Source organism: Petromyzon marinus, chromosome 66 (genome assembly GCF_048934315.1).
Source record: "Petromyzon marinus isolate PM22_M1 ecotype Great Lakes invasive population chromosome 66, UKy_Petmar_22M1.pri1.0, whole genome shotgun sequence".
NCBI lineage: Eukaryota > Metazoa > Chordata > Hyperoartia > Petromyzontiformes > Petromyzontidae > Petromyzon > Petromyzon marinus.
In genome coordinates, this window is record NC_133732.1 from 4,794,328 (window position 1) to 4,857,704 (window position 63,377).

Genomic DNA, 63,377 nt, shown 5'->3' on the forward strand with positions numbered 1-63,377 from the left:
CACCCACTCACACACCCACCCACTCACACACCCACCCACTCATACACACACTCACCCAGCCACCCACCCACTCACACACCAACCCACTAATACACCCACTCACTCACACACCCACTCATTCACACACACCCACTCACCCACCCACTCACTCACTCACCCACTCACTCACTCACCCACTCACACATTCATTCACACACCCACCCACTCACCCACCCACTCACTCACACACGTACAAACCCACCCACCCACACACCCACCCACCCACCCACTCACTCACCCACTCACACACACTCACCCAACCACCCACCCACTCACACACCAACCCACTCACTCACACACCAACCCACTCATACACCCACTCACTCACACACCCACTCATTCACACACACACCCACTCACCCACTCACTCACTCATCCACCCACCCACTCACTCATTCATTCACACACCCACCCACTCACTCACCCACCCACTCACACACGTACCAACCCACCCACCCACTCACCCATCCACCGACCCACTCACCCACCCACCCAACCACCCACTCACCCTCTCACTCACTAACTCACCCACTCACACACACTCACCCAGCCACCCACCCACTCACACACCAACCCACTAATACACCAACCCACTAATACACCCACTCACTCACACAACCACTCATTCACACACACATCCACCCACTCACTCACTCATCCACCCACCCACTCACACATTCATTCACACTCCCACCCACTCACTCACCCACCCACTCACTCACACACGTACCAACCCACCCACCCACTCACCCACCCACGCACCCACCCACTCACCCACCCACTCACCCCACCCACCACCCCTGCACCACCCCACTCAGCGCACACGTGGCAAGGGTGGTGTTGGTGTTGGTGGTTGGGTCTGGGGATGAATATTAACTTGACCTATGTGTCCCCTGCACCGCACCCGTTCGCGTTTGCCAACCCCTGCCTGCTGCTGATCCCATCAGCTGCTGCTGTAGCATTAATGATTAATGCACTCAACTCGGGAACGTATCGCTACATTGGTGACAAGCAGAGGCCCCGAATCTGCTGCTGCTGATGAGACACTGCATGTCAAAACCTGGTCCTTGACTATAAACATCAGAGGCCAGCATTGGTTACAAGCAGAAGCTGCATCTGCTGCTGCTGCTGCTGATGAGACACTGCATGTCAAAACCTGGTCCTGGACTATAACCATCTGGAGGGAGCATTGGTTACAAGCAGAGGCCCCGACTCTGCTCCTGATGAGACACTGCATGTCAAAACCTGGTCCTTGACTATAAACATCAGAGGCCAGCATTGGTTACAAGCAGAGGCTGCATCTGCTGCTGATGAGACACTGCATGTCAAAACCTGGTCCTTGACTTTAAACATCAGGTGCCAGCATTGGTTACAGAGGCCCCGACTCTGCTGCTGATGAGACACTGCATGTCAAAACCTGGTCCTGGACTATAACCATCTGGAGGAAGCATTGGTTACAAGCAGAGGCCCCGACTCTGGTGCTGATGAGACACTGCATGTCAAAACCTGGTCCTGGACTATAACCATCAATGGCCAGCATTGGTTACAAGCAGAGGCTGCATCTGCTGCTGATGAGACACTGCATGTCAAAACCTGGTCCTTGACTTTAAACATCAGGTGCCAGCATTGGTTACAGAGGCCCCGACTCTGCTGCTGATGAGACACTGCATGTCAAAACCTGGTCCTGGACTATAACCATCTGGAGGAAGCATTGGTTACAAGCAGAGGCCCCGACTCTGGTGCTGATGAGACACTGCATGTCAAAACCTGGTCCTGGACTATAACCATCAATGGCCAGCATTGGTTACAAGCAGAGGCTGCATCTGCTGCTGCTGATGAGACACTGCATGTCAAAACCTGGTCCTGGACTATAACCATCTGGAGGCTGCATTGGTTACAAGCAGAGGCCCCGAATCTGGTGCTGATGAGACACTGCATGTCAAAACCTGTTCCTGGACTATAACCATCTGGAGGCAGCATTGGTCACAAGCAGAAGCTGAACCTGCTGCTGCTGATGAGACACCGAATGTCGAAACAGGTCCAGAGCTTCGCTTGTGGTACTCCGTTCGAGAAGCTGTCAGCAAACAGCCAGCAAACAGCCAGCAAACAGCCAGCAAACAGCCAGCAAACAGCCAGCAAACAGCCAGCAAACAGCCAGCAAACAATCCAGCAAACAGCCAGCAAACAGCCAGCAAACAAGCCAGCAAACAGCCAGCAAACAGCCAGCAAACAAGCCAGCAAACAAGCCAGCAAACAAGCCAGCAAACAGCCAGCAAACAGCAGCAGCTTCTCCTCTGGATCTTGACGACCATTCCGTGATGTCTCACAGCTGCGCGATCCCAGAAGGGATGATGAGATGTGGACTTAACACCATACAATGTTACGCTAAACTTGATTCGATGCTTTCGTGACTGCAGGGATTATATAACGCAGCGCAGAGGCTGAACCTCTGCGCCGCATTATATCGATTACATTTTTTACTAAATCTTGTTCAATTTGATGTGCTCCTCCATCTCTCTGCGTTTCCTCGCTCTCTTCAATTTAGCTCTTCTATACCCGATGATGATTGCTTGCGTCGCAATCGAAACGTCGTATGTTATAATGTAATTTTATTTTGTTATCATTTCTTATTTCTACGTGATTTTACGACAGAGCTTCAACATTTGAAGCTCTGTCATCCCGACGGGTCTGTACCTTTCACCTGAAACGTCGTGAGAATTTTATCGTGTTATTTTATTATTTTATTCGCATTCTACGTGGTGGTGACTTTACCGAAAGAACCAAAGAAGATGAATCCTTGCAGTCACGAAAGCTTCAAATCGAAATTTAAACGTGTGGCACCATTGGGTACGGAACACTCTTTTAAATGATGTCCTTTGTGTAGCGAGGGAGTGAAGTGTGGTTCTGTCAAATTCCTGACGTGCTGTGCCGTACACCAAGCGCACGTGTGTACACCAGCATGCGGTAGCGGAGTTTGGGCCTGTAGGGGGCCGGCAGGGTTATTTGATTAACCGCACTTGTACACCTAGTCACGTGGTTAATGGCGAACCTGTAGAAGAATTGCTGCGTGCGACGCCACGTGCCGTTGCACCTTACAGGTAAAGGACACGAAGGGTGTTGTGGCCCTGTTGTGGCCCTGTTGTGGTCCTGTTGTGGCCCTGTTGTGGCCCTGTTGCGGCCCTGTTGCGGCCCGGCTTTGAATTGTAAGTTTGTGATATATTCAATTGGAGGGATTTTTGCCAAGGATGACACCGCAATTTTAATTATCCAAGGCTAATAAATGTTTAGTCCATAACCACGCCCAGGCACTCAAGAGTACGACTACTTGCAATGCCATTGAGCAGAGTGCACATGCATAGTCGTGAGTGGTATAATGGTGCCACGTACAGAACAGGTAATGGGTGTCAGATGCCGACATAAGCCGATGACGTACACGTACAGCTTAGGATTAAAGTAACATGCGAATAGTTAAGTGCAAATGTTACCGTCAAAGGCAAACATGGTTTATCAGTAGTGGAAGTAGGTTTAAGAGAAACTGCATTTGATTAAATTTCGATTTAAAGCCTTCGTGACTGCAATGATTCATCTTCTTTGGTTCTTTCGGTAAAGTCACGCAGAATGAGAATAAAATAAATTGATAAAATAAAATAACACAATAATATTCTCACGACGTTTCGGCCACAACACAAGCGGCCTTCATCAGGTGAAGGGACGAGACTGTCTGGTAGGACAGCGCTGGAGTGAAAAAGCCACGTTCAGATACGGCCTTTAAGCTGTGTGAGAGGAAACAAAGCGCCTTGACAAAGGAATTAGCATATAATTTGGCATTGAAATGGCTGAGTGATTAGTACTGTGAATAGCTCAGATGTGTAGGCCTTGACTTCAACATAGCCATTTCTGTGACCAGTCACTAGCTAATCAGTTATTTCAATGCTAAATTCGCCTAGTTATTTCAATGCTAAATGCTCTTGTTTGATTTGTACTAAGTGCCTCGGTGAATGTGTATGCTCTGACTTTAACATAGCTATTTCTGTGACCAGTTACAAGCTAATCACTCAGCTATTTCAATGCTAAATTCTATGCTAATTCCTTTGTCAAGGCGCTTTGTTTCCTCTCACACAGCTTAAAGGTCGTGATCTGAACGTGGCTTTTTCACTCCAGCGCTGTCCTACCAGACAGTCTCGTCCCTTCACCTGATGAAGGCCGCTTGTGTTGTGGCCGAAACGTCGTGAGAATATTATTGTGTTATTTTATTTTATCAATTTATTATTTTATTCTCATTCTACGTGGTGGTGACTTTACCGAAAGAACCAAAGAAGATGTATTTGATCAACCGCACTCGTACACCAGTCACGTGGTTAATGGCGACTCGGTTGAAGAATTGCTGCGAGTGTTTGTGTGTGTGTGTGAGACACCACGTGCTGTTGCATCTTACGGCTTCACCACGATAAAAAGTGTTTTGCCCTCGATTTGGAGAGCGCCAAATCGTGTGCGAAGCGCTGCAAACGCAAAAAAAAAAAACTCGACTGCACAACGCAACGTTGCAACAAACTGGGATTTAATCGCAAGAAAAGCACTCGAGGGGTTTTCTTCAAGCAAACTAAATGACGATGATTACGGTGAATTGATGAGTGCCGGCAGAGACCGTCGACGATAACAGCTTGCCAATGAAGGGCGCACGGGCGGCGACAATAACACCGCGAACCAATGAGGGTGGTGCACAACTATGACGACATTCGCAGTTAACCAATGGGGGGGGTGGGGGGAGGAGGAAAAGTTGGGCAACTATGACGCCATTTTACATAGTGAACCAATCAGGGGTCGGTGTATAACGACGGAGGTAAATGTCAGCCGACCAATCACACGCGGGCTTGCTCCGGGCATTGAACCAATCGGTGAGCATCGCTGGCGCTGCTGCAGCTATGGCTGAAGACGATGCCGCTGGATCCACAGCAGCGCCTAAGCCGACTTCTTGCCCTGCCGACACCACGCACAAATCAACAGCGCACACCACACAATCACACAACACAATCACACAACAACAACAACGCCCCGCTGGCAGGAGGTCACGGGGCAGACCCAGCAGGTGCCACGGGTCGACTGACTGAGATGACCGAGATACCTGTGGCTGATGCACCACCTGTGCCCCCTACTGTGCCAACTTGCTGTGCTTTAGCCACCCGGCGCTCCGCTCGTTGTTGTGAACGTCGCTCCTCCGCCCTCCGTTGTTGTTGGAGGGCGACTGCCTCCAACTGCCCAGCAGCAGCGTCCTTCACGAGCCTCCTCCTCCACAGAGGCCGATCTTGACACCGCTGGTACTGGTCATCGGCAAGTCCACTCAGCTCCACCTCCTCCTGAACCACATCACTCCATCTCTTCTCTAGCCCGTGCCGCGCCCGTTTACCCCCCTCGATCCGGCCGAACAAAAGCTGTTTGGGCATGCAGTGATTGGGCATGCGGGCTACATGACCCAGCCAACGCAGCCTTGCCTGCCGGAGGAGCTCACCGATGGGACCTTGCCCAGATCTTTCAAAGAGTTATGAGCTCCTCACACAATCTAGTCTGGTTAAACCCAGGATGGATCGTAGGCAGGCCATCCTAAATGTTTCTAACCGGCGCAGATGGTCCATTAGGGGGGTCCACGTTTCGCAGGCATAGAGAAGGGAGGGAATGACTGTGGCCGAGAAGACCTGAAGCTTCGTGCGGAGCGACAGACCAGGTAGCTTCCACACAGCATTACGCAACCGATGAAAAGATGATCCTGCTCGACTGATTCGGAGTGAGACCTCTGCTGTTAAACTGGAGCCGGTCATGAGTACACTGCCCAGGTATGGGAAACTCTCTACTCTCCACAACTCCCCCATCACCGATTGGGAGTTGTGGGGGTGGAGTGGCCGATGGTACAAAATACCCCGGCAGATGCTTCGTTTTGGTGGGGCTGATGGTAAGGCCCCACCTCTTAGTGGCACACTCCAGGTTCAGCAGCAGCGCCTCAAATGCCTCCTCTGAGTGAGCCGCAATTACCAGATCATCGGCATACATAACATGGTTGAGCAATAGGGAGCCATTCCTTGACCGCACCCGGGCATCGATCAGCCTCCCATTATATCTGTACCATATGGAGATTCCCCCGGTACAGCTATTGAAGGCATCACGAGCTACGTGGTCAAAATAGATGTTAAATAATGTGGGAGCCGGAGGACATCCCTGTCGCACCCCAAGGTGAACAGGAAATGGTTCAGACTCCCGGCCACGTAGTTTTACCTGGGGCTGCTCATCATCATGAAGGTCCTTAAATGATAGTGAGCAGCGGGTCAGGGACTCCAAAAGCACGAAGAACAACCCAGAGCCCAGGCCTACTGATGGTATCATAGGCCTTGACCAGGTCAATAAAGTAGAGATGTAGTTCTTGTTGGAATTCCCTACACCTCTGCCGTAGCAGACAGACAAAAAATATGGCATCTGTGCAGGACCGCCCTTTCCTGAAACCGCATTGGGGCTCCGCAAGCCTCTCCTCAGCGTGCCTGGCAAGGCGGTGTTGAATAATCCTTGCCAGGACCTTTCCCGGCACACTGAGGAGTGAGATGCCCCTGTAGTTGTTACTGTATGTGTGGTCCCCCTTCTTAAAGAGGGGGACCACAAGGGCATCCTTCCAATCCTGTGGAACCCGTCCAGTGGTCCAGACTGTTGTTATGATGTCATATAGAGCAATCTGTGCACAAACGCCACCCTCCCTCAACATTTCGCTTGGGAGATCATCTCTGCCCGTTGCCTTTCCTGGTCTCAGACTCCGGATCGCCTTCAATACTTCCTCAGCAGATGGCACCTCAGCCAGCCACTCACAGGGGGTGACTTCATCCAATATTCGAGGCACCGCAGCCTCAGCAGGGTCATCCTCACTTTGTGCCACGATGTTTTTTTGGCTGAGGGATTTTCCCTCCCCCAGGACCCTCACAGAAATGCTCAGCAAATCCGCAAACATGTTCCTGGGGGTCAAGAGCTTGGATCACCGTTTTTTTACCCCCTCCTAACGATGGCAATAGGTGTGGGCGCTGCAGGTTACTCTTTTTGATGTAATTGAATTGGGATTTGTGATCGCGGGCCATTGAGGCAGAGCCCATCTCCTAGGCAAAACCACGCACGCACCACACGCCACTGGCTTCGGCGAGACTAAAAAAACTCGTTGTCAGGAGGGCGCTACACCAGGTGGCATTTCAGACATGGGAGGGACCATGAATTGCTGATGCAGCGTAGTAAAACGACAACTGTTGTGGCTTCGCCTTGAGGGGGGGGGGGGGGCTTGTAGGTGGGCCCCACGGGGACGTGAGACTCTGTGCGAACCCAACAGAACACGTGACCGGATAAAGGGGGGCCAGGGGGGTGGGGGGGGGTCATGTGGTTGGGGGCTCGGAGCCCTTCCCGAAGGATCGGGAAGGGAGGGGGGGGGGGGCGTGGCTTGGGGCGGAGCCGGCCACTGCCGGAGTGGTTCTGAGCGGCGTGTGGACGGAGAGCCGGGGCTGTTCGGGGGGGCTGTTCGGGGGGCTGTTCGGGGGGCTGTTCGGGGGGCTGTTCGGGGGGCTGTTCGGGGGGCGGTCCTGGGCGCGGTCCTGGGCTGGCTGTTCGGGGCTGTTCTGCCGAGCCAACTCTGGGGATGAAGCCACCATCTGCGATCCTCGGTTTCCGGTCCAGTGATGTAGTAGTATCCCCGCGTGTTAGCTCGGCTAGGAACGGTGGGGTTAACCACCCCATGTCGTTATCCTGTTAATGTTAAGAGATACCCGTTGTGCTTAGATAATAAACAGCGTTGCCTACCAAAGTTCAGTGTGCGCCTACACTGCTGCTGCGGCTGCTGCGTTATTAAAGCCTCGGGGTTACCCCCAGCGGTAGCTGTGTGACACAAGGAGACTCGGCACGAGGCCTGTGAACAGGGATCGGACTGCCAGTACGGGGCAGCGATGATTGGTGCTGCTGCTGTGTGGGTCTATAGCCTAGGGGCACCCCCAGTGTCAGCCGTCTCTGTAGCGTCAGCCTGCTGGCAGTAGTAGGGGTAGCGATGATTGCTGCTGTTGCTGCTGTGTGTGGGTCTATAGCCTAGGGGCACCCCCAGTGACAGCTGTCTCTGTGTGTCAGCCTGCTGGCAGTAGTAGGGGTAGCGATGATTGGTACTGCTGTGGGTCTATAGCCTAGGGGCACCCCCAGTGTCAGCTGTCTCTGTGTGCGTCAGTCTGCTGGCAGTAGTAGGGGTAGCGATGATTGCTGCTGTGTGAGTCTATAGCCTAGGGGCACCCCCAGTGACAGCTGTCTCTGTGTGTCAGCCTGCTGGTAGTAGTAGGGGTAGTGATGATTGCTGCTGCTGCTGTGTGGGTCTATAGCCTAGGGGCACCCCCAGTGACAGCTGTCCCTGTGTGTGTCAGTCTGCTGGTAGTAGTAGGGGTAGCGATGATTGCTGCTGCTGTGTGTGTCTATAGCCTAGGGGCACCCCCAGTGACAGCTGTCTCTGTGTGTGTCAGCCTGCTGGTAGTAGTAGGGGTAGCAATGATTGCTGCTGCTGCTGTGGGTCTATAGCCTAGGGGCACCCCCAATGTCAGCTGTCTCTGTAGCGTCAGCCTGCTGGTAGTAGTAGGGGTAGCGATGATTGCTGCTGCTGCTGTGTCTAGAGCCTAGGGGCACCCCCAGTGACAGCTGTCTCTGTGTGTGTCAGCCTGCTGGCAGTAGTAGGGGTAGCGATGATTCTGCTGCTGTGTGGGTCTATAGACTAGGGGCACTCCCAGTGTCAGCTGTCTCTGTGTGTCAGTCTGCTGGCAGTAGTAGGGGTAGCGATGATTGCTGCTGCTGCTGCTGTGTGAGTCTATAGCCTAGGGGCACCCCCAGTGTCAGCTGTCTCTGTGTGTGTCAGTCTGCAGGCTGTAGTAGGGGCTAGCGATGATTGCTGCTGCTGTGTGGGTCTAGAGCCTAGGGGCACCCCCAGCGGCGACGAGATTCACGGCGAGAACGACGTGGCGGGAGGGCGGGCGACTGACCGCACTCTTCGAGGGCTTCTCCGGCCCCGGCTTCTTCCTGCCGCTTTGCTTTGTAGCCCTCGTCCTCGGTTCCGCCTGCGTGTAAACGATAAAGAGAAACAGCAGCAGCAGCAACAGCAGCAGCAGCAGCAACAGCAGCAGCAGCAGCAACAGCAGCAGCAGCAGTGACAGCAGCCCCAGATGTATACGGGCCAGGATTGGTTTCCACTTTGAGCGTCTCATCAGCAGCAGCAGTAGCAGCAGCAGAGCCGGGCTCTGGCTTGAGAATCCCCAACGCTGCCGAGCCGCTCCGACTGTAGCGATCAACGGCGGTGGGACTGCCCGCAGACGTTTACAGACGGCGACCCAGAGGGCAGGGCCCTGCACCAATCCCAATGGCTGGCGAACTGCCTCGATGTTTTAACGAGGCGAGATTGGTTTTGACGTTTCGGTGTCATCAGCAGCAGGGCTCGCAATGAAGGCCTACCCCCCCAATCGGGTTAGCGAGTAGCAGCAGCTGTGAAGGGGGGGGGGGGGTGAGTGGGTGGACAACACCACCACGCCCGGCCGCCTTTGTATCCCCCATTGTCGACGTTTACTGCGCTACTACGCCGCTAACAGCAGGTACTCACTTTTAGCTGAAAGTCACAACGTGTAGTGGGGTTGTTGTTGTTGTACAGGGAGGCCCAGAAGTCAGGACACATAGGGGTTGTTGTTGTTGTTGTGCAGGGTGGCCCACAAGTCAGGACACATAGGGGTTGTTGTTGTTGTGCAGGGTGGCCCAGAAGTCAGGACACATAGGGGTTGTTGTTGTGCAGAGTGGCCCAGAAGTCAGGACACATAGGGGTTGTTGTTGTACAGGGTGGCCCACAAGTCAGGACACATAGGGGTTGTTGTTGTACAGGGTGGCCCAGAAGTCAGGACACATAGGGGTTGTTGTTGTACAGGGTGGCCCACAAGTCAGGACACATAGGGGTTGTTGTTGTTGTACAGGGTGGCCCAGAAGTCAGGACACATAGGGGTTGTTGTTGTGCAGGGTGGCCCACAAGTCAGGACACATAGGGGTTGTTGTTGTTGTACAGGGTGGCCCACAAGTCAAGACACATAGGGGTTGTTGTTGTTGTGCAGGGTGGCCCACAAGTCAGGACACATAGGGGTTGTTGTTGTGCAGGGTGGCCCACAAGTCAGGACACATAGGGGTTGTTGTTGTTGTACAGGGTGGCCCACAAGTCAGGACACATAGGGGTTGTTGTTGTTGTACAGGGTGGCCCACAAGTCAGGACACATAGGGGTTATTGTTGTTGTACAGGGTGGCCCACAAGTCAGGACACATAGGGGTTGTTGTTGTGCAGGGTGGCCCACAAGTCAGGACACATAGGGGTTGTTGTTGTTGTACAGGGTGGCCCAGAAGTCAGGACACATAGGGGTTGTTGTTATACAGGGTGGCCCACAAGTCAGGACACATAGGGGTTGTTGTTGTTGTACAGGGTGGCCCACAAGTCAGGACACATAGGGGTTGTTGTTGTTGTTGTACAGGGTGGCCCACAAGTCAGGACACAAGTTTCCGAGGCGGCCGCAGCTGCATCCATGTCCCTCACCTTGTTGGGTTTGTACTCTCTGTAGAAGGCAAAACAAAAACCGTCGCTAAGTAATCACTGGGGTGGCCTCGCCCAGGGGGACACCCCCAGTGGCAGCTAACCCTGTGTGGTGCAAGGTGATCAATAATTCCCAATGCCCTGATGTGGCCTAGCCCAGGGGGACACCCCCAGTGGCAGATGACCCTGTGTCGTGCAAAGGAGCAATAATTATCGCAGTCTACGTTCAGGATTTTGGGTCAGCAGTGAATCTGTGGGTCTCTGTGTGGTGAGTCTTTGGGTCTCTGTGTGGTGAGTCTGTGGGTCTGTGTGTGGTGAGTCTGTGGGTCTGTGTGTGGTGAGTCTGTGGGTCTCTGTGTGGTGAGTCTGTGGGTATCTGTGTGGTGAGTCTGTGGGTCTCTGTGTGGTGAGTCTGTGGGTCTCTGTGTGTTAAGTCTGCTGGTGGTGGTCTTCGATTAGATTTATTTTATTAATCAAAATTCACTCACTCCTCATGATGTGGCAGAGAATCCAGTTTCTTCTTTTTCTGAAAAAGAAAAAAAAAGACCCACAGACTCACCACACAGAGACGCACAGACTCACCACACAGAGACACCCACAGACTCACCACTCAGAGACACCCACAGACTCACCACACAGAGACGCACAGACTCACCACACAGAGACACCCACAGACTCACCACTCAGAGACACCCACAGACTCACCACTCAGAGACACCCACAGACTCACCACAGAGACACCCACAGACTCACCACACAGAGACCCACAGACTCACCACACAGAAACCCACAGACTCACCACACAGAGACCCACAGACTCACCACACAGAGACCCACAGACTCACCACACACACAGAGACACCCACAGACTCACCACACAGAGACCCACAGACTCACCACACACACAGAGACACCCACAGACTCACCACACAGAGACCCACAGACTCACCACACACACACAGACACCCACAGACTCACCACACACACAGAGACACGTGGTGTGCAGGAGGATACTGGACGTGGTGTGCCGCTGGGCTCACCGTCTCCGGCTCTTCCTTCTTCCCGGACGCCGCCCTCTTATGCGGCTTCCTTGCCCCCTCGTCGCCCGGGGGCGGGGGCGGTGGGGGCGGGGCCGAAGAGCTGCCCCCCCCACCCCCCTGCTCCTCATCCTCCTCGTCGCGGCCGCCCTCCTCATCCTCACCCTCCTCCTCCTCCTCCTCCTCGTCGGCCTCCGGCTCGGCCGCCGGAGCCGGAGCCGCCGCCTCCTCCTGCTCATCCTCCTCCTCCTCCTCTTCCTCCTCCTCGTCCTCGCTGTCGTGGTCGTAGTCGACTGGGGAGGTGGGGGGTGGGGGTGGGGGGTATGACGTGTCAAGCTGCTGCTGCATCAGCAGCTGTAGCAGCAGCAGCAGCAGCGTCACCTTCACACACGGAGGCCACAGGGGGCCACACACGGGGCCTACAGGAGACCCACAGGGAGCCTACATGGGGCCTACAGGAGACCCACAGGGGGCCTACAGGAGACCCACAGGGGGGCCTACAGGAGACCCACAAGGGGCCCCACAGGAGACCCACAGGGGGCCCCACAGGGGGCCCCACAGGAGACCCACAGGGGGCCTACAGGAGACCCACAAGGGGCCTACAGGAGACCCACAAGGGGCCTACAGGAGACCCACAGGGGGCCTACAGGAGACACACAGGGGGCCCCACAGGAGACCCACAGGGGGCCTACAGGAGACCCACAAGGGGCCTACAGGAGACCCACAGGGGGCCTACAGGAGACCAACAGGGGGCCTACAGGAGACCCACAGGGGGGCCTACAGGAGACCCACAGGGGGCCTACAGGAGACCCACACGGGGCCTACAGGAGACCCACACGGGGCCTACAGGAGACCCACAGGGGGCCCACAGGGGGCCACACACGGAGCCTACAGGAGACCCACAGGGGGCCCACAGGGGGCCACACACGGAGCCTACAGGAGACCCACAGGGGGCCTACAGGAGACCCACAGGGGGCCAACAGGAGACCAACAGGGGGCCTACAGGAGACCCACAGGGGGCCAACAGGAGACACACAGGGGGCCTACAGGAGACCCACAGGGGGCCTACAGGAGACCCACAGGGGGCCTACAGGAGACCCACACGGGGCCTACAGGAGACCCACAGGGGGCCTACAGGAGACCCACAAGGGGCCTACAGGAGACCCACAGGGGGCCTACAGGAGACCCACAGGGGGCCAACAGGAGACCCACAGGGGGCCAACAGGAGACCAACAGGGGGCCTACAGGAGACCCACAGGGGGGCCTACAGGAGACCCACAGGGGGCCTACAGGAGACACACAGGGGGCCTACAGGAGACCCACACGGGGCCTACAGGAGACCCACAGGGGGCCTACAGGAGACCCACAGGGGGCCTACAGGAGACCCACAGGGGGCCTACAGGAGACCCACAGGGGGCCTACAGGAGACCCACAGGGGGCCTACAGGAGACCCACACGGGGCCTACAGGAGACCCACACGGGGCCTACAGGAGACCCACAGGGGGCCCACAGGGGGCCACACACGGAGCCTACAGGAGACCCACAGGGGGCCTACAGGAGACCCACAGGGGGCCAACAGGAGACCCACAGGGGGGCCTACAGGAGACCCACAGGGGGGCCTACAGGAGACCCACAAGGGGCCTACAGGAGACCCACAAGGGGCCTACAGGAGACCCACAGGGGGCCAACAGGAGACCCACAGGGGGCCAACAGGAGACCCACAGGGGGCCAACAGGAGACCAACAGGGGGCCTACAGGAGACCCACAGGGGGCCTACAGGAGACCCACAGGGGGCCTACAGGAGACCCACAGGGGGCCTACAGGAGACCCACACGGGGCCTACAGGAGACCCACAGGGGGCCTACAGGAGACCCACAGGGGGCCTACAGGAGACCCACAGGGGGCCTACAGGAGACCCACAAGGGGGCCTACAGGAGACCCACAAGGGGCCTACAGGAGACCCACAAGGGGCCCACATGGGGCCTACAGGGAGCCTACAGGAGACCCACAAGGGGCCTACAGGAGACCCACAGGGGGCCTACAGGAGACCCACACGCGGCCACACACGGGGCCTACAGGAGACCCACAGGGAGCCTACAGGAGACCCACAGGGGGCCTACAGGAGACCCACACGCGGCCACACACGGGGCCTACAGGAGACCCACAGGGAGCCTACAGGAGACACACAGGAGACCCACAGGAGACACACAGGAGGCCTACAGGAGACACACAGGAGGCCTACAGGAGACACACAGGAGGCCTACAGGAGACACACAGGAGACCCACAGGAGACACACAGGAGACCCACAGGAGACACACAGGAGACACACAGGAGACACACAGGGGGCCTACAGGAGACACACAGGAGGCCTACAGGAGACACACAGGAGACACACAGGGGGCCTACAGGAGACACACAGGAGACCCACAGGAGACACAGGACACACACAGGACAGAGGACACACAGAACACCCACAGGAGACACACACAGAACACCCACAGGACACCCACAGGGGGCCCCCTGTTAGTGAGTGTACGAGTGAGTGAGTGTATGAGTGAGTATGAGTGAGTGTATGAGTGAGTGAGTGTATGAGTGAGTGAGTGTATGAGTGAGTGAGTGTATGAGTGAGTGAGTGTATGAGTGAGTGTACGAGTGAGTGAGTGACACTCACGGATGACGTTTTGGCCACACACGTAGACGGGACCGCTGCCACTCTTCAGCCTCACGGTGATGGGACAGTTAAGCTCCAACCCGGACGGGTAGGCCTGCACCAAAGACAAAGGTCCCCCAGGTAGTCTCTAGCAGGCTGTAGGGGCAAGTGCTGTTATTGGCGAGTAGCAGTGTCTATGAAGGAGACAGACAAAGGTCCCCCAGGTAGCCTCCAGCAGGCTGTAGGGGCAAGTGCTGTTAGTAGCGAGTAGCAGTGTCTATGAAGGAGACAGACAAAGATCCCCCAGGTAGCCTCCAGCAGGCTGTAGGGGCAAGTGCTGTTAGCAGCAGCAGCGTCTATGAAGGAGACAGACAAAGGTCCCCCAGGTAGCCTCTAGCAGGCTGTAGGGGCAAGTGCTGTTAGTAAGCGAGTAGCAGTGTCTATGAAGGAGACAGACAAAGGTCCCCCAGGTAGCCTCCAGCAGGCTGTAGGGGCAAGTGCTGTTAGTAGCGAGTAGCAGTGTCTATGAAGGAGACAGACAAAGATCCCCCAGGTAGCCTCCAGCAGGCTGTAGGGGCAAGTGCTGTTAGCAGCAGCAGCGTCTATGAAGGAGACAGACAAAGGTCCCCTAGATAACCCGGCCTGCGTCCGGGTTACCTGGGGGCGTGTGTGTGTGTCAGTGTGTGTGTGTGTCCCGTGTGTGTGTGTGTCCCGTGTGTGTGTGTGAGTGTGTGTGTGAGTGTGTGTCCCGTGTGTGTGTGTGTGAGTGTGTGTGTGAGTGAGTGTGTGTGTGTCCCGTGTGTGTGTGTGTCCCGTGTGTGTGTGTCCCGTGTGTGTGCGTGTGTCCCGTGTGTGTGTGTGTGAGTGTGTGTGTGTCCCGTGTGTGTGTGTGTCCCGTGTGTGTGTGTCCCGTGTGTGTGTGTCCCGTGTGTGTGCGTGTGTGTCCGGTGTGTGTGTCCCGTGTGTGTGTGTGTGTCCCGTGTGTGTGTGTGTGTCAGTGTGTGTGTGTGTCCCGTGTGTGTGTGTGTCCCTGTGTCCCGTGTGTGTGTGTGTCCCGTGTGTGTGCGTGTGTGTCCGGTGTGTGTGTCCCGTGTGTGTGTGTGTCCCGTGTGTGTGTGTCAGTGTGTGTGTGTCCCGTGTGTGTGTGTCAGTGTGTGTGTGTCCGTGTGTCCCGTGTGTGTCCCGTGTGTGTGTGTGTGTCCCGTGTGTGTGTGCGTGTCAGTGTGTGTGTGTGTGTCCCGTGTGTGTGTGTCAGTGTGTGTGTGTCCGTGTGTCCCGTGTGTGTCCCGTGTGTGTGTGTGTGTGTCCCGTGTGTGTGTGTGTCAGTGTGTGTGTGTCCCGTGTGTGTGTGTCAGTGTGTGTGTGTCCGTGTGTCCCGTGTGTGTCCCGTGTGTGTGTGTGTGTGTCCCGTGTGTGTGTGCGTGTCAGTGTGTGTGTGTCCCGTGTGTGTGTGTGTCAGTGTGTGTGTGTGTGTGTGTCCCGTGTGTGTGTCCCGTGTGTGTGTGTGTGTGTCGTGTGTCCCGTGTGTGTGTGTGTCCCGTGTGTGTGTGTCAGTGTGTGTGTGTCAGTGTGTGTGTGTCAGTGTGTGTGTCCCGTGTGTGTGTGTGTCCCGTGTGTGTGTGTGTCTCGTGTGTGTGTGTGTGTCCCGTGAGTGTGTGTGTGTCCCGTGTGTGTGTGTGTGTCCCAGTGTGTGTGTGTGTGTTAGTGTGTGTGTGTGTGTGTCAGTGTGTGTGTGTGTGTGTCTCGTGTGTGTGTGTGTGTCCCGTGAGTGTGTGTGTGTCCCGTGTGTGTGTGTGTGTCAGGTGTGTGTGTGTGTGTGTTAGTGTGTGTGTGTCTCGTGTGTGTGTGTGTGTCTCGTGTGTGTGTGTCTGTGTGTGTCTGTGTGTGTGTGTCCCGTGTGTGTGTGTGTGTCAGTGTGTGTGTGTCCCGTGTGTGTGTCCCGTGTGTGTGTCCCGTGTGTGTGTCAGTGTGTGTGTGTGTTAGTGTGTGTGTGTCAGTGTGTGTGTGTGTCAGTGTGTGTGTGTGTCCCGTGCGTCTGTAAATGTGCATCAGTCCGCTGCCAGTAGCCGGGGTAGCGGGCACGAGAGATGAAGGCCAAGGACAGAGGCCTTCATCACTCTTAGTAGTGAGGTAGTGAGCAAGCGCCTTCACTGTTAGTAGTGAGCAAGCGCCTTCACTCTTAGTAGTGAGCAAGCGCCTTCACTCTTAGTAGTGAGCAAGCGCCTTCACTCTTAGTAGTGAGCAAGCGCCTTCACTCTTAGTAGTGAGCAAGCGCCTTCACTGTTAGTAGTGAGCAAGCGCCTTCACTCTTAGTAGTGAGCAAGCGCCTTCACTCTTAGTAGTGAGCAAGCGCCTTCACACTTAGTAGTGAGCAAGCGTCTTCACTGTTAGTAGTGAGCAAGCGCCTTGGACACTCTTAGTAGTGAGCAAGCGCCTTCACACTTAGTAGTGAGCAAGCGCCTTCACTGTTAGTAGTGAGCAAGCGCCTTCACTGTTAGTAGTGAGCAAGCGCCTTCACTGTTAGTAGTGAGCAAGCGCCTTCACTCTTAGTAGTGAGCAAGCGCCTTCACACTTAGTAGTGAGCAAGCGCCTTCACTGTTAGTAGTGAGCAAGCGCCTTCACTGTTAGTAGTGAGCAAGCGCCTTCACTCTTAGTAGTGAGCAAGCGCCTTGGACACTCTTAGTAGTGAGCAAGCGCCTTCACTGTTAGTAGTGAGCAAGCGCCTTCACTCTTAGTAGTGAGCAAGCGCCTTCACTGTTAGTAGTGAGCAAGCGCCTTCACTCTTAGTAGTGAGCAAGCGCCTTCACTCTTAGTAGTGAGCAAGCGCCTTCACTGTTAGTAGTGAGCAAGCGCCTTCACTGTTAGTGGTGAGCAAGCGCCTTCACTCTTAGTAGTGAGCAAGCGCCTTCACTCTTAGTAGTGAGCAAGCGCCTTCACTCTTAGTAGTGAGCAAGCGCCTTCACTCTTAGTAGTGAGCAAGCGCCTTCACTCTTAGTAGTGAGCAAGCGCCTTCACTCTTAGTAGTGAGCAAGCGCCTTCACTCTTAGTAGTGAGCAAGCGCCTTCACTGTTAGTAGTGAGCAAGCGCCTTCACTGTTAGTAGTGAGCAAGCGCCTTCACTGTTAGTAGTGAGCAAGCGCCTTCACACTTAGTAGTGAGCAAGCGCCTTCACTGTTAGTAGTGAGCAAGCGCCTTGGACACTCTTAGTAGTGAGCAAGCGCCTTCACTGTTAGTAGTGAGCAAGCGCCTTCACTCTTAGTAGTGAGCAAGCGCCTTCACTGTTAGTAGTGAGCAAGCGCCTTCACTCTTAGTAGTGAGCAAGCGCCTTCACTGTTAGTAGTGAGCAAGCGCCTTCACTCTTAGTAGTGAGCAAGCGCCTTCACTCTTAGTAGTGAGCAAGCGCCTTCGACACTCTTAGTAGTGAGCAAGCGCCTTCGACACTCTTAGTAGTGAGCAAGCGCCTTCACTCTTAGTAGTGAGCAAGCGCCTTCACTCTTAGTAGTGAGCAAGCGCCTTCGACACTCTTAGTAGTGAGCAAGCGCCTTCACTCTTAGTAGTGAGCAAGCGACTTCACTCTTAGTAGTGAGCAAGCGACTTCACTCTTAGTAGTGAGCAAGCGACTTCACTGATAGTAGTGAGCAAGCGCCTTCACACTTAGTAGTGAGCAAGCGCCTTCACTGTTAGTAGTGAGCAAGCGCCTTCGTGGTGACGACAATGATGATGATGGTGGTGGTGACGACAATGATGGTGGTGGTGGTGGTGACGACAATGATGATGGTGGTGGTGACGACAATGATGGTGGTGATGGTGGTGGTGACGACAATGATGATGGTGGTGGTGACGACAATGATGGTGGTGATGGTGGTGGTGGTGACGACAATGACGATGGTGATGGTGGTGGTGGTGACGACAATGACGATGGTGATGGTGGTAGTGGTGACGACAATGACGATGGTGATGGTGGTGACGACAATGATGATGGTGGTGGTGGTGACGACAATGACGATGGTGATGGCGGTGGTGGTGACGACAATGACGATGGTGGTGGTGGTGGTGGTGACGACAATGACGATGGTGGTGGTGGTGACGACAATGATGGTGGTGGTGACGACAATGACGATGGTGGTGACGACAATGAGGATGGTGGTGACGACAATGATGATGGTGGTGGTGGTGGTGACGACAATGACGATGGTGGTGGTGGTCACGACAACAATGGTGGTGGTCACGACAACAATGGTGGTGGTCACGACAATGACGATGGTGGTGGTGACGACAATGATGATGGTGGTGGTGATGGTGGTGACGACAATGATGATGGTGGTGGTGATGGTGGTGACGACAATGATGATGGTGGTGGTGAAGGTGGTGACGACAATGATGATGATGGTGGTGAAGGTGGTGACGACAATGATGATGGTGGTGGTGATGGTGGTGACGACAATGATGATGGTGGTGGTGATGGTGGTGACGACAATGATGATGGTGGTGGTGATGGTGGTGACGACAATGATGATGGTGGTGGTGATGGTGGTGACGACAATGATGATGGTGGTGGTGATGGTGGTGACGACAGTGATGACAATGATGGTGGTGACGACAATGATGATGGTGGTCGTGACGACGACAATGATGATGATTGGTGGTGATGGTGGTGAAGACGACAATGATGGTGGTGGTGGTGACGACAATGATGGTGACAATGACGACGATGAAGGTGACGACGAAGGTGGTGGTGATGACGACAACGATGACGATGATGGTGACGATGAAGGTGACGATGATGGTGGTGGTGACGACAATGGTGACGATGATGGTAGTGGTGGTGACGACAACGATGACGATGAAGGTAACGATGATGGTGGTGGTGATGACGACAACGATGACGATGAAGGTGACGATGATGGTGGTGGTGACGACAATGGTGACGATGATGGTAGTGGTGGTGACGACAACGATGAAGGTAACGATGATGGTGGTGGTGATGACGACAACGATGACGATGATGGTGACGATGAAGGTGACGATGATGGTGGTGGTGACGACAATGGTGACGATGATGGTAGTGGTGGTGACGACAACGATGAAGGTAACGATGATGGTGGTGGTGATGACGACAACGATGACGATGATGGTGACGATGAAGGTGACGATGATGGTGGTGGTGACGACAATGGTGACGATGATGGTAGTGGTGGTGACGACAACGATGACGATGATGGTGACGATGATGGTGACGATGATGGTGGTGGTGACGATGAAGGTGACGATGAAGGTGTGATTGTGGCTCCTCACCATGAGCAAGTTAGGCAACCTGAGCACAGCGAGCGGGATGCGCGTCTCATCCCCGTCCCTCGTGATGGCCGCCACCTCCACCACGTTGTACTCCTCCTTGGCGTCCGGCCCCAGGCAGATCTACAACAGATGGAGGGGGGGGGGGGGGGGGGGGGATGATGATGACGTACCGACACCGCGTTTTCAACGGGGGCTAGGCCAGGGGGCTAGGCTAGGGGGGGGGGGGCTAGGCCAAGGGGGGGCTAGGCCAAGGGGGGGCTAGGCCAAGGGGGGGCTAGGCCAAGGGGAGGGGGCTAGGCCAAGGGGAGGGGGCTAGGCCAGGGGAGGGGACTAGGCTAAGGGGGTGCTAGGCTAGGGGGGCTAGGCTAGGCTAGGCCAAGGGGGGGCTAGGCCAAGGGGGGGCTAGGCCAAGGGGGGGCTAGGCCAAGGGGGGTGCTAGGCCAAGGGGGGGCTAGGCCAAGGGGGGTGCTAGGCTAGGGGGGGCTAGGCCAAGGGGGGGCTAGGCCAAGGGGGGGCTAGGCCAAGGGGGGGCTAGGCTAGGGGTGCTAGGCCAAGGGGGGGCTAGGCCAAGGGGGGTGCTAGGCTAAGGGGGGGCTAGGCCAAGGGGGGGCTAGGCCAAGTGGGGGCTAGGCCAAGGGGGGGCTAGGCTATGGGGGGGCTAGGCCAAGGGGGGGCTAGGCTAGGGGAGGGGGCTAGGCTCTGGGGAGGCTAGGCCAAGGGAGGGGACTAGGCTATGGGGGGGCTAGGCCAAGGGGGGGCTAGGCTAGGCTAAGGGGGGGCTAGGCTATGGGGGGGCTAGGCCAAGGGGGGGCTAGGCTAGGCTGTTCGATCCTGAAGACGACACCTGCTGTCTATTTGGTGTTTGCGTCTCTCTCACAGAGGTCACGTGGATCTCTCTCACAGAGGTCACGTGGATCTCTCTCACAGAGGTCACGTGGATCTCTCTCACAGAGGTCACGTGGATCTCTCTCACAGAGGTCACGTGGATCTCTCTCACAGAGGTCACGTGGATCTCTCTCACAGAGGTCACGTGGATCTCTCTCACAGAGGTCACGTGGATCTCTCTCACAGAGGTCACGTGGATCTCTCTCACAGAGGTCACGTGGATCTCTCTCACAGAGGTCACGTGGATCTCTCTCACAGAGGTCACGTGGATCTCTCTCACAGAGGTCACGTGGATCTCTCTCACAGAGGTCACGTGGATCTCTCTCACAGAGGTCACGTGGATCTCTCTCACAGAGGTCACGTGGATCTCTCTCACAGAGGTCACGTGGATCTCTCTCACAGAGGTCACGTGGATCTCTCTCACAGAGGTCACGTGGATCTCTCTCACAGAGGTCACGTGGATCTCTCTCACAGAGGTCACGTGGATCTCTCTCACAGAGGTCACGTGGATCTCTCTCACAGAGGTCACGTGGATCTCTCTCACAGAGGTCACGTGGATCTCTCTCACAGAGGTCACGTGGATCTCTCTCACAGAGGTCACGTGGATCTCTCTCACAGAGGTCACGTGGATCTCTCTCACAGAGGTCACGTGGATCTCTCTCACAGAGGTCACGTGGATCTCTCTCACAGAGGTCACGTGGATCTCTCTCACAGAGGTCACGTGGATCTCTCACAGAGGTCACGTGGATCTCTCACAGAGGTCACGTGGATCTCTCTCACAGAGGTCACGTGGATCTCTCTCACAGAGGTCACGTGGATCTCTCTCACAGAGGTCACGTGGATCTCTCTCACAGAGGTCACGTGGATCTCTCTCACAGAGGTCACGTGGATCTCTCTCACAGAGGTCACGTGGATCTCTCTCCAAGGTTCCTCAGATTCTTCTCCCCCCCTCCCCCTACACATTTGACAAATCGACACCACGCGCTTTTAGAGTCACCATTCGACTCAAGCTCCACATTCCACGTGGCGATGGATAAGCCAACTCGGCCGAGCCATCATTTGTGTGGCCACAGGTCGCTAGCTCGCTACGAGGAGTCAGTTTGGTTTCACGTTAACGGGGCCGTCCATAAATGACGTCACGCGATTTGGGACGATTTTTGTTTGACTCCACCCCCTGCCCGCTCTCGTCACGCGACGTCACAAAAACTCAAACCCCGCCCCTCCCCCTTCAAATATGACGTCACAAAGCTCCGGTCGACTCGGGACTTCTTTAAATGAGTGTACCTGGTGCGGCGTAAATCAAACTTCGCCACTGCGGGGAGACAAAGACGGACCGGGCGTGGTGCTGGCCACCCACCCCCCCCTCCCTCCCTCTCTCGTGTGTGTGCCTTGCCAGCCTTCATTAGGGTGCTACTCGCTACCAACAGCACTTGCCCCAGCAGTCTGTGTAGGCTACACGGGGGATCTTTGTCTTTGTGTGTTCACAGGTGCTGCTACTCGCTACTAACAGCACTTGCCCCAGCAGTCTGTGTAGGCTACACGGGGGATCTTTGTCTTTGTGTGTTCACAGGCGGTGCTACTCGCTAAGAGCACTTGCCCCAACAGTCTGTTAGAGGCTACACGGGGGATCTTTGTCTTTGTGTGTTCACAGGTGCTGCTACTCGCTAAGAGCACTTGCCCCAGCAGCCTGTGAAGGCTACACGGGGGATCTTTGTCTTTGTGTGTTCACAGGTGGTGCTACTCGCTAAGAGCACTTGCCCCAGCAGTCTGTGTAGGCTACACGGGGGATCTTTGTCTTTTGTTGAGCGAGCGAATGGGTGGATGAGCGAGTGGACGGGCTTAGCGTGTGGATGAGCGAGTGGATGGGCTTAGCGAGTGGGTGGGTGAGTGGGTGGATGAGCGAGCGAGTGAATGGGCGAGTGGATGGGCTTAGCGAGTGGGTGGGTGATTGGGTGGATGAGCGAGCGAGTGAATGGGCGAGTGGATGGGCTTAGCGAGTGAGTGGGTGAGTGGGTGGATGAGCGAGCGAGTGAATGGGCGAGTGGACGGGCTTGGCGAGTGGGTGGGTGAGCGAGCGAATGGGCGAGTGGACGGGCTTAGCGAGTGGGTGGGTGAGTGGGTGGATGAGCGAGCGAGTGAATGGGCGAGTGGATGGGCTTAGCGAGTGGGTGGGTGATTGGGTGGATGAGCGAGCAAGTGAATGGGCGAGTGGATGGGCTTAGCGAGTGGATGGGTGGATGAGCGAGCGAGCGAATGGGCGAGTGGACGGGCTTGGCGAGTGGGTGGGTGAGTGGGCGAGTGGGTGGATGGGCGAGTGGACGGGCTTAGCGAGTGGGTGGGTGAGTGGGCGAGTGGGTGGGCTTAGCGAGTGGGTGGGTGAGTGGGCGAGTGGGTGGATGGGCGAGTGGACGGGCTTGGCGAGTGGGTGGGTGAGTGGGCGAGTGGGTGGATGGGCGAGTGGACGGGCTTAGCGAGTGGGTGGGTGAGTGGGTGGGTGAGTGGGTGGATGAGCGAGTGGACGGGCTTAACGAGTGGGTGGGTGAGTGGGCGAGTGGGTGGATGGGCGAGTCGACGGGCTTAGCGAGTGGGTGGGTGAGTGGGCGAGTGGGTGGATGGGCGAGTGGACGGGCTTAGCGAGTGGGTGGGTGAGTGAGTGGGCGAGTGGGTGGATGAGCGAGCGAGCGGTCGAGTTGCGAGCGGGCGACTTTCCAGGCGACGGCAGCAGCGCACCTTCAGAGTTGCACTGGCACGGGTTCAACTCGGCACCGGAGTGACCGAGACCCCCACAAACAACGCAGACGTGGAGCGTGAGGGGTAGAGGAGCGTGAGGGGTAGAGGAGCGTGAGGGGTAGAGGAGCGTGAGGGGTAGAGGAGCGTGAGGGGTAGAGGAGCGTGAGGGGTAGAGGAGCGTGAGGGGTAGAGGAGCGTGAGGGGTAGAGGAGCGTGAGGGGTAGAGGAGCGTGAGGGGTAGAGGCGAGCGAGGGGTAGAGGAGCGTGAGGGGTAGAGGAGCGTGAGGGGTAGAGGAGCGTGAGGGGTAGAGGAGCGTGAGGGGTAGAGGAGCGTGAGGGGTAGAGGAGCGTGAGGGGTAGAGGAGCGTGAGGGGTAGAGGAGCGTGAGGGGCTGAGTGGTTCAGGAGGTGCGCGGTTTGGGGGAGTGGGAGAATTAGTGAGTGAGTGGGTGGGCGAGTGAGTGGGTGGATGGGTGGGTGGATGGGTGGGTGGATGGGTGGGTGGATGGGTGGGCGAGTGAGTGAGTGGGTGGGTGGGCGAGTGGGTGGATGGGTGGGTGGGTGGATGGATGGGTGGGCGAGTGAGTGGGTGGATGGGTGGGTGGGTGGATGGGTGGGTGGGTGGATGGGCGAGTGAGTGAGTGAGTGGGCGAGTGAGTGAGTGGGCGGGTGGGTGCGTGAGTGAGTGAGTGGGTGAGTAGGTGGGTGGATGGGCGAGTGAGTGAGTGGGTGGATGGGTGGGTGGATGGGTGGACGGGTGGGTGGGCGAGTGGGTGGGCGAGTGAATGAGTGGGTGGATGGGTGGGCGAGCGAGTGGATGGGCGAGGGAGTGGGACAGTGAGTGGGTGGGCGAGTCACTGGGTTGGAGAGTGGGTGGGCGGGCGGGCGGGCAGGCGGGCGGGGGAGCGATTAGCTAAGCGAATGGGTAGGTGGCACAGAGACACACAGAGACACAGAGACACACAGACAGAGACACAGAGACACACACAGACAGAGACACAGACAGAGACAGAGACACACACAGACAGAGACACAGAGACACACACAGACAGAGACACAGACAGAGACAGAGACACACACAGACAGAGACACAGAGACACACACAGACAGAGACACAGACAGAGACAGAGACACACACAGACAGAGACACAGAGACACACACAGACAGAGACACAGAGACACAGAGACACACAGAGACACACACAGACAGAGACACACAGAGACACAGACACACAGAGACACACACAGACAGAGACACACACAGACAGAGACACAGAGACACACACAGACAGAGACACAGAGACACACACAGACACACACACAGAGACACACAGACACACAGAGACACACACACACAGACAGACAGACACACAGAGACACACACAGAGACACACAGAGACAGACAGAGACGCGCGACCACCGCCGCCAACTGGACGCAGCAAAAAGGGGGGGGGGTTGCGACCCCCGCTGTGTGCGTCGACGTTTCGGGCGACAGACCACCCCCCCCCCCGTCCCCCCGTGTACCGATCGGATGGACACGTTGTGCTCTAGGACGATGGAGTCGATGGTGTACTCCCGCTCCTCATCGGTCAGCGTGCAACCTGCACAAAGGCAGGAGGATCAGCGTCATCACCGTCAGTCTCTGGGGAGTGGGGGGGCGGGGTCCCTGGGCAGTGTGGGGGGTCTCTGGGCAGTGTGGGGGGGGGGTCTCTGGGCAGTGTGGGGGGTCTCTGGGCAGTGTGGGGGGTCTCTGGGGAGTGTGGGGGGGTCTCTGGGGAGTGTGGGGGGTCTCTGGGCAGTGTGGGGGGGTCTCTGGGGAGTGTGGGGGGGTCTATGGGCAGTGTGGGGGGGTCTATGGGCAGTGTGGGGGGTCTCTGGGCAGTGTGGGGGGGTCTCTGGGGAGTGTGGGGGGGTCTATGGGCAGTGTGGGGGGTCTCTGGGCAGTGTGGGGGGTCTCTGGGCAGTGTGGGGGGGGTCTCTGGGCAGTGTGGGGGGTCTCTGGGCAGTGTGGGGGGTCCCTGGGCAGTGTGGGGGGTCTCTGGGCAGTGTGGGGGGGGTCTCTGGGCAGTGTGGGGGGGGTCTCTGGGCAGTGTGGGGGGGGTCTCTGGGCAGTGTGGGGGGTCTCTGGGCAGTGTGGGGGGTCTCTGGGCAGTGTGGGGGGGGTCTCTGGGCAGTGTGGGGGGGGTCTCTGGGCAGTGTGGGGGGGGTCTCTGGGCAGTGTGGGGGGTCTCTGGGCAGTGTGGGGGGTCTCTGGGCAGTGTGGGGGGTCTCTGGGCAGTGTGGGGGGGTCCGTGGGCAGTGTGGGGGGGTCCCTGGGCAGTGTGGCGGGGTCTCTGGGCAGTGTGGGGGGTCTCTGGGCAGTGTGGGGGGTCTCTGGGAAGTGTGGGGGGTCTCTGGGCAGTGTGGGGGGGGTCTCTGGGCAGTGTGGGGGGGGTCTCTGGGCAGTGTGGGGGGGGTCTCTGGGCAGTGTGGGGGGTCTCTGGGCAGTGTGGGGGGTCTCTGGGCAGTGTGGGGGGTCTCTGGGCAGTGTGGGGGGTCTCTGGGCAGTGTGGGGGGGGTCTCTGGGCAGTGTGGGGGGGGTCTCTGGGCAGTGTGGGGGGTCTCTGGGCAGTGTGGGGGGTCTCTGGGCAGTGTGGGGGGTCTCTGGGCAGTGTGGGGGGTCTCTGGGCAGTGTGGGGGGGTCCGTGGGCAGTGTGGGGGGTCCCTGGGCAGTGTGGGGGGGTCTCTGGGCAGTGTGGGGGGGGTCTCTGGGCAGTGTGGGGGGTCTCTGGGCAGTGTGGGGGGTCTCTGGGCAGTGTGGGGGGTCTCTGGGCAGTGTGGGGGGTCTCTGGGCAGTGTGGGGGGTCTCTGGGCAGTGTGGGGGGTCTCTGGGCAGTGTGGGGGGTCTCTGGGGAGTGTGGGGGGTCTCTGGGGAGTGTGGGGGGTCTCTGGGGAGTGTGGGGGGTCTCTGGGGAGTGTGGGGGGTCTCTGGGCAGTGTGGGGGGTCTCTGGGCAGTGTGGGGGGTCTCTGGGGAGTGTGGGGGGTCTCTGGGCAGTGTGGGGGGTCTCTGGGGAGTGTGGGGGGGCCTCTGGGCAGTGTGGGGGGTCTCTGGGCAGTGTGGGGGGTCTCTGGGCAGTGTGGGGGGTCTCTGGGGAGTGTGGGGGGTCTCTGGGCAGTGTGGGGGGGGCCTCTGGGCAGTGTGGGGGGTCTCTGGGGAGTGTGGGGGGTCTCTGGGAAGTGTGGGGGGTGTCTGGGCAGTGTGGGGGGTCTCTGGGCCGTGTGGAGGGTCTCTGGGCAGTGTGGGGGGTCTCTGGGCAGTGTGGGGGGTCTCTGGGCAGTGTGGGGGGTCTCTGGGCAGTGTGGGGGGTCTCTGGGCAGTGTGGGGGGTCTCTGGGGAGTGTGGGGGGTCTCTGGGGAGTGTGGGGGGTCTCTGGGGAGTGTGGGGGGTCTCTGGGGAGTGTGGGGGGTCTCTGGGGAGTGTGGGGGGTCTCTGGGGAGTGTGGGGGGGTCTCTGGGCAGTGTGGGGGGTCTCTGGGCAGTGTGGGGGGTCTCTGGGCAGTGTGGGGGGTCTCTGGGCAGTGTGGGGGGGGTCTCTGGGCAGTGTGGGGGGGGTCTCTGGGCAGTGTGGGGGGGGTCTCTGGGCAGTGTGGGGGGGGTCTCTGGGCAGTGTGGGGGGGGTCTCTGGGCAGTGTGGGGGGGGTCTCTGGGCAGTGTGGGGGGGGTCTCTGGGCAGTGTGGGGGGGGTCTCTGGGCAGTGTGGGGGGTCTCTGTGGAGTGGGTGGGGGGTCTCTGGGCAGTGTGGGGGGTCTCTGGGCAGTGTGTGGGGTCTCTGGGCAGTGTGGGGGGTCTCTGGGCAGTGTGGGGGGGTCTCTGGGCAGGGTGGGGGGGTCCCTGGGGAGTGTGGGGGGTCTCTGGGCAGTGTGGGTGGTCTCTGGGCAGTGTGGGGGGGTCTCTGGGCAGTGTGGGGGGTCTCTGGGCAGTGTGGGGGGTCTCTGGGCAGTGTGGGGGGTCTCTGGGCAGTGTGGGGGGTCTCTGGGCAGTGTGGGGGGTCTCTGGGCAGTGTGGGGGGTCTCTGGGCAGTGTGGGGGGTCTCTGGGCAGTGTGGGGGGTCTCTGGGCAGTGTGGGGGGTCTCTGGGCAGTGTGGGGGGTCTCTGGGCAGTGTGGGGGGTCTCTGGGCAGTGTGGGGGGTCTCTGGGCAGTGTGGGGGTCTCTGGGCAGTGTGGGGGTCTCTGGGCAGTGTGGGGGTCTCTGGGCAGTGTGGGGGGGTCTCTGGGCAGTGTGGGGGGTCTCTGGGCAGTGTGGGGGGTCTCTGGGCAGTGTGGGGGGTCTCTGGGCAGTGTGGGGGGTCTCTGGGCAGTGTGGGGGGTCTCTGGGCAGTGTGGGGGGTCTCTGGGCAGTGTGGGGGGTCTCTGGGCAGTGTGGGGGGTCTCTGGGCAGTGTGGGGGGTCTCTGGGCAGTGTGGGGGGTCTCTGGGCAGTGTGGGGGGTCTCTGGGCAGTGTTGGGGGGTCTCTGGGCAGTGTGGGGGGTCTATGGGCAGTGTGGGGGGTCTCTGGGCAGTGCGGGGGTCTCTGGGCAGTGTGGGGGGTCTCTGGGCAGTGTGGGGGGTCTCTGGGCAGTGTGGGGGGGTCTCTGGGCAGTGTGGGGGGGGTCTCTGGGCAGTGTGGGGGGGGTCTCTGGGCAGTGTGGGGGGGGTCTCTGGGCAGTGTGGGGGGGGTCTCTGGGCAGTGTGGAGGGGGTCTCTGGGCAGTGTGGGGGGTCTCTGTGGAGTGGGTGGGGGGGTCTCTGGGCAGTGTGGGGGGTCTCTGGGCAGTGTGTGGGGTCTCTGGGCAGTGTGGGGGGTCTCTGGGCAGTGTGGGGGGGTCTCTGGGCAGGGTGGGGGGGTCCCTGGGGAGTGTGGGGGGTCTCTGGGCAGTGTGGGTGGTCTCTGGGCAGTGTGGGGGGGTCTCTGGGCAGTGTGGTGGGGTCCCTGGGGAGTGTGGGGGGTCTCTGGGCAGTGTGGGGGGTCTCTGGGCAGTGTGGGGGGTCTCTGGGCAGTGTGGGGGGTCTCTGGGCAGTGTGGGGGGTCTCTGGGCAGTGTGGGGGGTCTATGGGCAGTGTGGGGGGTCTCTGGGCAGTGCGGGGGTCTCTGGGCAGTGTGGGGGGTCTCTGGGCAGTGTGGGGGGTCTCTGGGCAGTGTGGGGGGGTCTCTGGGCAGTGCGGGGGGTCTATGGGCAGTGTGGGGGTCTCTGGGCAGTGTGGGGGGTCTCTGGGCAGTGTGGGGGGTCTCTGGGCAGTGTGGGGGGGGTCTCTGGGCAGTGTGGGGGGGGTCTCTGGGCAGTGTGGGGGGTCTCTGGGCAGTGTGGGGGGTCTCTGGGCAGTGTGGGGGTCTCTGGGGAGTGTGGGGGGTCTCTGGGTAGTGTGGGGGGGGTCTCTGGGCAGTGTGGGGGGGGTCTCTGGGCAGTGTGGGGGGTCTCTGGGCAGTGTGGGGCGTCTGTGGGCAGTGTGGGGGGTCTCTGGGCAGTGTGGGGGGTCTCTGGGCAGTGTGGGGGGTCTCTGGGCAGTGTGGGGGGGTCTGTGGGTAGTGTGGGGGGTCTCTGGGCAGTGTGGGGGGTCTCTGGGCAGTGTGGGGGGGGTCTCTGGGCAGTGTGGGGGGGAGTCTCTGGGCAGTGTGGGGGGTCTCTGGGGAGTGTGGGGGGTCTCTGGGGAGTGTGGGGGGGTCTCTGGGGAGTGAGGGGGGGTCTCTGGGCAGTGTGGGGGGTCTCTGGGCAGTGTGGGGGGTCTCTGGGCAGTGTGGGGGGTCTCTGGGCAGTGTGGGGGGTCTCTGGGGAGTGTGGGGGGGTCTCTGGGGAGTGTGGGGGGGTCTCTGGGGAGTGTGGGGGGGTCTCTGGGGAGTGTGGGGGGGTCTCTGGGCAGTGTGGGGGGGTCTCTGGGCAGTGTGGGGGGTCTCTGGGCAGTGTGGGGGGGGGTCTCTGGGCAGTGTGGGGGGTCTCTGGGCAGTGTGGGGGGTCTCTGGGGAGTGTGGGGGGGTCTCTGGGGAGTGAGGGGGGGTCTCTGGGCAGTGTGGGGGGTCTCTGGGCAGTGTGGGGGGTCTCTGAGCAGTGTGGGGGGTCTCTGGGGAGTGTGGGGGGTCTCTGGGGAGTGTGGGGGGGTCTCTGGGGAGTGTGGGGGGGTCTCTGGGGAGTGTGGGCGGTCTCTGGGCAGTGTGGGCGGTCTCTGGGCAGTGTGGGGGGTCTCTGGGCAGTGTGGGGGGTCTCTGGGCAGTGTGGGGGGTCTCTGGGCAGTGTGGGGGGTCTTTGGGCAGTGTGGGGGGTCCCTGGGGAGTGTGGGGGGTCTATGGGCAGTGTGGGGGGTCTATGGGCAGTGTGGGGGGTCTCTGGGGAGTGTGGGGGGTCTATGGGTAGTGTGGGGGGTCCCTGGGCAGTGTGGGGGGTGTCTAAGCAGTGTGGGGGGTCTCTGGGCAGTGTGGGGGGTCTCTGGGCAGTGTGGGGGGGTCTCTGGGCAGTGTGGGGGGGTCTATGGGCAGTGTGGGGGGGTCTATGGGCAGTGTGGGGGTCTCTGGGGAGTGTGGGGGGGTCTCTGGGGAGTGTGGGGGGGTCTCTGGGCAGTGCGGGGGGTCTCTGGGCAGTGCGGGGGGTCTGTGGGCAGTGCGGGGGGTCTCTGGGTAGTGTGGGGGGTCCCTAGGGAGTGTGGGGGGTCTTTGGACAGTGTGGGGGGTCTCTGGGCAGTGTGGGGGGTCTTTGGGCAGTGTGGGGGGTCTCTGGGCAGTGTGGGGGGTCTCTGGAGAGTGTGGGGGGTCTCTGGGCAGTGTGGGGGGGGTCTGTGGGCAGTGTGGGGGGTCTCTGGGCAGTGTGGGGGGGTCTGTGGGCAGTGTGGGGGGTCTCTGGGCAGTGTGGGGGGGTCTGTGGGCAGTGCTGGTGTGAGGACGGTCTTCATTAGGTGCTCGCTAACAGCACTTGCCCCTACAGCCCTGCATGACGCTAGACACGAGGTGTGTGGGTGGGTGGTGGTGACCACGTTTGTGTGACCGCCCCCCCACACACCACCCCCACCACCACCACCCCCCCCCCCCCCCCCCCACACAGGCACACACTCCCCACAAAACAAGCGCGTCACCACGACGCTTGTGCCAGGCCACGTGCACCTTGAGGCCACGTGAAGTGTCGAACGCCCGCTTGCAGACCCAGGTGCTACGGGTCGACTGACTGAGATGACTGGCTGATGCACCACCTGTGCCCCCTACTGTGCCAACCTGCTGTGCTTTAGCCACCCGGCGCTCCGCTCGTTGTGGTGAGCGTCGCTCCTCCGCCCTCCGTTGTTGTTGGAGGGCGACTGCCTCCAACTGCCCAGCAGCAGCGTCCTTCACGAGCCTCCTCCACAGAGGCCGATCTTGACACCGCTGGTACCGGTCATCGGCAAGTCCACTCAGCTCCACGTCCTCCTGTACCACATCACTCCATCTCTTCTCTAGCCCGTGCCGCGCCCGCTTAGCCCCCTCAATCTGGCCGAATAAAAGCTGTTTGGCCATGCGGTGGCTGGGCATGCGGGCTACATGACCCAGCCAACGCAGCCTTGCCCGCCGGAGGAGCTCACCGATGGGACCTTGCCCAGATCCTTCAAGGATTTGTGAGCTCCTCACACAATCCAGCCTGGTTTAACCCAGGATGGATCGTAGGCAGGCTAGCCTAAATGTTTCTAATCGGCGAAGATGTTCCATTAGGGGGTCCACGTTTCACAAGCGTTGAGAAGGGAGAGAATGACCGTGGCCGAGAAAACCTGAAGTTTAGTGTGGAGCGACAGAACAGGTAGCTTCCACACAGCGTTACGCAACCGATGATAAGATATTGCCGCTCGACTGATTCGGAGTGAGACCTCTGCTGTTAAACTGGAGCCGGTCATAAGCACACTGCCCAGGTATGGGAAACTCTCCACTCTCCACAACTGCCCCATCACCGATTGGGAGATGTGGGGGTGGAGTGTCCGATGGTACAAAATACCCAGGCAGGTGCTTAGTTTTGGTGGGGCTGATGGTAAGGCCCCACCTCTTAGTGGCATGCTCCAGTCTCAGCAGCAGCGTCTCCAACTCCTCCTCCGAATGTGCAGCTATTACCAAATCATCAGCATACATAACGTGGAAGAGCAATAGGGAGCCATCCCTTGACCGCACCCGGGCGTCGATCAGCCTCCCATTATATCTGTACCATATGGAGATTCCCCCGGTACAGCTATTGAAGGCTTCACGAACTACGTGGTCAAAATAGATGTTAAATAATGTGGGAGCCAGAGGACATCCCTGTCGCACCCCAAGGTTAACAGGGAATGGCTCCGACTCCCGGCCACGTAGTTTTACCCGGGCCTGCTTACCATCATGAAGGTCCTTAAATGATCGTGAGCAGAGGGTCAGGTACTCCAAAAGCACGAAGAACAACCCAGAGCCCAGGCCTACTGATGGTATCATAGGCCTTGACCAGGTCTATAAAGCAGATATGTAGGTCTTGTTGGAATTCCCTACACCTCTGCTGTAGTAGACGGACAGAAAATATGGCATCTGTCCAGGACCACCCTTTCCTGAAACCGCATTGGGACTCCGCAAGCCTCTCTTCAGCGTGCCTGGCAAGGTGATGTTGAATAATCCTTGCCAGGACCTTTCCCGGCACACTGAGGAGTGAGATGCCCCTGTAATTGTTACAGTCTGTGCGGTCCCCCTTCTTAAAAAGGGGGACCACCAGTGCATCCTTCCAATCCTGCGGAACCCATCCAGTGGTCCAGACTGTTGTTATGATGCCATATAGGGCAGTCTGTGCACAAACGCCGCCCTCCCTCAGCATTTCGCTTGGGAGATCATCTCTGCCCGCTGCCTTTCCTGGTCTCAGACTCCGGATCGCCTTCAGTACTTCCTCAACAGATGGCACCTCAGCCAGCCACTCACAAGGGGTGACTTCTTCCAATATTTGAGGCATCGCAGCCTCAGCAGGGTCATCCTTACTTTGTGCCACGATGTTTTCCTGGCTGAGGGATTTTCCCTCCCCCAGGACCTCACAGAAATGCTCAGCAAATCTGCAAACCTGTTCCTGGGGGTCGGAGATTGGGTCACCGTTTTTCCCCTAATGATGGTAATAGGTGTGGCGCTGCAGATTACTTTTTTGATGGAGTTAAATAGAGATTTGTGATCACGGGCCACTGAGGCAGACTCCATCTCCTCAGCAACCCGCGACCACCACCCATCCTTGCAGCGCCTCACGGCTCTCCAAACCTCCGAGTGAAGGCTGTGGTAAGCCTCATTCTCTGAAGTGGGATTCTGTAGCCAATGACAGTGGGCCTGTCGCTTTTTCTCAACCATCCTGAACACCTCCTCTGTCAGCCAGGGTCTCTGGGGAGGTCTGGACCGCGTACCCAAAGCAGCCATTGCAGCTGCATTAGTCAGTCCTAAACCTCGCCCATTTACCCTCGACATCAGGAGGAGTTGGGGACGATGCCAATCCCAGCCACAAGCGATGATGAAATTCTCGCTTGCAACTTTCATCAGATAACTGAGACCAGGCCACTTTAGGTTGGAATGGGGTCCTCGGTGTACACCCACCGCCGGAGTGGAAGAATGGCAGGCGCATCTTACAGATGACTAGTCGATGGTCAGAGGGCAGATCAGCTCCACGGTAGGCCCTGGTGTCAAGGACATGGGCTCGCATCCGCTGGTCCGTCACTATGTAGTAAAGCAGATGTTCTTGCTTGGACCCGGCATGCATCCATGATGTTGTGTGGATGCTCCGATGCCGGAATAGCGTGTTTGTAATTACAAGCCCATGGGCTGCACAAAAATCTAGCAGCCTCCTACCGTTGTTATTGAGCTTATCTGGCCCATGCCCTCCAATCACTCCAGACCAGGTGCCAGTATCATGACCAACTCGGGCATTGAAGTCACCCAACATGATGACTATCCCGAGGGGCCACTTTAGCCAGCACCTGTGACAGGAGGTCATAAAAGGCATCCGACTCATTGGCTTAGCCTGCATCCCTCCACGGATGTTCATCTTCGGTGGGGGTATAAGTAACCACGACCACCATTCCTCGCCTCCGGTTGATGGGAATGCGAGCCCAAAGTAGCCTGGGGCTTACAGCTTCCCACACCTCACCGCCACGCTCCCACGCCCCCTTCATTCTTTTGTTCAAAAGAAGAGCCACACCCTGTTTTTGGCAGTCTGCTGCCCCGAGTAGAGGACTGTCCACCCGTCATGGTGGCAGGAGCCAGAACCGGTCCACCGGACCTCCTGAATGCCGCATAGATCCAGGCAGTACCGGTCCAGCTCCCGACAGAGGAGTGGCAGCTTCTCCTCGGCAGTGAGCGTTCGAACATTCCACGTGGCCACCCGTAGTGGTTTTTCGTTGTTTCTGGAGGAGCCCCGAGGGTAGAGATTCAATCTCCTGGCTCCGCCAAATGGGGTTTGGCCAGGAGACGTCATAGACGCCTGTCCCCCCGGGGCCTCCAACACAAACTTATTTGTTACATATTTCAGTTTAACTCATGGTTTAGTGGTAATTAATTGAAGGTGGAGGGGTTACCAGCCCCTCGCACCCGTCCAGAGCCCCCGTTTAGTCCCTGTGGTGGTCACAGACGCCATGAAGGGAGGAGCCAATCGGAATTGGATCTCCCCCCACAGCATTGTCCACGACAGAGTTGCCCATCCGGCACCGCGAGGAGGTATCACTATCACACACACACACTATGACACTCACACTCACTATCACACACTCACTATGACACTCACACACTCACTATGACACTCACACACACTATCACACACTCACTATGACACACACACTCACTATGACACTCACACACTCACTATGACACTCACACACTCACTATGACACTCACACTATGACACTCACACTATGACACACTCACGCACTCACTATGACACTCACACTCACACTATCACACACTCACTATGACACTCACACACTATGACACACTCACACTATGACACTCACACACTCACTATGACACACTCACTCACTATGACACTATCACACACACACTCACTATCACACACACACTCACTATGACACACACTCACACTCACTATGACACTCACTATCACACTCACACTCACTATGACACTCACTATCACACTCACACTCACTATGACACACTCACACACACCCCCAGCACGTACTCCACAGGTAGGCGAGGGAGCGTTCTGCTGCTCCGCTGACGCGACTCGCGTTGGGGTCCATGGCGCTGGTGTAGCAAGCGGCGCGGGTCCGGAGGGCGCCGACGCCGCTACCGCCGCTACCGCCGCTGCCGCCACCGCCGCTGCCGCCGGCACTTCGAGTGGTCGGCATCGTGGAGATCCTCGGGCGGATCACTCCTCTAGTGGGGGCGGGGGACACGTGGGTCACGTGGGTATTGAGTAGTAGTATCATCATCATCATCGTCAGTAGCAGTAGCAGTCTCATCATCATCATCATCAGTAGCAGTCTCATCATCATCAGCAGCATTAGTAGTAGTAGTCTCATCATCATCATCAGCAGCAGCAGCAGCCATCATCATCATCAGCAGTAGTAGTAGTCTCATCATCATCAGCAGCAGTAGTATCATCATCATCATCAGCAGTAGTAATCATCATCATCAGCAGTAGTAATAATCATCATCAGCAGTAGTAATCATCATCATCAGCAGCAGTAATAATCATCATCAGCATCAGCAGTAATCATCATCATCATCAGCAGCAGTAATCATCATCATCATCATCAGCAGCAGTAATCATCATCATCATCAGCAGCAGTAATCATCATCAGCAGCTGCAATCATCATCATCATCATCATCAGCAGCAATCATCATCATCATCAGCAGCAGCAATCATCATCATCAGCAGCAGTAGTAATCATCATCATCAGCAGTAATCATCATCATCATCAGCAGCAGCAGTAATCATCATCATCATCAGCAGCAGCAGTAGTAATCATCATCATCATCAGCAGCAGTAGTAATCATCATCAGCAGTAGTAATCACCATCATCATCAGCAGCAGTAGTAATCATCATCATCATCATCATCAGCAGTAGTAATCATCATCATCATCATCAGCAGTAGTAATCATCATCATCATCATCAGCAGTAGTAGTAGTAATCATCATCATCAACATCAGCAGCAGTAGTAGTAATCATCATCATCAACATCAGCAGCAGCAGTAGTAGTAATCATCATCATCATCATCAGCAGCAGCAGCAGTAGTAATCATCATCATCATCATCAGCAGCAGTAGTAATCATCATCATCATCAGCAGTAGTAATCATCATCATCAGCAATAGTAATCATCATCATCAGCAATAGTAATCATCATCATCATCAGCAGTAGTAATCATCATCATCATCAGCAGCAGTAGTAATCATCATCATCAGCAGTAATCATCATCATCAGCAGCAGTAATCATCATCATCAGCAATCATCATCATCAGCAGGAGTAGTAGTCTCATCATCATCAGCAGCAGCAGTCATCATCATCAGCAGTAGTCATTATCATCATCAGCAGTAGTAGTAGTCTCATCATCATCATCAGCAGTAGTAGTCTCATCATCATCATCAGCAGCAGTAGTATCATCATCATCAGCAGCAGTAGTATCATCATCATCAGCAGCAGTAGTATCATCATCATCATCAGCAGTAGTATCATCATCATCAGCAGCAGTAGTATCATCATCATCAGCATCAGCAGCAGTAGTATCATCATCATCAGCATCATCATCATCATCAGTAGTATCATCATCAGCGGTAGTATCATCATCAGCAGTAGTATCATCATCATCATCAGCAGTAGTAGTAGTATCATCATCATCATCAGCAGTAGTAGTAGTATCATCATCATCAGCAGTAGTAGTATCATCATCATCATCAGCAGTAGTAGTATCATCATCATCAGCAGCAGCAGTAGTATCATCATCATCAGCAGCAGTATCATCATCATCAGCAGCAGTAGTAGTATCATCATCATCAGCAGTAGTATCATCATCATCATCAGTAGTATCATCATCATCATCAGCAGCAGTATCATCATCAGCAGCAGTAGTATCATCATCATCATCAGCAGTATCATCATCATCAGCAGCAGCAGCAGTATCATCATCATCATCAGCAGCAGTATCATCATCAGCAGCAGCAGTATCATCATCATCATCAGCAGCAGCAGTATCATCATCATCATCAGCAGCAGTAGTAGTAGCAGTAGTTTCATCATCATCAGCAGCAGTAGTAGCAGTCTCATCATCAGCAGTAGTAGTATCATCATCATCATCATCAGCAGTAGTAGTAGTATCATCATCATCAGCAGCAGTAGTAGTAGTATCATCATCATCATCATCAGCAGCAGTAATCATCATCATCAGCAGCAGTAGTATCATCATCATCATCAGCAGCAGCAGTAGTATCATCATCATCAGCAGTAGTATCATCATCATCAGCAGCAGTAGTAACATCATCATCATCAGCAGCAGTAGTATCATCATCATCAGCAGCAGTATCATCATCATCAGCAGCAGTATCATCATCATCAGCAGCAGTAGTATCATCATCAGCAGCAGCAGTAGTATCATCATCATCAGCAGCAGTAGTATCATCATCAGCAGCAGTAGTATCATCATCATCAGCAGCAGTATCATCATCATCAGCAGCAGTATCATCATCATCAGCAGCAGTATCATCATCATCAGCAGCAGTAGTATCATCATCATCATCATCAGCAGTAGTATCATCATCATCATCAGCAGCAGTAGTATCATCATCATCATCATCATCAGCAGCAGTAGTATCATCATCATCATCATCAGCAGCAGTAGTATCATCATCATCATCATCAGCAGCAGTAGTATCATCATCATCATCAGCAGCAGTAGTATCATCATCATCATCAGCAGCAGTATCATCATCATCATCATCAGCAGCAGTATCATCATCATCATCATCAGCAGCAGTATCATCATCATCAGCAGCAGTAGTATCATCATCATCAGCAGCAGTAGTATCATCATCAGCAGCAGTAGTATCATCATCAGCAGCAGTAGTATCATCATCAGCAGCAGCAGTAGTATCATCATCATCATCAGCAGCAGTATCATCATCATCAGCAGCAGCAGTAGTATCATCATCATCATCAGCATCATCATCATCAGCAGTAGTATCATCATCAGCGGCAGTAGTATCATCATCATCAGCAGTAGTATCATCATCATCATCAGCAGTAGTATCATCATCATCAGCAGTATCATCATCATCATCATCAGCAGTAGTAGTATCATCATCATCAGCAGTAGTAGTATCATCATCATCGTCAGCAGTAGTATCATCATCATCATCAGCAGCAGTATCATCATCATCAGCAGCAGTATCATCATCATCATCAGCAGTAGTAGTATCATCATCATCATCAGCAGTAGTATCATCATCAGCAGCAGTATCATCATCAGCAGCAGTAGTATCATCATCAGCAGCAGTATCATCATCATCAGCAGCAGCAGTATCATCATCATCATCAGCAGCAGCAGTATCATCATCATCAGCAGCAGCAGTATCATCATCATCAGCAGCAGTATCATCATCATCAGCAGCAGTATCATCATCATCAGCAGCAGTAGTAGTAGCAGTAGTTTCATCATCATCAGCAGCAGTAGTAGCAGTCTCATCATCAGCAGCAGTAGTAATCATCATCATCATCAGCAGCAGTAGTATCATCATCATCATCAGCAGCAGCAGTAGTATCATCATCATCATCATCAGCAGCAGTAGTATCATCATCATCAGCAGCAGTAGTATCATCATCATCAGCAGCAGCAGTATCATCATCATCAGCAGCAGTATCAGCATCATCATCATCAGCAGCAGTAGTATCATCATCATCATCAGCAGTAGTATCATCATCATCAGCAGCAGTAGTATCATCATCATCATCATCAGCAGCAGTATCATCATCATCATCAGCAGTATCATCATCATCATCAGCAGCAGTATCATCATCATCATCAGCAGCAGTAGTATCATCATCATCATCAGCAGTAGTATCATCATCATCAGCAGTAGTATCATCATCAGCAGCAGCAGTAGTATCATCATCATCATCAGCAGCAGTAGTATCATCATCATCAGCAGCAGCAGTAGTATCATCATGATCAGCAGTAGTATCATCATCAGCAGCAGCAGTAGTATCATCATCATCAGCAGCAGTAGTATCATCATCAGCAGCAGTAGTAGTATCATCATCAGCAGCAGTAGTATCATCATCATCAGCAGCAGCATCATCATCATCAGCAGCAGTAGTATCATCATCATCAGCAGCAGTATCATCATCATCATCAGCAGCAGTAGTATCATCAGCAGCAGTAGTATCATCATCATCAGCAGCAGTAGTATCATCATCATCAGCAGCAGTAGTATCATCATCATCATCAGCAGCAGTATCATCATCATCAGCAGCAGTAGTATCATCATCAGCAGCAGCAGCAGTAGTATCATCATCATCAGCAGCAGCAGTATCATCATCATCATCAGCAGCAGTATCAGCATCATCATCAGCAGTAGTATCATCATCATCATCAGCAGCAGTAGTATCATCATCATCATCAGCAGCAGTAGTATCATCATCATCATCAGCAGCAGTATCATCATCATCATCAGTAGTATCATCATCATCATCAGCAGCAGCAGTAGTAGTATCATCATCAGCAGCAGTAGTATCATCAGCAGCAGCAGCAGTAGTATCATCATCATCATCAGCAGCAGCAGTAGTATCATCATCATCAGCAGCAGCAGTATCATCATGATCAGCAGTAGTATCATCATCATCAGCAGCAGTAGTATCATCATCATCATCATCAGCAGTAGTATCATCATCAGCAGCAGTAGTAGTATCATCATCAGCAGCAGTAGTATCATCATCATCAGCAGCAGTAGCAGTAGTAATCATCATCATCAGCAGCAGTAGTAATCATCATCATCAGCAGCAGTAGTAATCATGATCATCAGCAGCAGCAGCAATAATCATCATCATCATCAGCAGCAGTAATCATCATCAGCAGCAGCAGTAATTATCATCAGCATCAGCAGCAGTAATCATCATCATCATCAGCAGTAGTAATCATCAGCAGTAGTAGTAGCAGTCTCATCATCATCAGCAGCAGTAGTAGTATCATCATCAGCAGCAGTAGTAGTATCATCATCATCAGCAGCAGTAGTAGTACTAGTCTCATCATCATCAGCAGTCTCATCATCATCAGCAGTCTCATCATCATCAGCAGTCTTATCATCATCATCAGCAGTATCATCAGCAGTAGTCGTATTATCATCATCAGCAGCAGTCATCATCATCATCAGCAGTCGTATTATCATCATCGTCTTCAATCAGCACCACCACCACCGCTAATGGAACCCCTCCCCAGCACCACCACCAGCACCACCACCAGCAACACCACCAGCAACACCACCAGCAACACCACCAGCACCACCAGCACCACGTGGCCTGGTGCTGGTGGTGCTGGAGACTTCACACAGATAAAGGTGCCCCGTATAGCCCCCCCTTGGCAAGACGGCAGGGGACAGCCTCGGCCCTGATCTATTCACTGCTGGATGAACCACGCCCCAACCCACACCATCAGTGGCCACGGCCTATCCACTGCTGGATGAGCTCCTCACTAATCCACCATCAGCACGATCAGCAGCTACGCTCGCTCCAATGCTGCGTTGATTCCTTCAATCTCTCACGATGTTGTAAACACTCCACAGATGGCTGCTGTCCCACGAGTGAATTGCTCCATCTCCTCCTCGCTGTTTGTGTTTGTGTGTATATATATAATCTTAGTCGCACTTACATTTTGATTTAAAGCTTTCGTGACTAAGTAAATATATTCTTAGCTCTTTCGGTAAAGTCACGTTGAAGGGAAACAATAAAATAATAAAATATAAAGTCACGTTGAAGGGAAACAATAAAATAATAAAATATATTTTATTGAAATATATAAATAATATATTTTATTATTTTATCGTTTCCCTTCAACGTGACTTTACCGAAAGAGCTAAGATTATATATATCCTTAGTCACACTTGTAAAAGAGATTTATATTCTTGGTGCTGTCGATAATATTCACGTAGAAGGGAAACAATGAAATAACACAAATATAAAACAAGCTTTTAAATCAAAATTTTAAAGAGATTTGTTAAGTAAAAAAATATATATACCGGGATTTTGTGAATGTATTTCTTATAACCTGCCTGTAAGATACACCTGCCAGGAGTATTCAAAACATCGGCCCACTGGTTATCCAATCACTCTAGGGTCTCTACCCACGACCTCCTGTACACCAGGCGAGGTAGTCAACATCTCCTAGCCACCGTGATGATGATGATGGTGGTGGTGGAACCCACGACCTCCTGTACACCAGGCGAGGTAGTCAACATCTCCTAGCCACCGTGATGATGATGGAATCCACGACCTCCTGTACACCAGGCGAGGTAGTCAACATCTCCTAGCCACCGTGATGATGATAATGGTGGTGGAACCCACGACCTCCTGTACACCAGTCGAGGTAGTCAACATCTCCTAGCCACCGTGATGATGATGGTGGTGGTGGAACCCACGACCTCCTGTACACCAGGCGAGGTAGTCAACATCTCATAGTCACCGTGATGATGGTGATGGTGGTGGTGGTGGAACCCACGACCTCCTGTACACCAGGTGAGGTAGTAATCTAGCCACCGTGATGATGATGGTGGTGGTGGAACCCACGACCTCCTGTACACCAGGCGAGGTAGTCAACATCTCATAGCCACCGTGATGATGGTGGTGGTGGAACCCACGACCTCCTGTACACCAGGCGAGGTAGTCAACATCTCCTAGCCACCGTGATGGCGGTGGTGGTGGAACCCACGACCTCCTGAACACCAGGCGAGGCAGTCAACATCTGCACGCCGGCGTGTTGGAGCGTTAACCCGGAGCCACAGCAACATTACAAATGAACAGCAAGCAAGCACGACAACCACATCGAGCGACACAAACTCCATCCATGGTGCCAGGAGGATCGCCCCAACACGGATCGCTCTTACCCCGTTCTCACCCTGCCAAGTCGTCGCCAGCCAAGGAGGACGGGATTCGGGAGAGGAGGCGCAAGAGAAAGCGAGAGAGACAGAGAGACAGAGCGAGAGAGAGAGTCGAGGTTGAGTGGCGAGGCAAGGATAGAGGAGAGAGTCGACGATCAGAGGAGGTGCGAGGCGACGAGTGAGGAAGAGGGGGAGAGAGAGAGGGAGAAGTTTCGTCCGTGTGCTTGTCAGCGACGAAAGAGACGCGAAGACGAGTTGGATCGGGAGCCGCCGAACGGGGGCATTCACACAATGCCCGCAACCACTCTTCAGCGCCTGCTGCTGCTGCTGCTGCCACCCTCTAAGCTCGCTCGCTCGCTCGCTCTCCAGTGAACCACCAGTCCCTTTAGCTCAGTAATAGCAGCGGCAGAGGGACCTGGGTTCGACTACCGGACCCAGTGGCGGGCGAGCGAGGGAAGAGGGTGGGTGGGTGGGTGAGAAGCTGCTGCTGCTATTGCCGAGAGCTCACAACGAATTGGGCTGGCCCACGTGGTATTGGACTGAGCCACGTCGTATTTGGCTGTGACACGTGGTATTGGACTGGGCCACGTGGTATTGGGCTAGACCACGTGGTATTTGGCTGGGCCACCTGGCATTGAGCTGGGCCACGTGGTATTGGGCTGGGACACGTGGTATTAGGCTGGGACACGTGGTATTGGACTGGGCCACGTGGTATTGGGATGGGAGCACGTGGTATTGGGATGGGAGCACGTGTAATTGGGCTGGGAGCACGTGTAATTGGGATGGGACACGTGTAATTGGGATGGGAGCACGTGGTATTGGGATGGGACACGTGGTATTGGGATGGGACACGTGTAATTGGGATGGGACACGTGTAATTGGGATGGGACACGTGGTATTGGGATTGGACACGTGTAATTGGGATGGGACACGTGGTATTAGGCTGGGCCACGTGGTATTGAACTGGGACACGTGTAATTGGGATGGGCCACGTGGTATTGGGCTGGACCACGTGTAATTGGGATGGGAGCACGTGGTATTGGGATGGGCCACGTGATCTTGGGATGGGACACGTGTAATTGGGATGGAACACGTGGTACTGGGCTGGGCCGCTCCGGTTGGGATTAAAGGTGGGGGGGGGGGGGGTGGAGACCACGTGGGTAGCCAATTAAATAGACAATGGGACAACAGAACAATGAGGGGATAGGCGGCGGCGGCGGGGGGGGGGGGGGTGATTGGATGGCATTCGATTGGATAATTCGCACGCGGCGCTTGTCCTGCGCGTGCCCGTGCGGTAACGCGGCGCTGCGCTGGAAACCCGGGCCACCACAGTTCGATCCCCGATCACGGCCAGCAACACCAACCGTGTGACGATTATCCGATTATCTGAACCGATCCTGCCGGTGGTGGTGGTGCTGGGTGGTGCTGGGTGGTGGTGGGTGGCTGCGGGGAGCGGTGATGTTGTTGTTGTTGTTGTTTAACCCCAGCCTGGTTCGATTACCCCACTCGCGTTCTGCCATCACCGGTGACGAAATATGCGAACCGCTTCTGGGTTCATACTCTTTGGTTCTATTGGGTAAAGTCACCACGTAGGTGAAAATAAAATAACAAAAAATCACGACGTTTCGGCCACAACACAAGCGGCCTTCATCAGGTGAAGGGACGAGACTGTCTGGAGGACAGCGCTGGAGTGGGAGAAGCCACGCTTAGATCACGACCTTTAAGCTTTGTGAGAATAAAAAGACCAAGCGCCTTGACAAAGGAATTAGCATCTAATTTAGCATTGAAATGGCTCATTGAAATAGCTAAGTTAAAGTATACACATCCGCAGAGGTACCCCTTGACAAAGGAATTAGCATCGAATTTAGCATTGAAATAGCTGAGTGATTAGCTTGTGACTGGTCACAGAAATAGCTATGTTAAAGTCAGAGCATATACATTTACCGAGGCACCTAGTACTCATCAAACAGTAGAATTTAGCGAAACACAACACGCTCATCATCGTCTTTGGTTCTTTCGGTAAAGTCACCACCACGTAGAATGAGAATAAAATAATAAATTGATAAAAAAATAACGCATTAAAAATTCTCACGACGTTTCGGCCACAACGCAAGCGGCCTTCATCAGGTGAAGGGACGAGACTGTCTGGAGGACAGCGCTGGAGCGGGTTCTCCCCTAGGTCGACTCAGTCTCAACACGAGTACGTGGTGCGGAGTAAACATCGCTTCTGTGGGGAGGAGTAGGTATTAGGGGGGAGGGGGGAGACAAAGGCGGTCGGGCGTGGTGGTGCTGTACACCCACTTCACTCGTGTTGGCTACAGACACTTGCCCCCCATGGTTTCTTAGATCAGATTCGGTCACAGTCCCTGTGATCACTGTTACGTTTGCAATTATGGCTTTATTTTTTAAAGGTGATTTGGAAAACGTTTTTTTTTCTGGTTTGGCCATGGTTTGTTTTTGTGTTTGTAGTACGGAGTTAGACTGACGGCCTTAATCTAAGTTGTCTTTGTGGTTATGGTTGTTGTTTGACATGCATCCCACTGGGATTTTTTTACATACAGCGTTGGTGGTGTAACGGTGCTTTTTTCAGGAATATTTTTATTATTTTTTTCTCCATGGATTTTCATCAATACCAGCTAACATCGTCAACACCAGCTAACATCGTCAATATCAGCTAACATCGTCAATAGCCAGCTAACATCATCAATACCCGGCTAACATCATCAATACCAGCTAACATCACCAATACCAGCTAACATCACCAATACCAGCTAACATCATCAATACCAGCTAACATCGTCAATACCAGCTAACATCGTCAATACCAGATAACATCATCAATACCAGCTAACATCATCAATACCAGCTAACATCATCAATACCAGCTAACATCATCAATACCAGCTAACATCATCAATACCAGCTAACATCGTCAATACCAGATAACATCATCAATACCAGCTAACATCATCAATACCAGCTAACATCATCAATAGCCAGCTAACATCATAAATACCAGATAACATCATCAATACCCGGCTAACATCATCAATACCCGGCTAACATCATCAATAGCCAGCTAACATCATCAATAGCCAGCTAACATCATCAATACGAGCTAACATCACCAACACCAGCTAACATCATCAATACCAGCTAACATTAATACCAGCTAACATCATAAATACCAGCTAACATCATCAATACCAGCTAACATCATCAATACCTGGCTAACATCAATACCAGCTAACATCAATACCAGCTAACATCATCAATACTCGGCTAACATCATCAATACCTGGCTAACATCATCAATACTCGGCTAACATCAATACCGGCTAACATCAATACCAGCTAACATCATCAATACCAGCTAACATCAATACCAGCTAACATCATCAATTCCAGCTAACATCATCAATACCCGGCTAACATCATCAACACCAGCTAACATCATCAATACAGGCTAACATCATCAATACCCGGCTAACATCGTCAATACCAGCTAACATCATCAATACCCGGCTAACATCATCAATAGCCAGCTAACATCATCAATAGCCAGCTAACATCATCAATACCAGCTAGCATCATCAATAGCCAGCTAACATCATTAATACCAGCTAACATCATCAATAGCCAGCTAACATCATCAATAGCCAGCTAACATCATCAATACCAGCTAACATCATCAATACCAGCTAACATCGTCAATACCAGCTAACATCACCAACACCAGCTAACATCATAAATACCAGCTAACATTAATACCAGCTAACATCATCAATACCAGCTAACATCATCAATACCTGGCTAACATCATCAATACCAGCTAACATCATCAAAACCAGCTAACATCACCAATACCAGCTAACATCAATACCTGGCTAACATCATCAATACCCGGCTAACATCAATACCAGCTAACATCAATACCATCTAACATCATCAATACCAGCTAACATCAATACCAGCTAACATCATCAATACCAGCTAACATCATCAATACCCGGCTAACATCATCAACACCAGCTAACATCATCAATACCAGCTAACATCATCAATACCAGCTAACATCAATACCAGCTAACATCATCAATACCAGCTAACATCAATACCAGCTAACATCATCAATACCAGCTAACATCAATAACCAGCTAACATCATCAATACCCAGCTAACGTCATCAATACCCAGCTAACATCATCAATACCCAGCTAACATCATCAATACCCGGCTAACATCATCAATACCCGGCTAACATCATCAACACCAGCTAACATGAATACCAGCTAACATCATCAATACCCGGCTAACATCATCAATAGCCAGCTAACATCATCAATACCCAGCTAACATCATCAATACCGGCTAACATCATTAATACCCAGCTAACATCATCAACACCCAGCTAACATCATTAATACCAGCTAACATCATCAATACCAGCTAACATCATCAATACCCGGCTAACATCATCAACACCGGCTAACATCGTCAATAGCTGGCTAACATCATCAATACCAGCTAACATCATCAATACCAGCTAACATCATCAATACCCAGCTAACATCATCAATACCCGGCTAACATCATCAATACCAGCTAACATCATCAATACCCTGCTAACATCATCAATACCCGGCTAACATCATCAATACCCGGCTAACATCATCAATAGCCAGCTAACATCATCAATAGCCATCTAACATCATCAATACCAGCTAACATCATCAATACCAGCTAACATCATCAATACCCCGCTAACATCATCAATACCAGCTAACATCATCAATACCAGCTAACATCATCAATACCCGGCTAACATCATCAATACCCAGCTAACATCAATACCAGCTAGCATCATCAATACCAGCTAACATCGTCAATACCAGCTAACATCATCAATAACCGGCTAACATCATCAATACCAGCTAACATCACCAATACCAGCTAACATCATCAATACCAGGCTAACATCATCAATAACCAGCTAACATCATCAATAACCAGCTAACATCATCAATACCAGCTAATATCATCAACACCGGCTAACATCGTCAATAGCCGGCTAACATCATCAATACCAGCTAACATCATCAATACTCCGCTAACATCATCAATACCCAGCTAACATCATCAATACCTGGCTAACATCATCAATACCAGCTAACATCATCAATACCCTGCTAACATCATCAATACCCTGCTAACATCATCAATACCCGGCTAACATCATCAATACCCGGCTAACATCATCAATAGCCAGCTAACATCATCAATACCCAGGTAACATCATCAATACCCGGCTAACATCATCAATACCCGGCTAACATCATCAATACCCCGCTAACATCATCAATACCCAGCTAACATCATCAATACCCGGATAACATCATCAATACCCAGCTAACATCATCAATACCCGGCTAACATCATCAATACCCGGCTAACATCATCAATACCAGCTAACATCATCAACACCAGCTAACATCAATACCAGCTAACATTATAAATACCAGCTAACATCATCAATACCAGCTAACATCATCAATACCTGGCTAACATCATCAATACCAGCTAACATCATCAATACCCGGCTAACATCATCAATACCCGGCTAACATCATCAATACCAGCTAACATCGTCAATACCAGCTAACATCATCAATACCCGGCTAACGTCATCAATACCCGGCTAACATCATCAATACCAGCAAACATCAATACCAGCTAACATCATCAATACCCGGCTAACATCATCAATACCCAGCTAACATCAATACCAGCTAGCATCATCAATACCAACTAACATCGTCAATACCAGCTAACATCATCAATAACCGGCTAACATCATCAATACCAGCTAACATCACCAATACCAGCTAACATCATCAATACCCGGCTAACATCATCAATAACCAGCTAACATCATCAATAACCAGCTAACATCATCAATACCAGCTAATATCATCAACACCGGCTAACATTGTCAATACCCGGCTAACATCATCAATACCAGCTAACATCATCAATACCCCGCTAACATCATCAATACCCAGCTAACATCATCAATACCCCGCTAACATCATCAATACCCGGCTAACATCATCAATACCCGGCTAACATCATCAATAGCCAGCTAACATCATCAATACCCAGGTAACATCATCAATACCCGACTAACATCATCAATACCCGGCTAACATCATCAATACCCAGCTAACATCATCAATACCCGGCTAACATCATCAATACCCGGCTAACATCATCAATACCCGGCTAACATCATCAATACCCGGCTAACATCATCAATACCAGCTAACATCATCACCACCAGCTAACATCAATACCAGCTAACATTATCAATACCAGCTAACATCATCAATACCAGCTAACATCATCAATACCTGGCTAACATCATCAATACCAGCTAACATCATCAATACCCGGCTAACATCATCAATACCCGGCTAACATCATCAATACCAGCTAACATCAATACCAGCTAACATCATCAATACCCGGCTAACATCATCAATACCCAGCTAACATCAATACCAGCTAGCATCATCAATACCAACTAACATCGTCAATACCAGCTAACATCATCAATAACTGGCTAACATCATCAATACCAGCTAACATCACCAATACCAGCTAACATCATCAATACCCGGCTAACATCATCAATAACCAGCTAACATCATCAATAACCAGCTAACATCATCAATACCAGCTAATATCATCAACACCGGCTAACATTGTCAATAGCCGGCTAACATCATCAATACCAGCTAACATCATCAATACTCCGCTAACATCATCAATACCCAGCTAACATCATCAATACCAGCTAACATCATCAATACTCCGCTAACATCATCAATACCAGCTAACATCACCAATACCAGCTAACATCATCAATACCCGGCTAACATCATCAATAACCAGCTAACATCATCAATAACCAGCTAACATCATCAATACCAGCTAATATCATCAACACCGGCTAACATTGTCAATACCCGGCTAACATCATCAATACCAGCTAACATCATCAATACCCCGCTAACATCATCAATACCCAGCTAACATCATCAATACCCCGCTAACATCATCAATACCCGGCTAACATCATCAATACCCGGCTAACATCATCAATAGCCAGCTAACATCATCAATACCCAGGTAACATCATCAATACCCGACTAACATCATCAATACCCGGCTAACATCATCAATACCCAGCTAACATCATCAATACCCGGCTAACATCATCAATACCCGGATAACATCATCAATACCCGGCTAACATCATCAATACCCGGCTAACATCATCAATAACCAGCTAACATCATCAATACCAGCTAATATCATCAACACCGGCTAACATTGTCAATAGCCGGCTAACATCATCAATACCAGCTAACATCATCAATACCCGGCTAACATCATCAATACCAGCTAACATCATCAATACCCCGCTAACATCATCAATACCCAGCTAACATCATCAATACCCCGCTAACATCATCAATACCCGGCTAACATCATCAATACCCGGCTAACATCATCAATAGCCAGCTAACATCATCAATAACCAGGTAACATCATCAATACCCGGCTAACATCATCAATACCAGCTAACATCATCAACACCAGCTAACATCAATACCAGCTAACATTATCAATACTAGCTAACATCATCAATACCAGCTAACATCATCAATACCAGCTAACATCATCAATACCCCGCTAACATCATCAATACCAGCTAACATCATCAATACCAGCTAACATCATCAATACCCGGCTAACATCATCAATACCCAGCTAACATCAATACCAGCTAGCATCATCAATACCAGCTAACATCGTCAATACCAGCTAACATCATCAATAACTGGCTAACATCATCAATACCAGCTAACATCACCAATACCAGCTAACATCATCAATACCAGGCTAACATCATCAATAACCAGCTAACATCATCAATAACCAGCTAACATCATCAATACCAGCTAATATCATCAACACCGGCTAACATCGTCAATAGCCGGCTAACATCATCAATACCAGCTAACATCATCAATACTCCGCTAACATCATCAATACCCAGCTAACATCATCAATACCCGGCTAACATCATCAATACCAGCTAACATCATCAATACCCTGCTAACATCATCAATACCCTGCTAACATCATCAATACCCGGCTAACATCATCAATACCCGGCTAACATCATCAATAGCCAGCTAACATCATCAATACCCAGGTAACATCATCAATACCCGGCTAACATCATCAATACCCGGCTAACATCATCAATACCCCGCTAACATCATCAATACCCAGCTAACATCATCAATACCCGGATAACATCATCAATACCCAGCTAACATCATCAATACCCGGCTAACATCATCAATACCCGGCTAACATCATCAATACCAGCTAACATCATCAACACCAGCTAACATCAATACCAGCTAACATTATAAATACCAGCTAACATCATCAATACCAGCTAACATCATCAATACCTGGCTAACATCATCAATACCAGCTAACATCATCAATACCCGGCTAACATCATCAATACCCGGCTAACATCATCAATACCAGCTAACATCGTCAATACCAGCTAACATCATCAATACCCGGCTAACGTCATCAATACCCGGCTAACATCATCAATACCAGCAAACATCAATACCAGCTAACATCATCAATACCCGGCTAACATCATCAATACCCAGCTAACATCAATACCAGCTAGCATCATCAATACCAACTAACATCGTCAATACCAGCTAACATCATCAATAACCGGCTAACATCATCAATACCAGCTAACATCACCAATACCAGCTAACATCATCAATACCCGGCTAACATCATCAATAACCAGCTAACATCATCAATAACCAGCTAACATCATCAATACCAGCTAATATCATCAACACCGGCTAACATTGTCAATACCCGGCTAACATCATCAATACCAGCTAACATCATCAATACCCCGCTAACATCATCAATACCCAGCTAACATCATCAATACCCCGCTAACATCATCAATACCCGGCTAACATCATCAATACCCGGCTAACATCATCAATAGCCAGCTAACATCATCAATACCCAGGTAACATCATCAATACCCGACTAACATCATCAATACCCGGCTAACATCATCAATACCCAGCTAACATCATCAATACCCGGCTAACATCATCAATACCCGGCTAACATCATCAATACCCGGCTAACATCATCAATACCCGGCTAACATCATCAATACCAGCTAACATCATCACCACCAGCTAACATCAATACCAGCTAACATTATCAATACCAGCTAACATCATCAATACCAGCTAACATCATCAATACCTGGCTAACATCATCAATACCAGCTAACATCATCAATACCCGGCTAACATCATCAATACCCGGCTAACATCATCAATACCAGCTAACATCAATACCAGCTAACATCATCAATACCCGGCTAACATCATCAATACCCAGCTAACATCAATACCAGCTAGCATCATCAATACCAACTAACATCGTCAATACCAGCTAACATCATCAATAACTGGCAAACATCATCAATACCAGCTAACATCACCAATACCAGCTAACATCATCAATACCCGGCTAACATCATCAATAACCAGCTAACATCATCAATAACCAGCTAACATCATCAATACCAGCTAATATCATCAACACCGGCTAACATTGTCAATAGCCGGCTAACATCATCAATACCAGCTAACATCATCAATACTCCGCTAACATCATCAATACCCAGCTAACATCATCAATACCAGCTAACATCATCAATACTCCGCTAACATCATCAATACCAGCTAACATCACCAATACCAGCTAACATCATCAATACCCGGCTAACATCATCAATAACCAGCTAACATCATCAATAACCAGCTAACATCATCAATACCAGCTAATATCATCAACACCGGCTAACATTGTCAATACCCGGCTAACATCATCAATACCAGCTAACATCATCAATACCCCGCTAACATCATCAATACCCAGTTAACATCATCAATACCCCGCTAACATCATCAATACCCGGCTAACATCATCAATACCCGGCTAACATCATCAATAGCCAGCTAACATCATCAATACCCAGGTAACATCATCAATACCCGACTAACATCATCAATACCCGGCTAACATCATCAATACCCAGCTAACATCATCAATACCCGGCTAACATCATCAATACCCGGCTAACATCATCAATACCCGGCTAACATCATCAATACCCGGCTAACATCATCACCACCAGCTAACATCAATACCAGCTAACATTATCAATACCAGCTAACATCATCAATACCAGCTAACATCATCAATACCTGGCTAACATCATCAATACCAGCTAACATCATCAATACCCGGCTAACATCATCAATACCCGGCTAACATCATCAATACCAGCTAACATCAATACCAGCTAACATCATCAATACCCGGCTAACATCATCAATACCCAGCTAACATCAATACCAGCTAGCATCATCAATACCAACTAACATCGTCAATACCAGCTAACATCATCAATAACTGGCTAACATCATCAATACCAGCTAACATCACCAATACCAGCTAACATCATCAATACCCGGCTAACATCATCAATAACCAGCTAACATCATCAATAACCAGCTAACATCATCAATACCAGCTAATATCATCAACACCGGCTAACATTGTCAATAGCCGGCTAACATCATCAATACCAGCTAACATCATCAATACTCCGCTAACATCATCAATACCCAGCTAACATCATCAATACCAGCTAACATCATCAATACTCCGCTAACATCATCAATACCCGGCTAACATCATCAATAACCAGCTAACATCATCAATAACCAGCTAACATCATCAATACCAGCTAATATCATCAACACCGGCTAACATTGTCAATAGCCGGCTAACATCATCAATACCAGCTAACATCATCAATACCCGGCTAACATCATCAATACCAGCTAACATCATCAATACCCCGCTAACATCATCAATACCCAGCTAACATCATCAATACCCCGCTAACATCATCAATACCCGGCTAACATCATCAATACCCGGCTAACATCATCAATAGCCAGCTAACATCATCAATAACCAGGTAACATCATCAATACCCGGCTAACATCATCAATACCAGCTAACATCATCAACACCAGCTAACATCAATACCAGCTAACATTATCAATACCAGCTAACATCATCAATACCAGCTAACATCATCAATACCTGGCTAACATCATCAATACCAGCTAACATCATCAATACCTGGCTAACATCATCAATACCCGGCTAACATCATCAATACCAGCTAACATCGTCAATACCAGCTAACATCATCAATACCTGGCTAACATCATCAATACCCGGCTAACATCATCAATACCAGCTAACATCAATACCAGCTAACATCATCAATACCCGGCTAACATCATCAATACCCAGCTAACATCAATACCAGCTAGCATCATCAATACCAACTAACATCGTCAATACCAGTTAACATCATCAATAACCGGCTAACATCATCAATACCAGCTAACATCACCAATACCAGCTAACATCATCAATACCCGGCTAACATCATCAATAACCAGCTAACATCATCAATAACCAGCTAACATCATCAATACCAGCTAATATCATCAACACCGGCTAACATTGTCAATAGCCGGCTAACATCATCAATACCCAGCTAACATCATCAATACCCCGCTAACATCATCAATACCCGGCTAACATCATCAATACCCGGCTAACATCATCAATAGCCAGCTAACATCATCAATACCCAGGTAACATCATCAATACCCGACTAACATCATCAATACCCGGCTAACATCATCAATACCCAGCCAACATCATCAATACCCGGCTAACATCATCAATACCCGGCTAACATCATCAATACCCAGCTAACATCATCAATACCCGGCTAACATCATCAATACCAGCTAACATCATCACCACCAGCTAACATCAATACCAGCTAACATTATCAATACCAGCTAACATCATCAATACCAGCTAACATCATCAATACCTGGCTAACATCATCAATACCAGCTAACATCATCAATACCCAGCTAACATCATCAATACCCGGCTAACATCATCAATACCAGCTAACATCATCAATACCCGGCTAACATCATCAATACCCAGCTAACATCAATACCAGCTAGCATCATCAATACCAACTAACATCGTCAATACCAGCTAACATCATCAATAACCGGCTAACATCATCAATACTAGCTAACATCACCAATACCAGCTAACATCATCAATACCCGGCTAACATCATCAATAACCAGCTAACATCATCAATAACCAGCTAACATCATCAATACCAGCTAATATCATCAACACCGGCTAACATTGTCAATAGCCGGCTAACATCATCAATACCAGCTAACATCATCAATACTCCGCTAACATCATCAATACCCAGCTAACATCATCAATACCCAGCTAACATCATCAATACCAGCTAACATCATCAATACCCAGCTAACATCATCAATACCCCGCTAACATCATCAATACCCGGCTAACATCATCAATACCCGGCTAACATCATCAATAGCCAGCTAACATCATCAATACCCAGGTAACATCATCAATACCCGGCTAACATCATCAATGCCCGGCTAACATCATCAATACCCGGCTAACATCATCAATACCCGGCTAACATCATCAATACCCGGCTAACATCATCAATACCCGGCTAACATCATCAATACCCGGCTAACATCATCAATACCAGCTAACATCATCACCACCAGCTAACATCAATACCAGCTAACATTATCAATACCAGCTAACATCATCAATACCAGCTAACATCATCAATACCTGGCTAACATCATCAATACCAGCTAACATCATCAATACCTGGCTAACATCATCAATACCTGGCTAACATCATCAATACCAGCTAACATCATCAATACCCGGCTAACATCATCAATACCCAGCTAACATCATCAATACCCGGCTAACATCATCAATACCAGCTAACATCATCAATACCCGGCTAACATCATCAATACCAGCTAACATCATCAATACCCGGCTAACATCGTCAATACCAGCTAACATCATCAATACCCGGCTAACATCATCAATAGCCAGCTAACATCATCAATACCCAGGTAACATCATCAATACCCGGCTAACATCATCAATACCCGGCTAACATCATCAATACCCAGCTAACATCATCAATACCCGGCTAACATCATCAATACCCGGCTAACATCATCAATACCCGGCTAACATCATCAATACCCGGCTAACATCATCAATACCAGCTAACATCATCACCACCAGCTAACATCAATACCAGCTAACATTATCAATACCAGCTAACATCATCAATACCAGCTAACATAATCAATACCCGGCTAACATCATCAATACCCGGCTAACATCATCAATACCAGCTAACATCATCAATACTCCGCTAACATCATCAATACCCGGCTAACATCATCAATGTCCCGCTAACATCATCAATACCCAGCTAACATCATCAATATCCAGCTAACATCATCAATACCAGCTAACATCATCAATACCAGCTAACGTCATCACCACGCTCCTCGCCAATGAGAGGCAGTTCCATCCCGTCACGTTATGGGGGCGAGTTAATGAAATGTTTGACCAAATACAACGGGCGCATTCTTTTTTTAAAGTTGATTATTTTGCATGGCCCGCGAATGACGTTACATACCAGGCGAGGTAGTTAACATCTCTACTCTTTGGTTCAATTCGGTAAAGTCACCACGTAGAATGAGAACAAAATAATACATTGATAAAATAAAATATCACAATAATATTCTCACGACGTTTCGGCCGCAAACACAAGCGGCCTTCATCAGGCGAAGGGACCGGGCTGTCCAGAGGACACCGCTGGAGTGAGACACAGCCACGCTCAGACCGCGGACCTTTAAGCTGTGTGCGAGTAATTAAGGTGCCTTGACAAAGCAATTAGCATAAAAAATTAGCATTTGATTGGCCGACTTAGCACGATGAACGGTGTAGAGGCGGTGTACGTGCGGGTGAACATGCCAGTTGGCGAGAGGGGGAGTTCACCTATTGGTGGTGTGAAAAGGGAATTTTTTTAAGAGCTGCGAAAGTTTGGGGTTACACCGCTGCTCGAAAAAAATATACCGTACCATTGAAAATTAGCTTAACGATTGGTTCGATTTAGAACGCCTTTCCAATGGTTGCTTAATTTGAAACCATCCTCTCGGTTGAAATTGCGCCTGCGCTTGTGGATCCGAATTGCCTCGCGGACAAATCTCTGATGAAAAACACCCGTGGGTTTGCAAAGAACCTTGGTATCGGAGAAAATTAAAATCGTGATCGCCCACAGCGTCGTAACAGTGATCAGCCACGGCAGAAGAATTCCTTCTGCCGTGGCTGATCACTGTTACGACGCTGTGGCCGTGTTAAAGGAAGAATTCCTTCCTTCTGCCGTGTCTCAAATCTGATTTGTGCTCGTTGTACAATCAACCCGAAATTTTTGTGCACGCAACTCAGATCCATCCGGTGACGGTGCATGCCTGCGTGAAAATCGGCGTCAATTCGTCAATCAATCGCCTCCTTTCGAGCAATTATAATTTGCGCATGTACGGCTTACTAATTTTTCATGAATGTATTTTTGCGCGCCGGTCCAAAAACTCCGCGGTCCGCCAAACTTCGGAGTCGTCTGGCGCACGAACGGCAGGCGACATCTACGTCCGTCTCGACCGCGGGTTAAAGGAACTTTTTTTCTAATATATATGAAAGCGTCGTGGTTTTTTTCGCTGTTTGAAAACAAAAAAAACGTTTTCCAAGGCGTTCCACCTCCTTTGGTTCTTTCGGTGAAGTAACCGCCGCGTGGAATGAGAATAAAATAATAAATGAATCAAATAAAATAATGCACAATAAAATTCTCACGATGTTTTGGCCACAACGCAAGCGGCCTTCATCAGGCGAAGGGACGAGACTGTCTGGAGCGCTGTCCTCCACCTGATGAAGGCTGCTTGTGTTGTGGCCGAAACGTCGTGAGAATTTTATCGTGTTACATTTTGATTTGAAGCTGTCGTGACTGCAAGGATTCATCTCCTTGGGTTCTTTCGGTGAAGTCACCGCCGCGTGGAATGAGAACAAAATAATAAATTGATAAAATAACGCGCGATAAAATTCTCACGACGTTTCGGCCACAACGCAAGCGGCCTTCATCAGGCGAAGGGACGAGACTGCCTCGAGGACAGCCCTGGTGAAGGCCGCTTGTGTCGTGGCCGAAACGTCGTGAGAATTTTATCGTGTTACATTTTGATTTGAAGCTGTCGTGACTGCAAGGATTCATCTCCTTTGGTTCTTTCGGTGAAGTCACCACCGCGTGGAATGAGAACAAAATAATAAATTGATAAAATAACGCACGATAAAATTCTCACGAAGTTTCGGCCACAACGCAAGCGGCCTTCATCAGGCGAAGGCGCGAGACTGCCTCGAGGACAGCCCTGGTGAAGGCCGCTTGTGTTGTGGCCGAAACGTCGTGAGAATTTTTACTGTATTCTTAGCTCTTTCGGTAAAGTCACGTTGAAGGGAAACAATAAAATAATAAAATATATATACACAAAACAATAAAGCTTTAAATCAAACATTTTTAATCGCGTTATTTTATTGATGTGTTCTTTTATTCTCATTCTTCGCGGCGGTGACTTTACCGAAAGAACCAAAGGAGGTGAATCCTTGCAGTCACGGAAGCTTCAAGTCGAAGTTTTCCAAGGCGTTCATTTGTTCGGTAAAATATTGCTTGGGGGCGCGTCACGTGTCGCCCCCCCACCCCCACTCGCACACCCACCCACCCACCCAGAGTGCCGTGACCGCTGATTGGTCAATTAGCGGGAGCGGTGCACGTGGCGTGATGAGGCGCTGATGAATTTTCGACGCGCGCGAGCGAGTTGGGGTAGCGGTGGGGTGTCGGTGGGGTGTCGGTGGCGGTTGTGGCGGTGGTGGTGGCGGTGGTGGTGGTGGCGGTGGTGGCGGTGGTGGCGGTGGTGGTGGTTGTGGTGTCAGTGGTGTCGGTGGGGGTGGTGGTGGTGGTGGTGGTGGCGGTTGTGGCGGTGGTGGTGGCGGTGGTGGTGGTGGCGGTGGTGGCGGTGGTGGCGGTGGTGGTGGTTGTGGTGTCAGTGGTGTCGGTGGGGGTGGTGGTGGTGGCGGTGGTGGTGGTGTCAGTGGGGGCAGTGGTGGCGGTGGCGGTGGTGGCGGTGGTGTCGGTGGCGGTGGTGTCGCTGGGGTGGTGGCGGTGGTGGCGGTGGTGGTGGTGGCGGTGGTGGTGGCGGTGGTGGCGGTGGTGGCGGTGGTGGCGGTGGTGGTGGTGGTGGTGGTGGCGGTGGTGGCGGTGGTGGTGGCGGTGGCGGTGGTGGTGGCGGTGGTGGTGGTGGTGGTGGCGGTGGTGGTGGTGGCGGTGTTTGCTGCCTGTGAACTAGGGCCAAGGGGCTGCAATCCACCAGCGGATCATTCCGACGTCGAGGCGTTCCATCGCTCGGCCCCAAGGGGACGAAGCCGAGGGCGGGGATCTGCTGCGGCGTACGGCATTGTAAAGAGGCCCTGAATGTACACAGTATGTGAAAAACAACAAAATACTTACATATTAAAGTGACTTTACTGAAAGTTACCAAATAGCATGGACTCCCTTCCTGCAGTCACGAAAGCTTCGAATTAAGATTGATTAAATATTGAAAAACAAAAATTTTGTAACTTGTAGAGTAAACCGGTTGATATTCTCGGTTCTGTCGGTAAAGTCACGTAGAAGGGAAACAAATTAAAAAAAAAAATATCAAACAATAAAATTCTCACGGCGTTTCCCTTCTACGTGGTGGCGACTTTAACCGAAAGCACCAAAAATATTCATCCCTGCAGTCGCGAAATCTTGAAATCAAAAGTAAAGCGATTGTTCGTTTCATTTGCCATCCAGCCAGATAACGCAACAAATCTCACCCCCAGTCGTTCATAAAAGTTGAAGGCCGGCATAGTACTATAGTCATAGACAGTGCCAGACAAAGCCAAGTTGCGTGGCATGTAGCGTATGTCGCTGTTAAGGGTCCCTGGTTGAACAAATACATCCACAAGTATTCAAACGCATGAATGCGTCGCCTTGCGGAGTGAAGTAATTGCGCGTTTTTATATTTGCTCGACGGACAGATAACGCGACAAATCGCCAACCTTGAAACATCTCCCGCACGTCGGATTCTTGGTTAATTCTGTAAAGTCACCGCCGCGTAGACAGGGAGACAATCATAATGATGAAAAATTATATAAAACGATAAAATTCTCGCGACGTTTCGACTGCAGCGCAAGAAGCAGCAATCGTCATCAGGTGTGAAAACCACAGCAAGAAACATTTTTTTTTTAAAAAGTGGCGGTGTTTTTTTTATCGTTAGCAACCACGGAGAGCGATTTGAGAGTTTTGTTCAGATGGACGAGTCCATCTATGTTCGGAAAAGAGGAGGGGGGGAGATGAAAAAATAATGGATGCGGTCTGAAAGCCACCGTAAGCGTGAGCAATCAATTAAGACCCGAAATGGTTTATCGAATCCTTCCAATGATTGCTCAGCCAGAAACCATCTTCTCGGTTGAAATTGTCTCTGTGTTTCAAATGTTCTTGCTGTGGTTTTCACACCCGATGACGATTGCTGCTTGTGTTGCAGTCGGAACATCGTGAGAATTTTGTTGTTTCAAATTTGTATTATTTTATTGTTTCCCTTCTACGTGGTGGTGACTTTACCCAAAGAACCAAGAATATGGAATCCCTGCAGTCACGAAAGCTTTAAATCAAAATTTAAAAGACCCGAAATGGTTCATCAAATCCTTCCAATGATTGCTAAGCCAGAATCCATCTTCTCGGTTGAAATTGTCTCCGTGTTTGTATATGTCGTTCGTTAAAAAAAATAGTTGTTGTTGAACGGGCGGTATAGTACTATAGTAACAGAGCTAGGGCACGCGGCGTCACAGTCAGACCCCACCCCCCTCAAATATGACGTCACAAAGCTCTGCCCCTCCCCCGCCCCCCCCAAAAAAACCAATATTTCCATTATGAAAATAAAACTCGCTTCAAATCGCTTTAAACTGTTGTCACGTTGCAGTTGTGTATTTAACGTGGCGCTTACAACTCTGATGTTGTAGGTAGAACACATTTACTAACAAAGTCCCATTTGATCAAGTAGAAACGTGTTTGCCTATATTTATTTATAATGTTGCGCAATTTTGATGTGACGTCACATTTCTCAAACCCCTCCCCCCCTAGGTGGTGCGTGACGTCATTTATGGACGGTCCCTTAGGGCGGGTGGCCCTTGGGGGTCCCAGCCCCCCTTCCCTCCCTCTAGTGGGGGTGCTACCCACTGCCAAAGACAAAGATCACCCAGGTAGCCTTGCAACAGTCTGTAGGGGCAAGTGCTGTTAGTAAGTGAGTAGCAGTGTCTATGAATATACAAAGACAAAGATCCCCCAGGTAGTCTCCAGCAGGCTGTAGGGGCAAGTGCTGTTAGTAGCGAGTAGCAGCGTCTATGAAGGAGACACAGACAAAGATCCCCCAGGTAGCCTCTAGCAGGCTGTAGGGGCAAGTGCTGTTAGTAGCGAGTAGCAGTGTCTATGAATATACAAAGACAAAGACCCCCCAGGTAGTCTCCAGCAGGCTGTAGGGGCAAGTGCTGTTAGTAGCGAGTAGCAGCGTCTATGAAGGAGACACAGACAAAGATCCCCCAGGTAGCCTCTAGCAGGCTGTAGGGGCAAGTGCTGTTAGTAGCGAGTAGCAGTGTCTATGAATATACAAAGACAAAGATCCCCCAGGTAGTCTCTAGCAGGCTGTAGGGGCAAGTGCTGTTAGTAGCAGTATCTATGAAAATACAAAGACAAAGATCCCCCAGGTAGCATCTAGCAGGCTGTAGGGGCAAGTGCTGTTAGTGGCGAGTAGCAGTCTATGAAAATACAAAGACAAAGATCCCCCAGGTAGCCTCTATTAGGCTGTAGGGGCAAGTGCTGTTAGTAGCGAGTAGCAGTGTCTATGAAAATACAAAGACAAAGATCCCCCAGATAGTCTCTAGCAGGCTGTAGGTGCAAGTGTTGTTAGTAGCGAGTATCAGTGTCTATGAAAATACAAAGACAAAGATCCCCCAGGTAGCCTCTAGCAGGCTGAAGGGGCAAGTGCTGTTAGCAGCGAGTAGCAGAGTCTATGAACGAGACGGACAAAGATCCCCCAGGTAGTCTCTAGCAGGCTGTAGGGGCAAGTGCTGTTAGTAGCGAGTATCAGTGTCTATGAAAATATAAAGACAAAGTTCCCCCAGGTAGTCTCTAGCAGGCTGTAGGGGCAAGTGCTGTTAGTAAGCGAGTGGCAGTGTCTATGAAAATACAAAAATCCCCCAGATAGCCTCTAGCAGGCTGTAGGGGCAAGTGCTGTTAGTAGCGAGTAGCGGTGTCTATGAAAATACAAAGATCCCCCAGGTAGCCTCTAGCAGGCTGTAAGGGCACGTGCTGTTAGTAGCGAGTAGCGGTGTCTATGAAAATACAAAGAACCCCCAGGTAGCCTCTAGCAGGCTGTAGGGGCAAGTGCTGTTAGTAGCGAGTAGCAGTGTCTATGAAAATCCAAAGACAAAGATCCCCCAGGTAGCCTCCAGCAGGCTGTAGGGGCAAGTGCTGTTAGTAGTGAGTAGCAGTGTCTATGAAAATACAAAGACAAAGAGCCCCCAGGTAGTTTCTAGCAGGCTGTAGGGGCAAGTGCTGTTAGTAAGCGAGTAGCAGTGTCTATGAAAATACAAAGACAAAGATCCCCCAGGTAGTATCTAGCAGGCTGTAGGGGCAAGTGCTGTTTAGCGAGTAGCAGTGTCTATGAAAATACAAAGATCCCCCAGGTAGCCTCTAGCAGGCTGTAGAGGCAAGTGCTGTTAGTAGCGAGTAGCAGTGTCTATGAAAATACAAAGACAAAGATCCCCCAGGTAGCCTTGCAACAGGCTGTAGGGGCAAGTGCTGTTAGCAGCGAGTAGTGTCTATGAAAATACAAAGACAAAGATCCCCTAGGTGGCCTCCAGCAGGCTGTAGGGGCAAGTGCTGTTAGTAGCGAGTAGCAGTGTCTATGAAAATACAAAGACAAAGACCCCCCAGGTAGCCTATAGCAGGCTGCAGGGGCAAGTGCTGTTAGTAGCGAGTGGCAATGTCTATGAAAATACAAAGATCCCCCAGGTAGCCTCCAGCAGGCTGTAGGGGCAAGTGCTGTTAGTAGCGAGTAACAGTGTCTGAAAATACAAAGACAAAGATCCCCCAGGTAGCCTCTAGCAGGCTGAAGGGGCAAGTGCTGTTAGTAGCGAGTAGCAGTGTCTATGAACGAGACAGACAAAGATCCCCCAGGTAGCCTCTAGGAGGCTGGAGGGGCAAGTGCTGTTAGTAGCGAGTAGCAGTCTATGAAAATACAAAGACAAAGATCCCCCAGGTAGCCTCTAGCAGGCTGCAGGGGCAAGTGCTGTTAGTAAGCGAGTAGCAGTGTCTATGAAAATACAAAGACAAAGATCCCCCAGGTAGTATCTAGCAGGCTGTAGGGGCAAGTGCTGTTTAGCGAGTAGCAGTGTCTATGAAAATACAAAGATCCCCCAGGTAGCCTCTAGCAGGCTGTAGAGGCAAGTGCTGTTAGTAGCGAGTAGCAGTGTCTATGAAAATACAAAGACAAAGATCCCCCAGGTAGCCTTGCAACAGGCTGTAGGGGCAAGTGCTGTTAGCAGCGAGTAGTGTCTATGAAAATACAAAGACAAAGATCCCCCAGGTAGTCTCTAGCAGGCTGTAGGGGCAAGTGCTGTTAGTAGCGAGTAGCAGTGTCTATGAAAATACAAAGACAAAGATCCCCCAGGTAGTCTCTAGCAGGCTGTAGGGGCAAGTGTTGTTAGTAGCGAGTAACAGTCTGAAAATACAAAGACAAAGATCCCCCAGGTAGCCTCTAGCAGGCTGAAGGGGCAAGTGCTGTTAGTAGCGAGTAGCAGTGTCTATGAAAATACAAAGACAACGATCCCCCAGGTAGTCTCTAGCAGGCTGTAGGGGCAAGTGCTGCTAGTAGCGAGTAGCAGTGTCTATGAAAATACAAAGACAAAGACCCCCCAGGTAGCCTATAGCAGGCTGTAGGGGCAAGTGCTGTTAGTAGCGAGTGGCAATGTCTATGAAAATACAAAGATCCCCCAGGTAGCCTCCAGCAGGCTGTAGGGGCAAGTGCTGTTAGTAGCGAGTAACAGTGTCTGAAAATACAAAGACAAAGATCCCCCAGGTAGCCTCTAGCAGGCTGAAGGGGCAAGTGCTGTTAGTAGCGAGTAGCAGTGTCTATGAACGAGACAGACAAAGATCCCCTAGGTAGCCTCTAGGAGGCTGGAGGGGCAAGTGCTGTTAGTAGCGAGTAGCAGTCTATGAAAATACAAAGACAAAGATCCCCCAGGTAGCCTCTAGTAGGCTGCAGGGGCAAGTGCTGTTAGTAGCGAGTAGCAGTGTCTATGAAAATACAAAGATCCCCCAGGTAGTCTCTAGCAGGCTGTAGGGGCAAGTGCTGTTAGTAGCGAGTGGCAGTGTCTATGAAAATACAAAGACAAAGATCCCCCAGGTAGTCTCTAGCAGGCTGTAGGGGAAAGTGCTGTTAGTAGCGAGTAGCAGTGTCTATGAAAATACAAAGATCCCCCAGGTAGTCTCCAGCAGGGTGTAGGGGCAAGTGCTGTTAGTAGCGAGTGGCAGTGTCTATGAAAATACAAAGATCCCCCAGGTAGTCTCTAGCAGGCTGTAGGGGCAAGTGCTGTTAGTAGCGAGTAGCAGTGTCTATGAAAATACAAAGATCCCCCAGGTAGTCTCCAGCAGGGTGTAGGGGCAAGTGCTGTTAGTAAGCGAGTAGCAGCAGCTGCCTATGAAGGTTACCGGCGCTGTGGCACACACAGAGGGGGTGGGTGGCCACCACCACCACCACGCCCGACCGCCTTTGTCTCTCCCACAGT

The 63,377-nt window shown here is 52.0% G+C and overlaps 1 protein-coding gene across 3 annotated transcripts; it reads right to left on the reverse strand.

Annotated features, from left to right (window-relative positions):
- Positions 1-4,580: 4,580 nt before the first annotated feature.
- LOC116937857 (uncharacterized) lies at positions 4,581-41,904 on the reverse strand. Of its 3 annotated transcripts, XM_076054589.1 has the most exons (10): positions 41,277-41,901; positions 34,362-34,558; positions 24,754-24,830; positions 19,616-19,735; positions 14,343-14,436; positions 11,674-11,963; positions 11,122-11,159; positions 10,637-10,655; positions 9,060-9,134; positions 4,885-5,016 (listed from the first exon to the last, which is right to left on the reverse strand). In XM_076054589.1, exons 2-10 carry the CDS (start codon positions 34,528-34,530, stop codon positions 4,999-5,001), a joined length of 900 nt encoding a protein of 299 aa, XP_075910704.1. In that variant the 5' UTR covers positions 34,531-34,558; positions 41,277-41,901; the 3' UTR covers positions 4,885-4,998. The 3 variants fall into 3 exon arrangements, with proteins under 3 accessions (XP_075910703.1, XP_075910702.1, XP_075910704.1); XM_076054588.1 differs by lacking the exon at positions 10,637-10,655 and having other exon boundaries at positions 4,581-5,016; positions 41,288-41,904; XM_076054587.1 differs by lacking the exon at positions 10,637-10,655 and having other exon boundaries at positions 4,581-5,016; positions 41,277-41,902.
- Between the last annotated feature and the right edge of the window lie 21,473 nt (positions 41,905-63,377).

Bases quoted from the DNA above. Each gene is read 5' to 3' on its own strand.
- LOC116937857 (XM_076054588.1), bottom strand. From the start codon at position 34,530: ATGCCGACCACTCGAAGTGCCGGCGGCAGCGGCGGTGGCGGCAGCGGC. The intron at 14,437-19,615 runs GTGAGGAGCCAC...TCTTTGGTGCAG, and splicing joins GGTTGCCTAACTTGCTCATG to GCCTACCCGTCCGGGTTGGA. The intron at 9,135-11,121 runs GTGAGTGAATTT...GTTTACACGCAG, and splicing joins TCTCTGCCACATCATGAGGA to GCGGAACCGAGGACGAGGGC.